The sequence below is a fragment of the Gymnoscopelus microlampas genome (genome assembly GCF_963454915.1).
Source record: "Gymnoscopelus microlampas genome assembly, chromosome: 11".
Classification (NCBI taxonomy): domain Eukaryota; kingdom Metazoa; phylum Chordata; class Actinopteri; order Myctophiformes; family Myctophidae; genus Gymnoscopelus; species Gymnoscopelus microlampas.
The window spans coordinates 31,271,174-31,343,262 of NC_139948.1; the positions used below are offsets into that span (position 1 = coordinate 31,271,174).

Below are 72,089 nucleotides of genomic sequence, written 5' to 3' on the forward strand. Positions count from 1 at the left end.
GTTGTAATTGATAATAAATATATTTCCTAAACTTCATGAACTTGACCCCTTCCAGTTTGAAGCCTTACTTCTAGTTTCTTATCCTGCCTTGAGTTATAAATAAAAACAAATATTATTTTCAACTGGAAACACATGTCTCTGCTCCTCCTTATTATAACAACCTGTGGTCTAGTATTCAAGGTGTATTGTGCATTATTATAATATAATCTCTGGGTGAAACTCCCAGGGTGGCGTAGTCTGGTATCCTGTTTCCGGGCCTAAGTGCCCTGGTCACATATACTTGTCTTATACTGAAAAGTGTAATGAAGTCTTATACCTTATACCTATACCTTATACCTATACTTCCTGAGACTAGTATACTTAAGTATAACTACAAGTAAACTAGTAGTTTACTGAGGATATACTTAAAAGTGTACTTCAATGAACTGAGTGATATAGATGAGTGTAATTACAAGTGTGACGGCCCTGCCTCCACTGTTGGCTAGCCGGCAGCCTGAGTGATTAGGGCAGAGTGGGGCAGGCCGTCAGTTGTGAAAATGTGGGCTGAGTTGATGGCTTATCATGTGTAGCTATTGTTCTTGGGGTGATAAGTAATGGCTGAGACGGAATTCACACATTAACAACGACGCGAATACTAATGAAGTACTCTAATCAGGCAGTGATTAGAGTACTTCATTAGTATTCGCGTATGTGCGTCATAGCACTGCATGAAAAGGCAATGAAATGTTGGGTTTAGTTAGTCTGCTCCTGACTCTTGGAAACGAAGATGGGACCACGTCCAAAGTCACTACAAAGTACTACCAATCAACTCTAAATTGCCTGAAACGTACTCCTAACAGGTTTTTGGGGGGACGATTTTGGCCTCCACACTTAGTGATTTTTTCGGATTTAACTTTCGTTTCGGTAGTGACAAACTTTCGTTTCGGTAGTGACACAATGGTGAAAAAATAAATTTACTAAGTCCAGAGCTCGATGAATGTTAGGGACCAAAAAAAGTCACTAAGTACTACCAATCAACTCTAAATTATCTGAAACGTACTCCTAACACCTGATTCGGATGCTATCAATGCATAGAATGGGAGATTATCACGTTCTATCAGACCATTGAATGGGCGAAGTAGGCGGCCTACCGTCTACCCCGCGATTTATCAGACCATTCAGTGGGCGTAATCAGGAGCTACTGACCTACCGACGGAGATGACTTAAATACTTTAGTTTCGGTTTTGGTTTTGGTTGTTTCGGTTTCGGACCATGACGGAGGCGCGCAGTCTCAGGCGAGGTGGAGCCCCGCGACGGGCCACCGAAGGAGCTAAGGCGACTGAGTTGCCGTCCGGAGCGGTGCGACCCTCGCCTGTGCCTACTCAGCGCCGTTCGAGTTATGTACCGATATGGACAGAATCGTAAATATTGTTGTGGGGACTGCTCCGCCTCCGTCGGTAGGTCAGTAGCTCCTGATTACGCCCAATGAATGGTCTGACAAATCGCGGGGTAGACGGTAGCTCGCCTACTTCGCCCATTCAATGGTCTGATAAAACGTGATAATCTCCCATTCAATGCATTGATAGCATTCGAAGCCGGTGCTCCTAACAGGTTTTTGGGGGGACGATTTTGGCCTCCACACTTATTGATTTTTTCGGATTTAACTTTCGTTTCGGTAGTGACAAACTTTCGTTTCGGTAGTGACACAATGGTGAAAAAATACATTTACTAAGTCCAGAGCTCGATGAATGTTAGGGACCAAAAAAAGTCACTACAAAGTACTACCAATCAACTCTAAATTGCCTGAAACGTACTCCTAACAGGTTTTTGGGGGGACGATTTTGGCCTCCACACTTAGTGATTTTTTCGGATTTAACTTTCGTTTCGGTAGTGACAAACTTTCGTTTCGGTAGTGACACAATGGTGAAAAAATAAATTTACTAAGTCCAGAGCTCGATGAATGTTAGGGACCAAAAAAAGTCACTACAAAGTAATACCAACCAACTCTAAATTGCATGAAACGTACTCCTAACAGGTTTTTGGGGGGACGATTTTGGCCTCCACACTTAGTGATTTTTTCGGATTTAACTTTCGTTTCGGTGGTGACCAACTTTCGTTTCGGTAGTTTGATTACAAAATATAAGTTGTGTAAAAAATAATCTGACTATACTAAGTTGTTATTTGTTTGTTTAAGTCAGGCTATACTCTACTCAGAGTCATAAGTTTACAAAATGTACTAAAGTACAGTGAACGTCTGTGCGGTTTGTCTTCATCACTGAAAATAACGTACATGTAAACTGATGTCATGTGCAGTTGGGGTGAAGAAACACAACCATTTCACTCCTAATAATACCTATAATACCTATAATATTTGATTTGACATCCTGACTTGCTGCTGTAGCTGAGGCTTGAACCTGTTACCTGCGGCTCACTAGTCAGTGGCTATCCATTCACCTACAGCTGTTTCCTTGGAACCTGTGGTTCTGAAACGTTTTGTTGTCAACCCCCCAAATTGACATGTATTTGGGCAGTGGACCCCAATGTGAAAAGATGTAGTGTCAGGGCCCCCCATGAAAAAGATTTATATTTATGCTGTAACACATTTTTTAAAAGTTATTTGTCTTGTTTGTTGTTCAAGTCAAAGCACCAGGAAGGCTGTACTTGTCAGCCGTCTGTTAGCTCAATGGGTTGAGACGCAGTATTCATGATCCAGAGGCCATGAGTTCAAATCCCATTGATGTCTTTCCTATGATTCTTTCCTTTGCAGACTGGCTTCCAGAAGATCAACTGAAAACTACCAGGAAGGCTATATTTGTCATCCAACTGTTAGCTCAATGGGTTGAGACGCAGTATACATGATCCCAGAGGCCATGAGTTCAAATCCCATTGATGTCTTTCCTATGATTCTTTCCTTTGCAGACTGGCTTCCAGAAGATCAACTGAAAACTACCAGGAAGGCTGTACTTGTCAGCCATCTGTTAGCTCAATGGGTTGAGACGCAGTATTCATGATCCAGAGGCCATGAGTTCAAATCCCATTGATGTCTTTCCTATGATTCTTTCCTTTGCAGACTGGCTTCCAGAAGATCAACTGAAAACTACCAGGAAGGCTGTACTTGTCAGCCATCTGTTAGCTCAATGGGTTGAGACGCAGTATTCATGATCCAGAGGCCATGAGTTCAAATCCCATTGATGTCTTCCTATGATTCTTTCCTTTGCAGACTGGCTTCCAGAAGATCAACTGAAAACTACCAGGAAGGCTGTACTTGTCAGCCATCTGTTAACTCAATGGGTTGAGACGCAGTATACATGATCCAGAGGCCATGAGTTCAAATCCCACTGGTGTCTTTACTGTGATGCTTCCCTTTGCAGACTAACTTCTAGAAAAACAAGTTAAAACCACCAGAAAACCTATAACTCTCAGCCAACAGCATAGCTCAACTGGTAGAGCGTCTGTCCAATAACATGACTTGACTTGACTTGAGTGGGTTCGATTCCCACTCGAGTCAAGTGTCCCCGGTAACTTGGGGCAACGGATAAATTGACTGATATCCTTAGTGATGCTTCCCTTTGCAGACTAACTTCTATAAAAACAAGTTAAAACCACCAGGAAACCTGTAACTCTCAGCCAACAGCATAGCTCAACTGGTAGAGCGTCTGTCCAATAACATGACTTGGCTTGACTTGAGTGGGTTCGATTCCCACTCGAGTCAAGTGTCCCCGGTAACTTGGGGCAACGGATAAATTGACTGATATCCTTAGTGATGCTTCCCTTTGCAGACTAACTTCTAGAAAAACAAGTTAAAACCACCAGGAAACCTGTAACTCTCAGCCAACAGCATAGCTCAACTGGTAGAGCGTCTGTCCAATAACATGACTTGACTTGACTTGACTTGAGTGGGTTCGATTCCCACTTTACCGGGGACTTGACGTTAGTGGGAATCGAAAAAATTAATTGACCCAGGACCGCTCGGGGCAACGGGTTATCCGTTGCCCCAAGTTACCGGGGACACTTGCCTCGAGTGGGAATCGAACCCACTCAAGTCAAGTCAATCAAGTCATGTTATTGGACAGACGCTCTACCAGTTGAGCTAAGCTGTTGGCTGAGAGTTACAGGTTTCCTGGTGGTTTTAACTTGTTTTTCTAGAAGTTATTCTGCAAAGGGAAGCATCACTAAGAATATCAGTCAATTTATCCGTTGCCCCAAGTCACCGGGGACACATGACTCAGAGTGGGAATCGAACCCACTCAAGTCAGGTCAAGTCATGTTATTGGACAGACGCTCTACCAGTTGAGCTAAGCTGTTGGCTGAGAGTTAAAGGTTTCCTGGTGGTTTTAACTTGTTTTTCTAGAAGTTAGTCTGCAAAGGGAAGCATCACTAAGGATATCAGTCAATTTATCCGTTGCCTCAAGTTACCGGGGACACTTGACTCGAGTGGGAATCGAACCCACTCAAGTCAAGTCAAGTCATGTTATTGGTCTGCAAAGGAAAGCATCACAGTAAAGACACCAGTGGGATTTGAACTCATGGCCTCTGGATCATGTATACTGCGTCTCAACCCATTGAGCTAACAGATGGCTGACAAGTACAGCCTTCCTGGTAGTTTTCAGTTGATCTTCTGGAAGCCAGTCTGCAAAGGAAAGACATCAATGGGATTTGAACTCATGGCCTCTGGATCATGAATACTGCGTCTCAACCCATTGAGCTAACAGATGGCTGACAAGTACAGCCTTCCTGGTAGTTTTCAGTTGATCTTCTGGAAGCCAGTCTGCAAAGGAAAATATCATAGGAAAGACATCAATGGGATTTGAACTCATGGCCTCTGGATCATGTATACTGCGTCTCAACCCATTGAGCTAACAGTTGGATGACAAATATAGCCTTCCTGGTAGTTTTCAGTTGATCTTCTGGAAGCCAGTCTGCAAAGGAAAGAATCAAAGGAAAGACATCAATGGGATTTGAACTCATGGCCTCTGGATCATGAATACTGCGTCTCAACCCATTGAGCTAACAGATGGCTGACAAGTACAGCCTTCCTGGTGCTTTGACTTGAACAACAAACAAGACAAATAACTTTTAAAAAATGTGTTACAACATAAATATAAATCTTTTTCATGGGGGGCCCTGACACTACATCTTTTCACATTGGGGTCCACTGCCCAAATACATGTCAATTTGGGGGGTTGACAACAAAACGTTTCAGAACCACAGATTCCAAGGAAACAGCTGTAGGTGAATGGATAGAGTCACTGACTAGTGAGCCGCAGGTAACAGGTTCAAGCCTCAGCTACAGCAGCAAGTCAGGATGTCAAATCAAATGGGTATTATTAGGAGTGAAATGGTTGTGTTTCTTCACCCCAACTGCACATGACATCAGTTTACAAGTACGTTATTTTCAGTGATGAAGACAAACCACACAGACGTTCACTGTACTTTAGTACATTTTGTAAACGTATGACTCTGAGTAGAGTATAGCCTGACTTAAACAAACAAATAACAACTTAGTATAGTCAGATTATTTTTTACACAACTTACATTTTGTAATCAAACTACCGAAACGAAAGTTAAATCCGAAAAAATCACTAAGTGTGGAGGCCAAAATCGTCCCCCCAAAAACCTGTTAGGAGTACGTTTCAGGCAATTTAGAGTTGATTGGTAGTACTTTGTAGTGACTTTTTTGGTCCCTAACACCACAAATGGTTTACATACTCTTTACGAATGTCTTACGCATCATTTGCTTAACATGAATGATAATTCTAGTAATTGTTTGGTGTCTGCATTCATGAAAGCCAGGTAGTTTGCAACAGGTAAGGAGAAAGTCCACATTAACAGACAGTCATAAATGATGAACTGTCTTCACTTTACTGTAGGGCACATAATAACATGTACAAAGGATTTATAGATATTTTAGGAATGTTTTACAAAGCATGTTAAACATGAACAAACACATTAACAGACAGTTGTAAATGATGAACTGTCTTCACTTTACTATAGGGCACATAATAACATGTACTAAGGATTTATAGATACTTTAGGAATGTTTAACAAAGCATATGTTAAACATGAACAAGCTACCAATAGCTTGTATATATTATGTAACATCAGTTACAAATGATTTAATAATCATTTACAGATGTATTATACATGGCTTATTCATGAATAGTTACTAATACCTTTATAGATGATTTGTAACCGTAGTTATAAAGGTTTTAGTAATCATTTACGAATGTCAATAAACAGGTTGTTAATGATTTGTTAATAGTCTACAAACTGCTTATAAACGTTTATAAATGCTTTAGAATGGGTCGTTACAAATGATTTAATAATCTTTTACAGATGTATATAAATGGCTTATTCATGAATAGTTCACTACTTACTAATACTTCACAAATGATTTGTAACTGTGGTTATAAAGGTTTTAGTAATCATTTACGAATGTCAACAAACAGGTTGTTAATGATTTGTTAATAGCCTACAAACTACTTATAAACGTTTATAAATGCTTTATAACGGGTCATTATTGTAAAGTGCTACCGGGTAAATACAACATTATGAACATAAAGACAAAATAAACCACATAAGGGGAAATACAACACTATGAACAAAGAATTAAACAAACCATGTAAGGGTAAATACAACACAATGAACATAAAGAATAAAACATAAAACCATAAAGGGTAAATACAACACTATGAACATAAATAAAACAGACCATATAAAATGGTAAATACAACACTATGAGTAGGGCACTGCAGGGAATTGAACCCCATCCCGGTAAACCAGGAGAACCACACCAGAGCCTTTGTTTTTATGTTGTTATTTACAAATCACATGGTAACATTCACTCATTTACATTTCAACAGTAAAGTCACTTCAAAATTTTCAATGTAGATATTCATCTATACTCTTTGTCCAGAGTTACTCACAATAAACAAGGTAAACACATACATAGAAAACAGAGACAGTGTAGTGTCTAAGTAAACTAGGATCACAGGTAAACAAAGAACCTAGCATCAGTCTAAACGGTATAATAAATTAATAATCTGTACATAGAAACTATAGGATGCCAGGTCAACAAATGAACCCAGCATCTGAGGTATTTTTTTACTTTACTGGAGCATTTCCAATGTTCAGTACTTTTACTTATACTCCACCACACCTCAGAGGCAAATATTGTACTTTTACTCCACTACAATTATTTGAAACCTTTAGTTACTTTGTAGATTTTGATTATTACTACAAAACATACAAACATTAACCCTATTTAAACTTTGGCCATTTGAAAATAGCAGATCTACAAGCTCAAAATGCATCTAAGTGCTACAGGATGAGGTGGAGTCTGAAGATGAGTCTCTTCAAATTACAACAATGATGAGCTACGCTGTTGGTCACAGAATTCCTGAAGCAGCACAGCTGTACAGTTACAGATAATGAGCCTATTGAGATCAGATACGGTAATGTTTAGTGATATAGCGCCTTTATAAAAAAATGAAGAAAGCAATAAATAAACAAATAAATACAATAAAAAAAACATCATATTCAAATACAGTAAATGGAAGTTAAAACAAAACATACATTACAACTGAAATAGTTTTTGTGCAAATATTACATAATTTCCAATGATATTATCCATGAAAGACTAATGCTATTATGTCATTTTGACAAGCCTATGAAGTCATGACGACCAAGAAGAACAGGAAAACAACCCAAAATACATGTCAATAATTAACATTACAACAATAAAAAAGGAGAAAAACTAAAAAATACAGATAAGATACAATAAACTAACAGATATTCAAATTAATATTTGCACAAAAAAAAAAACTCTTGCTGACCTCCCTCATCTATCCCGTCACAGTTCATCCATTTACCAATTTAGTTTATCCACTTAACAAGGCTGCCATGTTAAAGGACAAGTCCGGACTAGAATAACAGCCTTTTTTCCTACTTTTATTGATCCCAAATGACTGGCCATGGAAAATTCATGAACAGGCCATAAATAGGTAGCCATGTTTTCACTCCACACAAACTTTAAAGAAAACTCCTTAGACAGATACTAAGAAAATATATTTGCATTTTATTTGTTCATGCTCATAAAGTGCTCCAAGAGCTAAGTGAAAAGTGCAGCAGCAAACTTTTGGGTCAAAGGACCATCGTCAGTGCCTCGCCTACTGACCGCCGTGAATAATGAAGCTTTACCCGCAAATAACACATAAATCCACATCACATACAGGGCCTATGGTCATATGTGATGTGGACTGACGTGATGAAGACTTACCTGCACATGACTGAAGTGACGTGAAATGATAAGACGAGACGCAAATCAAATTACGCAAAATGAAACGAGACATAAATCCACATCACATACTACACTACACTACACCAGACATACACTATGGTCCTATGTGATGTGGACTGACGTAATGAAGCTTTAACCGCAAATGATTAGATCTGATGATATACTGTAGCACTGACGATGGTCCTAAATGTTTGCTGCTGCACTTTTCACTTCGATCCCTTGGAGCACTTTATGATCATGAAACGAATAAAATAAAAATAGCTTTTCTTTGTCTCCGTCTAAGGAGTTTGTGGAGGGAGTCTTTTTTTCTGCCAGTTTTGCTTTGTTTTTGAGACCAGCTACAGTCAGTAAATATTTCTCTTTTTCCTTTTAGTTTCCTTCAATAAAAAAAAAAGAAAGAAATGTACAGAAATAAAACGTTATTTTTCAAAGGAACCTCATATATTTAAGGAAACACATGGAACCAAATGGACCATTGTCCACTGTTTCCCAAGTTATGGGTCGGGACTCAATAATGGGTCGTGGACACATTTTCTTGGGTCATGAATAAATAACCCCCCCAACCTGTTAATTAAGTATTCAATCAAAGCTTCCAGCAGGTGATTGGCCTGTGGATTACGGTTCATTGAACATTGTAATGTATTAAATACATTTGAAAATGACATTGGTTTGTTCTGAAAGGAGCAGATATGACATATTGGAATATTGTTGATGTCCAAAAAACATTATAAAAAGTGAAAATAGCCGATCTACGAGATCAATGTCACAAAATAAAGAAAAACATTCAAAATAATGTAATTTAAGAAAATGCTAAATAAGAAATTCCATAAAGAAAAGAAAATAATGAAAATCTACAAGTTTTTTTAATTTACTTTATGAAATTAGTTTGAGCTTGTAAGATCTACAAGCTCAAACTAATTTCATAAAGTAAATCAAAAAAAGAAAAGCAATTCCATAAAGTAGGGGAATCATTTGTTTAACATACAACTTACATTAGTTGAAATTTAAACCAGTGGTTCTCCTCCTAAATATTTGGCAAAAACATTAAGATTTAATATAAAAAAAGTTATACTAAATAAATAATTTATACTAAGTTAGTACCAATGGATTGATTGGTCTTTAAAGCATGCTCTGAAAAGGCCCACCATCTGTCCAGTTAACACGGCTGCCATGTTAAGTGGTCAGATCCAGAATAAGGTTGAGAACCACTGATTTACACATTTCAAAGATCTACAACTACAGCAGATGAAAACCTAACCCTATGGATTAACACTCTGTAAATGAACATTTAATTAAAGATCTACAACTACGGCAGATGAAAACCTAACCCTATGGATTAAGTACATGAGCAACATGTAATTAAGTTTCACAATTAAGATTGACATTTTTAGAGAAACTTTATTTTATTTAACACTTTTTTAAAGCTCTGTGGACATTGTTTTAATAAAAACCTGATAATGCTTTTAATCGGGTAAACGACATATAGATCATATTTGTTATCAAAAAACAAAAATGTCCACAAAACTTACAAGTGTGAAATAAAATCTTGACTCCTCCAACCAATTTTATATTTTTGAAAATTGTAATAATGTAATCATTTACAGACCATAAATGGGTAGGCATGTTAACATCTTTATAAAAAATAAAAAACGGTTGAAGAAAAGACTCACTCCACAAAAACCTTATGGAAAACTCCTTAGACAAAGACTAAGTAAATATATTAGTGTTTTAATTTTTCATGCTCATAAAGAGCTCCAAGTGCTAAAAGTGAAAAGTGCAGCAGCAAACGTTTGGGTCAAAGGACCATCGTCAGTGCATCGCCAACTGACCGCTGTGAATAATGAAGTTTTACCCGCAAATGACAACACATAAATCCACATCACATACAGCGCCTATAGTCATATGTGATGTGGACTGACGTGATGAAGACTTACCTGCAAATGAATTATAAGTGACGTGAAATGATAAGACGAGACGCAAATCAAATTACGCAAAATTATACAAGACATAAATCCACATCACATACTACACTATACTACACTACACCAGACATACACTATGGTCATATGTGATGTGGACTGACGTAATTAAGCTTTAACCGCAAATGATTAGATCTGATGATATAGCACTGACGATGGTCCTATGACCTAAATGTGTGTTGCTGCACTTTTCACTTTGAGCACTTTATGAACATAGAAAAATAAAATAAAAATATATGTTCTTAGTCTCTGTCTAAGGAGTTTTCCTTAAGGTTTTTATGGAGTGAGTCTTTATTTCTGCCAGTTTTAATTTGATTTAAGGCAACAAATGGACCCTGGTCCGTTGTTTCCCAAGTTATGGGTCGGGACTCAATTGTGGACACATTTTCCTGGGTCATGAGTAAATAACCCCCCCCCCCCCCCCCCGGAACCTGTTAATAAAGTATTCAATCAAAGCTTCCATAAGGTAATTGGCCGTGGATTACAGTTCATTGAACATTGTCATTTATTAAATACATTTGAAAATGATATCCGTTGGTTCTGCACGGAGCAGATACGACATATTGGAATATTGTTGCTGTCCCAAAAATATGAAAAGTGAAAATAGCCGATCTACAAGATCAATGTCAAGAAAATAATCAAAAACATTCAAAAGAATGTATTTTAAGAAAATGCTAAATAAGAAATTCCATAAAGAAAAGAAAATAGAGTGAAAATCTCCAAGAGTGAAGATCTACAAGCTCACAAGCGCAAACAAATTTCATAAAGTAAATAATAAAAAAAAAGCAAAAAAAACTAAAACTTACATTTAGTTGAAATTTAAACCAGTGATTCTCCACCCAAGTCATTGTCAAAAACAAAGATTTAATATAAAAAAGTGATACCAATTAAATAAGTTGGTTCCAGTGGATTGATTGGTCATTAAAGCATGCTCTGAAAAGGCCCACCCATCTGTCCACTTCCAGAATAAGGTTGAGAAGCACTGATTTACACATTTCAAAGATCTACAACCCTATCGATTAACGCTCTGTACATGAGCAAAATGTAGTTAAGTTTAACAATTAAGATTGTTTTTAAAGGGTTTAAAGGGTTATTTTATTCAACACTTTTTAAAGCTCTTTGGATTTTTTGTTTAACTTTTTTAAATGACAACCTGATAATGCATTTAATCATCGGGTAAACAATACATCATATTTTTATCAAAAAAACAAAGCAAAAATATCCACAGAACTTACAAGTGTGAAATACAATCTTGACTATTCCAAACAAAAACATGTAGAAATTTGTAATAATTTAATCATTTACAGACCATAAATGTGAAGCCATGTTAACATCTTTATACAAAAGGAAAACCGGTTGAAGAAAAGACTCACTCCACAAAAACCTTAAGAAAAACACCTTAGACAGAGACTAAAAAAATATATTAAGTGTTTTATTTGTTCATGCTCATAAAGAGCTCCAAGTGCTAAAAGTGAAAAGTGCAGCAGCAAACGTTTGGGTCAAAGGACCATCGTCAGTGCCTCGCCTATTGACCGGCATGAATAATGAAGCTTTACCCACAAATGACAACACAGAAATCCATATCACATACTACACTACACTACACTACACTACGGTCATTATGTGATGTGGACTGACGTGATGAAGCTTTAATTGCAAATGATTACATCTGATGATATAGCACTGACTATGGTCCTACGACCTAAATGTGTGTTGCTGCACTTTTCACTTTGAGCACTTGGAGCACTTTATGAACATAGAAAAAATAAAATAAAAATATATGTTCTTAGTCTCTGTCTAAGGATTTTCCTTAAGGTTTTTATGGAGTGAGTCTTTATTTCTGCCAGTTTTAATTTGTTTTTGAGATCAGTCAGTAAATATTCCTCTTTCCTTTTAGTATCCTACATTTGTTTTACATGAATGAAATAAAATATTTAGAGTAGTAAAACGTTCTTATGTTTCAAAAGAAACCGATACATTTAAAAACAAAAATCAAAGAAATTCCATTTAAAATATTAAAATAAGAGTAATGAAAATAGCAGATCTACAAGCCAAGCTTGTAGATCTGCCATTCTCACTAGGTCCCAGGGAGACATCACATTTCTCTTTTGGGTCTCGAGCTAAAACGTTATGAAAATCTTTACACTGAAATGTTTACATTCCAGTGTGTTTTTGCCATTGCTTGTTTATTGATAATTTCAGATCCAGATTCAAACAGTGACTATTTTTCCTGGGGTCAAATAGTAAAATTTAAATGAATTAAAAGCACATATAAGAAGCAAGCAAAATAGAACATGTGCTATTTCGTGAAAACAACAAATCTAAGCAATAAATTAGAAACAAAAAAAAAAGAGGTTGTGAAAATAGATTTACATGCTTGTTGTGAGCTTGCAAATCTATTATCTTCACTAGTTTGGGTCCTGAGCTAAAAGGTGTGGGAACCTCTGCAGTGGCACAATGCCTGGTAGCTGTTAAATATAGAGCTTACACATTTTGAATGACAGTTATGAATCAGTTATGACTGTAATGTTTAGAATTCAATCACACAGTTATGACTAATGTTTATTTTATTTTCCAGAAGTAATACAGTCTACAGTGACTGAACTGCCTCTTACACAGTGTGTCACAGTGGCTGCTAGCTGATGCCTATGAGTTCAATTCAAAGTTTACAATTTAAATGGTGCATTTATCTATAGTACCTTTAACCAAAGCACTTTGTAATGTGCATTACATTCACCAACATACTTACCAGGGGGAGAGATAGAGAGATGAGGGATAGAGAGACAGAGAGAGAGACTCGTATAATTTACATCATTTGTGCACGATTGACATAAATTATACGAGGCGCATATGACGCAATGGCAGCAGCATTCTTTGCTTCATGTTCTCTGCATCAGTCTCAGTCCAGCATCAGTCCATTTTCTTCATTATTCTCCTGCCAAATGACGAGCATTGTACGCAAACAACGTGAAACGAAGTCCACATCACATACTGGTCATATGGTTGTATGTATCGTTTATATTATTATTATTATTATTATTATTATTATTATTATTATGTGATGTGGATTGACGTGATGAAGCTTTACTCGCAAATTACGGCACAAATAACGAGCAACTATACGTGATGCACATGCCGACATCCGTCACACACCTTCACATCACATACTGGTCATATGTGATGTGGATTGGCGTGATTAAGCTTTAACGCAAATGACGCAACGCAAAATCAATTGTGCCAATATTTGTCAGCAATACAGCAACAGCATGAATGACATTAGTACACAACATACAACACTATGAATGACATTAGTAAACAACATACAACACTATGAATAACGTTAATACACAACATACAACACAAGCAACAGGAATAACCAAAGTCATTAAATGCATATGATATGAATGATGGCCCTACATCTCTTCCTGTTCTGACCTACTGTAAACAACGGCGTGTACCTCGCCTAAAAGAAAAAATTGCCGACCGATGTGAATGACGAGCTATCCGCAAATGTCGTGAAATAATCACAAAATCACATAAATCCACATCACATACGACCAGTAATGTTATTGTTATTATTATTATTATTATTATTATTATTATGTGATGTGGATTGACGTGATGAAGCTTTACTCGCAAATAACCTGAAACGGTACAACGGCAATAAAATTACGCGAAACGACACACGACGTAAAGGACGACATGCATCACATACCTCCACATATGTTCATATGTGACGTGGACTAACGTGATGATGTTTTACCCGCATATGTTGTGAAATGACACAACACAACACATACATCACATCAATGCACATCACATACGGCCCCACTGTACGGTCATATGTGATGTGGGCTGACGTGATGAAGACTTACCTGCATATGACGGAAGCGACGTGAAATCAAATATAATTTTTACCCGCATGTGTTGTGAAATGACAACACATACATCACATCAATCCACATCACATACTACACTACACTACACTACGGACTTATGTGATGTGGGCTGACATAATGAAGACTTACCTGCACGGATGTGACGTGAAATCCTGAGACGCGACGCAAATCAAATTACTTAACGCAAATGACGCAAAATGCTACGAGACATAAATCACACAAACGCTGGCCGTGACCCAATAATAAAAAACACTGGTCCAGTCCCTTCTTACTTATTCTTCACGAATGACTGGCATTGAACGCAAACAACGCAAACCGCTGGCCCGCCACCCGTTAAATGACGCAACGCAAGCGGCGCTACGCGAACGACGCTGATAGTGCAAATTTTACGGTTAAAGCTAAAAAAAAAATGAGTTGATACTATGACAGGGCAAAAAAGCTATATTTTTAACTTTATAAAAAATAGATAAAGCACAAATAGGTTTAACTATGTGAGTTTGCTATGTGACCAAGAGCCACATATACTATACCCTGTCACTATATTATACAGCTTAGCGTAGGCCTACATATACTGTACCCTGTCATTACATAAACAGCCTGGATACGTATACTGTCAGTACTACAAATGGAACCAAATGGACCAGTGACGGGTCCATTTGGTTCCATTTGTACACACAAAAACCACTAGTGAAGAACTAGTGCAATAGACAGGCAAGAAGAAAGAAATAAAAAATAACAGACTTTATAAAGACTTTATTACTGTATTCAAGCAAATAATGAAGAGAAAAGAGGGGAAGTTAAAGTATGGAGGTCAGGCAGAAACCTTGTATGTCCAAAATTGTTACTTTTTAAAATGGACACAAAATAACCTGTGTTCCAATGGATCCAATGTAATTATCATGATCTTTGCGTTGTGAGCTTGAAGATCGGCTGTTTGTACAGTACTGCTTTAGTGTGTGACACTGTCACACGGTATGACCAAGTAAAGAAATGTATTTACGACATATACATACATATACATATACATATATATATATATGGAGATACAAGGTTTCTGCCCGACAACCAATGCTAGACCGTGTCACTACTATCACTTACCTTGAACAGCAGCCACGACTCAAACAGCAAATGAAATTAAAAAACACTAAGAAAGAAGCAAATGACACAACACATCATTTGCTTTCTCTTTTAGTTTGCACAGACCTACAGCATACTGTAGATGACTGTAAACACAGTGTTAATGGGGCTACATGCTACTATAATGATACCAGACATAAATCACATAGCTCCACATCACATACATTTGTACACACAAACCACTAGTGAAGAACTAGTGCAATAGACGGGCAAGAAGAAAGAAATGTGTTTGTGAAAAGAAAGAAAGTTTTTCTAAAATAAAAAATCGATCAAATAACTCAGACACAAAAGTAAATAAAAACAAACATTTTTGTTATTGCTTTATTAAAGCAAAGAATAGAGAAAAAGAGGAGAAGTTACGACCACATATGGTCGTATGTGATGTGGACCGATGTGATCAAAGCTTTGGGCGCAAATTACGTGAAACAATAAATAAAATCACATAAATCCACATCACAGAAAGGCACATGGTCCTATGTGATGTGGACCGACGTGATGAAGCTTTACCCACAAATGACGCGATGCAAATGGCGTGAAACGATAGACGACGCAAATGACCACATACATGGTATGGTAGCATGTAGCCCCCTTAACAAGCAGCAGCTGCAATCAAAAGGTTCCTACCTTCCTGCCATCTTCACTTACGGACATCTTCTTGTCATCTTCGTGTTCTGTAAAGACACAAAAAAGAAAACAAAAATGTTGAGTTGAGCAGGCCTTACAGGGTGACATTTTGGAAGCCAAGATGGTCTGTAGAGCCATAAGCTGGTCACTGACAAGGCTGTGCCACCATTATGGCATTTTACTTGAGTAATTGTCAGAAATAATTGCGATTAAGGACTTAATTGTATTGTACATGAACATTGAACATGTTTGAAAATAAATCAACATTTTTGTAACCAGAAGAGTGGGCACCCGGGAAAAGTGGGCACTTCAATGTGTAATTGGCCATTTCTATTCCTCAAAGTAAGTAATTAAGTAACTTAAAGGAGTAGTTCACCCACAAAATGACTTATTTTCTATCAATTGCACACGACATGAAGCCTTGAATTCATGGAGTTTTTGTCGCATTCCTATGCCAATAATTAGATTCCCGTCTCCTACCGGCTAATGTATCCGGTAGGAGACACAAAGTAAATTATTTGTGTCTCCTACCGGAAATACACCTGGTCATCAAATTATTGGCTTAGTAATGAGACAAACTAAAACAAAATCATGAATTCAAGGCTTCATGGGGTGTGCAATTTATAGAAAATAAGTAATTTTTTGGGTGAACTACTCCTTTAAGTACATGATTTGAAGATGCTTGACTGGCCTACAGCCACTGTGGGCATAAAACAATACGTTTTAGGTCTGATAATGATGTACCCACCCGTACATGTTCACATCATGTATACTTTACATTACTTAAAAAGGGATAGTTCACCCAAAAACGTACTTCTTTTCTATCGATTAGTCACCCCCTGGAGCCTTGAATTATGGACCGGTAGGCAGCGGTTCCGGTAGGAGAGACAAAGGAGACTCTTTGTGTCTCCTACCGGAACCGCTGCCGGTCATCAAATTATTGGTTTAGGAATCAGACAAAAACAAAAACATATCCATGAATTCAAGTCTCCATGGGGTGACTAATCCATAGGAAAAAGTGTTTAAACTATCCCTTTAAAACCCATTAACTGCCTGAGGTATTTCTGAATATTTCTAGCCAGTGCCAGAGATTTTTCATTGAAAAAAAAAAAGTACTCAGGAGCCAAGATAAATCATTTTTAAGTTTTAAGTTAACAAGGAAGTGGATAGGAGTCTATATCTTCGATAAATCATATCTCCTTGGTCTTTGGGTCAAATTGAAAAAAGAAAAAAAATTGTATTTTTTTTGTATTCATTTTTTTAGTTCACGTAGATCTACGCGATTGGCACGTGGCGGCTATAAATAGGTTCGCGTAGATCTACGGGACCCCCTAGCTGAGAGAGAGATGAAGCAGGGACCCCCTCTATATTGTATAAAATTGTGTTTGAGATAAACTTTTGCTGCTCTTTTTTCCCTCTACACCTATAACTCTTTGCTAAAAATAGCCGATCTACAAGCTCACTACGCCTTGCAGCGCGAGGCGTTGTGAGCTTGTAGATGTGCTATTTTTGGCTTAAGTTCTCCTCAGCAAAGGGATGCTAGGGTTCAAGTGGTTAATGTAAAAAAGATTTGGTGGACCCCCTGTAGTAACTCTAGGTCCCGGACCCCCTGTTGAAGGCCCCTGCTTTAAGAACATTTCGCAAATTCTTCATTTGTTTTACATTTTGGGAGAAACATTGCCAATTTAGCAAAGAGGTGCCGTCTATTCCTGTATCAAACACCATGTTCAAGTAAAGTCTACAATGCTTATCATTTCATCAAGTTCCAGAAACAACTAAAGACGGTGGCTCTCAAAAGTTTCATATCAAATTTTCATACCCCAAATAAATATGCATTTGGCCAAGGATTGGGCCTCTTCCTTACTTCCTTCACATGTGTTACCAATGATACTAATGAAGGCACTGTTCTATTTAGTGTAGCACAGTGGTTCTCAAAGGACACCCATAACTCTGAGTGTACAAATGGAACCAAATGGACCTGAGATTTGTTTCCATCTGTACACTCAAAGAGTTACACACCCGTAAGGGTCCGTTTGGAACAGAGCCTTCATTAGCATCATTGGTAACACCTGTGAAGGGAAGTGAGGAAGAGGCCCAACTTATTTCCAATATGGCCGCTGATTCCAAAACTCCAGTTTGCGCCTTCTACCTCCAGCAAGGTGTTGTGTTACGGTGAAATTGGTGACCTTCAGAAAACATGCGACCATCTCGTGGACTTCACAAAAACATCACCATGTCCAAATCTAAATAACAACCGTTTGTTTGTTTATGAACAGAGCAACTCCGTTCATAAACTAACAGCGATTGACTTTGGATGTTTGACATGTGAAGTCCACAAGATGGACACATCTTTTGTCAGGTCACCAATTTCTCCATAAGGGCGCGCTCCCACCGCACTTTTATTTTACCTCTGGGGCAGAATCTGCCAATGCTTTGTCAATGCAAATGCGTGGATTCCTGGTCTTGCGGATTTTTTCCAAGAATCCACGCATTTGCATTGACAAAGCATTGGCAGATTCTGCCCCAGAGGTAAAATAAAAGTGCGGTGGGAGCGCGCCCTATCACTGGTGGAGGCAGAATGTTGAGGGTTGGGATTCAGCTTGAAAATAAAACCACAGGCGTCTTGGTTCAGCTCTGAGCCGCTAGACCAGTGGCTCTCAAAGTGTGGTCTGATACCAGTCATCAGTTACCATGAGTATAAACCCTAGGGTTTATACTAGACCTGTCACAATTATTACATAATAGCCTAATTGCAATTATTTGAATTTGCAATTATGTTTTGCATAATCGTCATAGTCATTACCATGTTAAAAATGTTCAAATATTTTCAAACATTTTGTGGAAATAGCAGAACTACCAGCTGGAGCTTGTAGATTGGCTATTTCCACTCTGCTAATCCCACTATGAATGTATTTTTTTGTAATTAAATAATGTATATTATTTGTCATATCTGCCTTGTGCAACTTTTATTTACGAAGCCCTAAAAGCCAAAAATAAATTACATTTGTATTCATAATGTTCCAATGCTCAACGACTAACACAGTTAAATCTTTGATCGCAATCATTTATGTGACAATGAATCGTCAACTTCCATTTTGTAATGGTGACACAGCCCTGATTTATAATGGCCAGCAGTGGTGGAAAAAAATACTGATTTGTTTTTACTTAAGTAAAAGTATCACTACTGCCAAGTAAAAGTCCGGAATTCAAAATTCACTTGAGTAAAAGTACAAAGGTACTGGTATCAAAATGTACTTAAAGTACCAAAAATAAAAAAAGTACTCATTATGTAGAATATCCCCTTTCACAAGTTTTGAAAATATATTAAAATCTTTTGAAAATAGCAGATCTACAAGCTCACAATGCGTCGCATCGCAACGCATTGTGAGCTTGTAGATCGGCTATTTTCAAATTTTCAAATGGCCGAAATGCATTTTTTTGTAATTATAATCAAAATCTACAAAGTAACTAGTGACTAAAGTTTTCAAATAAATGTAGTGAAGTAAAAAGTACAATATTTGGATCCGAGATGTAGTGGAGTAAAAGTTAAAGTATTGAAATTTGGAAATACTCAAGTAAAGTAGGCTACAAATCCCTTGAAATTGTACTTTATACAGTACTCAAGTAAATGCACCTAGTTACTTTCCACCACTGCTGGCCAGGTGTGATCCAGGTACGTACCGTGTGGGGTCTCCCGCCGCTCGGTTGAAGATAGCTGGTATTAATAGAGCCGCGTAGGTTGTATGGCACCACGTCCCGAGCACCGTACGCCTTGTATCTCCAACGGAGAACGTTCGTTGGCACCGTTATACGTTTCAGCTCTCAGGGCTCGTTGCTGTGTCGAAGTTCCATCGTCCTGCCCCTTGTCGTGAGTTACAGACACTCTATTACCAGCTATCTCCTGATGACTCCATCCATCCAGGACCTTCACTGAAGAACTCATACAGCGAGTCAAACGCTGAGTCATAGCTAGAAGCCATGACTCAGCGTTTTTAACTCACTGTATGAAGTAGATTTAGTCCACTCTGCAGAAGGTCACCACATGATTAACCTGCAAGACACATATATACACCAACATTATATTTAAAATATTGCATAATAACAATAATAGAAAATCTATTTTTTAAGTAGGCTATAGTGCAGGGGTGATACAACTTTGATGATGTAGAGGGCCACTATATTTCCACACTCACTCCAGAAGGACACATTGCATATTGTTGCTGTCGGGTAGAAACCTCTTATCTCCTTATTTTTACTTTTTTCATAAATTAAATTCAATTCATTCTAATCTAGTATGTCACAATAGTAGCAAAAATAGCTGTATTTTTTTTTATTGGAATCCTGAAGTCATTGTTTAATTTAATTTCAAATGCATTTAGTTATACTTAAGTTAACTTTATGAACTTAAATACAAATACATTGGACATAGTCATTAAACTGATAATGTAGACTGAAGTAATTAAAGCGGGTCATGATTGCATGTGTGGAATTGTAAACAGCTGAAATCAATAATCTATCACTATTAACCTGCGGGCCGCATTAAGTGAAGGTGAGGGCCGCATGTGGCCCTCGGGCCGCCAGTTGCCCATGTATGCTATAGTGTTAAGTATACGTTTGTTGTTGTCGGGCAGAAACCTCTCGTCCTATTTGATCAAACTACAGCGTCACATAAAAGCATCAACAGTAGCAGATCTACAAGCTTGAAACGCACAAAGCAACACGTTTTGATATTGTAGATCTGATACTTTTGCCCTTTTTGAATCCTGAAAATTAACAGTTTTTGGACATTCTGAGGTTTCCTCCCGATAGAGACCATATTATAGTTTCATCTTAGCATTAGATCAAGACTCAGATTTCTTCTTATCGATATTGATATTTAGTTTAGATGACTTATTCTCCTGCCTGAGTGTTATTTTTCTTATGTTACAATTTAGCTCAGTTTAATCTCTATCCATAGGCTTTTACATTTGTTTTGTTCTAGAAATTTTATGAAAAGTATGAAATGTGCAAAGTGCTGTACAAATAAAGTTTCATTATTATGATCCTATCTACAGTGGTGGAAAAAAGTACTCGAATGTTTTACTTAAGTAAAAGTATCAATACTGCAATGTAGAAGTACCGTTACAAGTGAAAGTCCGGAATTCAAAATTTACTTGAGTAAAAGTAAAACATTATTGGCATCAAAATATACTTAAAGTACCAAAAGTAAAAGCACTAAAATGTTTGAAAATAGCAGATCTACAAGCTCGATGCGACGCGTTGCAGATCAGCTATTTGTAGACCGGATATTTTCAAAATAAATAGCCTAGGTATAAAATAGGGCTGAAGTGGTTAATGTATGTTTTATATTGTAGTAATGTATATCTGAAAAGTAGCTAGTAACTAAATTTTCAAATAATTGTAGTGGAGTAAAAGTGCAATATTTGCCTCTGAAATGTAGTGGAGTAGAAGTAAAAGTATTGGAATTTGGAAATACTCAATTAAAGTACAAATACCTCAAAATGTTACTTAAGTGAACTTACTTAGTTACTTTTCAGCACTGCCTATCTAATATGAAATTCTTGAACTCCAAAAATAGTGTTTGTAGTTCCGTGTTAAAGTCTCAAACATCTCCATAAATATATACATTCTAAATATAACTTGTTTATCCCAAAGCTACAGATGTTATCCCACCATACGGACCCTTTATGATCAGCAATATTCCGTATTATTCAATTAATAAATGTTTCAATCTGGTCTGTCTGAACATCACTGTATATATATATCATTCAATGGGTGTAAGTGGCGCTGTTGCAGTTGCAGCAGGTGAACGCCGGTATTACACCTCATGTAATCCAGGAAGTACAATGACGTTCATCCACAGGCGGGATTAAAACACTTCTTTATTAAACTATACTGAACATTACTCAACACTAACACCCCGTGTGTACGGATAACATCTGTAGCTTTAAGATAATCACTTTATATTTACAATGTATACATAAATATAGACGCACGAGCTTTAAACACAACTACAATCTATTTGGGAAAGTGGCGCTGTCAGCAGGTGAACGCAGATTACATCCCATGTAAATGTGGAAATAGAACGGTGTTCAGACACACACGGGATTAAAACGCGTCTTTATTCAACTTTACGTGATATTACGAAACACAACCGACCCGTATGGACTTGTTACATCCGTGTCTTTGGGTTGAAACGCTTTATGTGTTGGATTCGATTAATTTATGGGGATTTATGAGCCGTTTAAAACTACCAACAAACATCAGACTCGATCATAAATAAAACCCCTGACCGTCTTGATCCAAAGCTTAAATAGATTATAAACGGAACGCATATTAATGTATTTATGGCCGGGTTAGATCTACCAAACCCCCTCACGGTGAGTGTGGTTTAAGGTTTAAACTTTAGGTGACAATTTAGTTTAGTGATCATTTGGAACGAATTTTGTTTGATGATAGCCTTGGATCAAGACTATAATAGATGCATTTAATCGATTTAGACATTTGCATATTATATCTATGAAGTAAAAGTCAAGACTCGATAAAAATGACTAGTTTGATGCATTTTCTCCCTCGGTTATAAAACACAATATTTCACATATTTGTCCATGTTTGGTGTCATACTAATTCACAGTCCTACAACACCTCGAATGCTTAAATAATAATGGTGTTAAATATTGGTGAATAAAAACGTGTCATGTTGATATAAATCAAACATCAGTATACCTTTTACAGAGCAGCGTGACGCCTCGCACCCCAAACTTTTCAAATCAAGCAGGCGTGTTTTTTTTTTTTTAACCCGTATTCACATCCGGTCCAAAGCCCCGCCTACTGAATCCGGTATGTTGAACACGTTCGCACCATTTCCGTTTCCGTTTTTGTGACCGGATATTCAACCTGCAGAGTGAATTGATCCCCAGACTGCTTTCTTGTCATCAACGCTAAACCATCTTGTGAGTCAATAAGCCACAAAAGCCACATTTTATACTTTGGCTATCCAAACATATCAGATATATCTACTATTTTTAAAATGTTTTGAAAAATCTCGAAAATGTTTGGAAAAGTTTGAATAAAGTTGAATTTCTTAACATAAATCTTCTCTTCTGGGGGTCCCTGGCACAAAATATTTTTCAGATGGGGTCCGTGGCCAAATGCATACATTAATTTGGGGGTCCTTGACATGAAAACGTTTGAGAACAACTGATTTACAGCATCCATAATAATCTCCAGACACTTGTCTGCTGATCCAAACAGCAGTTTTCCAGTCTTGGAAGTCATGGACAGACTGTTACTGGAGTATTTACAATGTTCAGTACTTTTACTTCTACTCCACTACAGAGGCAAATATTGTACGTTTACTCCACTACAATTATTTAACAACTTTAGTTAGTTACTTTGCAGATATACATTATTATATTTTAAAACACTATTTTATACATAGGCTATTTGAAAATAGCCTATCTACAAGTTCACAATAGCAGATCTACAAGCTCACAACGTGTAGCGAACTTGTAGATCTGCTATTACATGCAGAAGGTCCTGAGTTCCAATCCCGCAGGGACATCTTAAAGTTTAAAGTTTGCGTTTTCAAAGTTTGCATTTTCAAACTATTGCTATAGTGCCCCACTGCCCCCCTTTGGCCAATTGGAGTAAGATTGATTTCAGTGATATTTGGAATGAGCCTCTACCATACCGCAAAGTTTCATAAAAATATGACTCATTTATGTGTTAGGGGCAGATGAATAATTTTCATAAACTGCAATTTTCATTGGCTCATAAAATCTAAATTTTTTTACACTTAAAAACAAAAACCCAACACGTTCTTTAGATATTGGTCCAAAGTTTGTGTGTATAAAGTTTCGTGCACATTGATCAAACCCCCCAAGACAAGTTTGAATTTAAAGGACAACTTTGGTTTTTCACAACCAAGGTTTATATTTTAGCTTGTAATTAAAGTAAATAAAAGATGAGTGTTATTTTTTGTTTATTTACTGCTTTCTATAATTTTAGCAATTTTAGCGATATTTTTTAGTCCGGTGCCTAAATATGTCTTTTACACAATCCCATGTGTCCCATGGTCTTTGATGGCCAGATGTGAGTTATTGGGGGCTAGAAGAGCTACTGTAATTAATAATAAAGAAAACGCAGAGTTATTGTGTAAAAAAAAGACATATTTAGCCAACGGACAGAATGCCCCCGCCCACAGTAAAAAAAGATCGCGAAAATTGCTAAAACTATAGAAAGCAGTAAATGAAAAAAAAAATACACTCATCTTTTATTTACTTTAATTACAAGCTAAAATATAAACCATGGTTGTGAAAAACCAAAGTTGTCCTTTAACTGTTTTTCATATAATTCAAAATGGTGGGAGATCTAAAGGTCAGAGGTCAAAGGTCATAGTGACACATTTGTTCCTCATGAGGAGACGCTGGAGAGATGGAGAGATGTGTATTGACGTTTTATTGCTGTCGGTCAAATGGTTCATGAGCTATGCCTGTTCAAAGTTGCATTTTTCAATTGATTGCTATAGCGCCACCCTATGGCCAATAGTTGTGAGTTTGGCATGGCCTTCTACCCTATTGCAGAGCTTCGTAAAAACCGACTGCACGGTTAAGCCATAACTGAAAAAAAGAAACGCACAAAAACAAAAGGGGACCACGGCACTACGTGCTTGGTCCCCTAAAAACATGCAAAACATCTTGATCATCTAGATTTATTATGGCACTTTTTACATGTCACGTTAGAAACATTCTGGGTTTCTTGGTTCATACAGCACACACACAAAGATCAAGAAAACATTGCATTTTTAAAAAGAAAAGGAGAACCCCTCAACTCGACACACAAGCAAACACAGACACACACGCACACAAACATGCTGCACAGACATCAACCATTCACATATAGGTTTCCGCAAGTCGTAAACAGTTTTGTCAGATGTTTGTGATTGTTTTTGTCAAGCTGTGTTGATGTTTTTTAATACAGTTTCCTATGAGATGTGAGCATGTGTTTTTCCATTGTATTTCAGTCACATTGTGTGTGCATGCATGCGTGCTTAAAGGTCTGTAACTCAGAGAGTGTACAAATGTAAACAAATGGACCATTATGGGTCGATATTGTTACATTTGAACACTTTCAGAGTATGTCTCTCAACTCTGACAGAGACAAAGCAAGACCCTGATGATCAAAGCAACAGACTCATTGTACCCACACACTTCTTCTCCAGCAGTCTAAAATGTACTGTAGGTACAGTATTTGCAAGGTAGTTGTACAAAACCCATTCCTATGTACAAAAAGTGACATCACATATTGGTGTGCATGTACATACACTATGACACCGGTCCACACATACCGTACATACAGTGTGGTTGTGTGTGGAATTATTATACACACAAACAGATGTGGATTCCGAGGAGTTCAAAGGTAAACAGGTGGCATTGAAGTGCTCATTCGTTGGCACACAAAGATTAACATTTACAATATTTACAATCTGAGATTAAATAATCAACCGGCGTGCATTAAAATCAAACCCAGAGTCTGGGTCACTGAACAAAAAAAGCTTTTTAGAAAATACATCACATTCCATTTTTGTATCATATTTAACAGAAGGTGTGTTGTTGATACCCATGTTTGTGGTCATATGTGCGTTAGATGAGAGAGAACACACATTCATTCTGAATGCTGTACAGTCAGACAAATGTTTTCTCTCTGTCCTATTGCGCAGAATGTGTCATTGTTTTGTGTACTGTACAGTATGTACAGTACAAGTAATAGGAATGAACAAATGACTTGCACTGTATTGGACTTCCAGTGGAACATCATTCTAAACCCAAAACCAAGCTAGTAATCTTGATCGTGATCGTGATCGAGACACAATACAATACCTCATCGTGGAGAACTATCAGAGCCCTGACAGTGACAGTAAATGAATGCCCTACTTCATCACTAAAGTAGTGAAAATATAAGATCAACACGCTCACAACCTGTCGTGTTGTGAGCTTGTAGATCGGCTATTTTCACTGTTTAATTTATTTTTTTAAATAATATAAAAAAGGAACGGTGTTGGACATGCAAGGTTTCCGCCCGACAGCAACAATATGCAACATTTGACCTTGTCCCCATCTGAGAAGTCAATAAATTCATTATTGTAAGCAAAACTGAATAAATAGGACATGAAAAAGCAAGTATTGTTCAAGAAAATGACAGGAAGACAATCATCTTCGGGCAATCAACTGGCCATTGTACAAGGGCCTGTGATTGTCCTTCCCTCTGAACACCCCAGATGCAGAGACATTGCTTATGGCTTTGCTTCGATCACTCTCTCCCCTTCATGCCTTAGTTTATATGGCTGACTATGTCGGGTCCTACGTCACTCCACAGAGGGTTAGTGCTGGGATTTACTCGCCCAGGCCTTCCAACAGGTCCTGGTGTGGGGGGTGAAGAGCAGCGTCTCTGATCAGCTGATCAGCTTCAAGAGAGGATTGGGAGGGAGCAAATACAGTTGGGCGGGCTGTGAGGTTCATTTGGAAGACGCAGGGGGGGGGTTTGGGGGGCTGGTTTAGGACCGCACCCAGCTAACAGGCACCCAGAAGGTCTCTCGCTCCAGTCGTTCCAGTATGCTTCGTAGCTCTGTACAGGCACTGGCTGAGTCCTCCTTAATCAAGATCCGGTCCACCAGGTGTCCATACTGATGATCAATCTGAATGGCTGACTGACGCATTTCCTGGAGGTCCTCATCCTGTTACAGCAAGACAAATAAATAGTTTATTCAGACACAGTCTCTCACACACACACACACACACACACACACACACACACACACACACACACACGCCATAGATGAGCACATGTTGGTGTGCAGGTGTTTCCAAAAAACATGCACAAAGTAGATGACAGAAAAAACTCACTGTGATGCGTCCATGCTGCTCGCCCCCTCCTGGGGAGGTGGCAGCACTGCGACGACGTCTGCTCTCAGGGATACGTGGTTTGACGAATATTACATAGGGTTTGAACTCCGCTGTCCGCAATCTCTTGAGAGCCTGAGTAAAGATTGGTTTGATTGGAAAACAGGCCAACGCACAAGCAAGGGTTAACAGAATCATTTGTATTGCTATAATACCAATATATTGAATGTGTAATCATTGGCTGCATGTCCTCCCAGGCACTGTCAGCAAAGTGCTACTGCCTGCAGGGACTGTAAAATGTCACAATAGCTTGTGATGATACCCAGGGCTTTACATTAAAAACAATGGGCTTATTGGCAGTACATAGGACATGGTACGCAGAACATGAACCCTACCTCAGGCTGAACATCCACAAGGCATGTCTTATTCTTTGCTTGTACAGAGCGGATCGCCTCTATGCTGGTTCCATATTGGTTGTCCTTGTACTCCCCATGCTCAATGAACCTGAACAAATAGACCAGATCCATGAATACAAACGGTTCAGGTTCACATAACAGCAACACTGGTATCTATAGAAACCCACTTGTTGTTCAGAGCGTCTGCGTCAAACGCCTGTTTGGTGACAAAGTGGTACTCCACTCCCTCTTTCTCATGGGGTTTCTTGGGCCTGGTGGTGTCTGGGGACACACAATAGGAAAGTGTGAAGACACGATGCACTGTGTGACGTAGCTCTATTAGTAGTTGTGGTCTGTGTCCATATTGACTCACGTGGTACAGCCACGGCATAGCGGTGTGGGTTCTCAGCTATCACCTTCTGCTTCAGTTCATTGATGCGTGCTCCGAGGCAACCTTTGGAATGTGAATGTTGTGTGTGGGTATAGTTAAAGAGGTATGGACAGTGTTAACAAGAGAATGGTAAGAAATAATAGTAACTGTAAAGAGTAACTCTAATTGTAAACAGTCTCCAACATTCACATTCAATATCCCACTAGACTGTTGCAACACAGCCTATGTTCCACTAGGGGTCAGTATCATAACATGAGAAAAAGTCTGTCTTACCAATCAGAACCACCAGACGAGGCCTCTCATTGGATCGCTGCTGGTAGCGGGCCACCTCTTCATAGGTCAGAAAGCCGGGCTCACCGGGATCCAAGCCCTCGCCAGAAGACCCCTGGCGGTCCTTACGACTCAACCGGAAACTCCTTCTCAGACCAGCTACAGCACAGCCAAGGAAAGGAGGGAGGGGCCATAGAACTATAGTGTCAAAGGTCAAACGCTATCTTCCATAAAATGGCTCAAATAACATTGCATAACATACAGTAAGTGCTCTCTTCTAATCATGCTGTAAAGTACAGTAGATTATCATTTCTGTTTGCAGACAAAAGTAAATGCTATTAGAGTGCAGCTGACATTTTAGTTTCAAATAATCATGCAATTGTTATTAATTGTTATGTCAATACAGATAATTGTGTAATCTTTCTTTTCACAGGTAATTTTTCATGATAATCATGCATTAACCGTCAGTGACTAACGTGACCCTTGCTTGTTTGAGAACTGACTTATCTCCAGTTTAATCGGACTGCCGGGTATTGTAAGATATCGGCTGAATTTAAGCCAACTTAATGTTATGTGTAAAACAATGCTTGATCAAATGCATCTGATATCCAACAAGGCTTTGGCAGCACTGATCGGTAACCAGAAGTGATCTGACTCCGTAGCTGGGATTAGGAATGCTTTAAAACAAAATCATATTTTGGAAATGTGCCTTCATCCTTAATATACTCATCAAAACAGTTATTGTCCAGGATGTGGTGCAAACAATGCATGCTGCTTTGGGGCTACGGGCCTGAGGACAGGGCAGACAGGACAGCCTATGGCGTTTGGGAATTGTCAGTGTAATAGAATGACTGCAAATCTGGGCTTTCCCATGACCAGGGCTGTCCGTCCACCTCCCTCTGTCAGTGGTGTTATACCCTGAGGGGATAAGCCGGGACACTGTACCTGAATAAAATTCCCAGGAAAACACCTGGCCACAGGAGGGCGCCACTGCTTTACACTTAGGAGAGACTATTAAGGGGTGTTAGAGCATCACACAACCCAGCCTCACCAGTCTCCACACAGGGTGAATGAGCAGCAAAACGTGCCTGGTTGAGTGTGCAATACATCCAACGGAGCAGGGCCCTCATGGGGTGGAGTGGAGGGGGGAGAGGGGTGCACCAGCCACAGCAGCAGGGGCAGTCAGATGCAGGGGTCGGGGTGGGGGGGGGGGCTTAGGAGGATCCAAACACTGCTCAGTGGGCAGGGTGCATGGAGGGCAGGGTGACTGGTGAGTGCTGTACAGTTCTAGGAAGTTCTAGGAGGCTCTAGAGAGCGTAACATAAAAACGGCTGGTGGATTGGTGTGTTAATATGAGGAAACACTTGTTCCCAATTACAACCACATACAGGTTACAGGATACATGTTATATGCCAGGTTCTTCTTTTCTTGTTTTTGTTGTTTTAACCTTCTTCTTTTTATGTTTAGCCCAGCTGTGTTTAGATCTCTCCTTGTGCTAAGCATCATTCAGCGGGTTCTGCGGATGTGGGGAGGGTGGGGGGACGGGGACGGGGACAGGGGTTGGGTTGGGGGGGGGCGTATCAGCGTCAATATTAGGGTGATGGAGGCCGAGGGAAGGGATGTCAGTGGAAGGTTAGAATGGAGTTGAGGATAAAAGGTGACTGTAGCATGTACCATCCATAGTGATTTGGATGCGGTACCAATCAACCACTCCCATAGTAGCAAAGTCTCTGATGAGGCAGTTGTTATTGGCACCTGCAGAAGTGAGAGGCCGCACTCCCTAGTTGCTACACATCTTGCCCCATTACTCGCTCCATTTTTGTGTGATATGAACAGCGCTGTGGACAATGTGCAATCATAGTCTTCTCTCTATCAATAATAATAATAATATAAATTATTTAAAAACAAATGTGTCTGTTCTAATTACCTTTCTAATTACCTTTGTGATATAAATGTTATGGACACCAGCCCAATCCCTCTACATCTCAAGCCTTTCTCAAACCTTTCTGGGTCTTCTTCATGTTAAAAAAGTTCAAAGGTTGTTTTAAAACCAAAGCGATTACCTGCCTTTAATCTGGCACTAATTGTGACCTCATCACTTGATCCCTAGGTACCATCCCCCCCCCCCCCCCCCCCCCAAGAGCTGGCCCATCAAGAAGGCAGACATTTTTACCCCCAACCCCCTGGAGTGACCCGTGAACCAGTGCACAGCCAGACTGCAGCGGACAAAGAGCAAGAAAGAGACAGGAAGCATAGAAGGAGGCGCATGCTCTCACCTATGTACTGTCCATTGAAATAGCCCTCACAGTCACAGTCCTCTGTAGGGAGGCAAGCAGGGAAAATAGAGGTTAAGAACCAGGAGCAGTTAAGGTACAGAGGACTGGGGGGGGGGGGGGGGCTCGAGCAGGGCAGGCAGAGAGTGAGCAGGTAGATGGGTGAGCAGGGCAGGGCTGGCAGGAGTTAACCCATCATTTTAGATTTGAACTATAAGCATTATTTTATACTTTGACTATTCAAAAATAGCCGATCTACAAGCTACGAGCTTGTAGTTCTGCTATTTTCTTAAAATCTTGAACATTTGTGCAAATCTTTGAATACATATATTTGTTGAAACAACATTTTTAACTAAAATCTTTGCTTCTGGAACAACATATTTTGATGGGGATCGGCGGCCAAAAACATAATTTTGGGGGTCCTGAGATGAAAAAGTTTGGGAACCACTCATATAACAACATACGTTTTTTCAAAAAACTGTTAAGCTTTAGAAGACATTTGTAAAGATTTGCACTATTTTCATGGTTTTTCAAAAATAGCAGATCTACAAGCTCATAGCGCAGCACTCTGTGTCGCGCTATGAGCTTGTAGATCTGCTATTTTTGAATAGCCAAAGAAATCTAAAATGACAGATGCGTTCCTGGATTGAATGGGTTAATAGAGGCCCACAGCTGGACGCCACAGCCACTGAAGAAGAGGAGAGGAGAGGAGAGGAGAGGAGAGGAGAGGAACCTCTCTGGAGGTTCATCTGTGAACTGTGACTCTGGCAAACACACACACACACACACATTTGTACGGCAGCCTGGCCTCTGCCCAGCTCTGTGGGAGCTTGGCAGCCTGCAGGTCCTCACCTAGAGAAAGCTATACTGTAAATATTTGTGCTTGTTATCTTGTGTGTGTGGGTGTGGGTGTGGGTGTGGGTGTGTGTGTGTGTGTGTGTGTGTGTGTGTGTGTGTGTGTGTGTGTGTGTGTGTGTGTGTGTGTGTGTGTGTGTGTGTGTGTGTGTGTGTGTGTGTGTGTGTGTGTTTCTATCCTGCCTTCATACAGCATTGACCCACCTTTGTCACATCCTTGGTCATCTGAACAGTATGCAGTCAGGAGACAGAGAAAAGAGGAGAGTGCTTAAGGTAAACAACAAAACAAACCACCGTTCTATCATTTGGTAATGAGGTTGGCCATGAAGGACATGGATTGATGTCTCTCTCATTCTGCAAAAATAGGACATAACATCCTGTTAAAATACCCGATAAAGCTCACAATGCGTCGCAAGCTTGTAGATTTTCTATTGTCACAATTTGACGTACAATGATATATATATAGGAATATAATTAATAATAATAATAATAATAATAATAATAATAATAACAACAACAACATGGATGTATTGGCTGCCCCTTCCAAATGTTTCTTTTTTAATCCATCACCACCACCACTAAGATTAGGGGAATTGATCAAAGACGCAGAAGAGGAATGGAGAGAGAGAGGCAGGGAATGGAGTGCCCTCAGGGCGCTGTAGGGTATTGCAGGGCAAGCTGACATATCACTAAGCCCATGTTGTCTACCCCTGTGGCTCAGGACTAATCGGATCGGCTGCAGATTACGCACCGCAAAGAGACACCATCGCTCACCATTACCCACTCACCTGGCTACTTCCACTCGCACAGCCTCCGTGTTTGCTGCCGTGCGCGCTGAGTAAAGTGAGCGAGCTCAATGCATTGTTAAGCCATTGTTCCCTTTAGTGGGCTGGTGGATGAGTGTGTGGCGTCTGGCTGCGCTGCATTCACAGTGCGTTTCACTGGCCAGATGGATATGAAAGAGATTAATTCATTTCTGTGATCCCACCCTCCCTTGAATTTCTCTTTCTCTCTATGATCTATCTTCCTTTCTTTCCCTTTCTCTCACTCATTGTTTTTTTTTAAACATGACTGCATGGCAGCTTGTGTAGAATGGACAATGAATTCCTCTGAGAAAGCCAATTACCAGGAAACAAGGTCACAAAAGTCAATGAAAACAACAACAATCATCTAGCTTAGATATTGTTATGCAATGATGGTGACAGACCCACGTTTTTAACCATAAGTGAAAAGAGAGCCATTCATCACAGGTGACAGGGAATATTGCGGTTAGAATGCAGCTATAGAGAGAGAATGAGCCTTTACTGGATAATGTAGTGGAATGAAAGAGGAGCTGTGGAAATCAGCATGGAGAGAGGGGGAGAGGGAGGGGGAGCTAGAGAGAGAGAGAGAGAGAGCGAAGAACTTACAGACAGTCTTTTTAGGGGATTTGGGGTTTGGGAGTGTGCCCATTTTTATCCTGTAGGCCAGTCGTCTGGGCAAATTAACAGCGGAAGAAGAAAGGTCCCAGAAACGACAGCAGCAGAAGAAAAAGAGAGGATCATGAGAGAGATGTACAGTGGAGAGAGGAGGAACAAAGGAATGTCTTAAACAGTCTTATCTGTTGAGCAAGATTTTTAGTTATTTTTAATGTTATTTGTATCCAACACTGCTATTTATACCTACAAAGACAGTTTTCAGTATTTCAAATATACACTATTCCTGGGACTTGTCTTCCTCTGTTATTAATTCAACAGAGATTCAAGGCTGTTTAGATTTACATTTCCAGCCTACTGTAATACTTAATCTAATCATAGTTGACCTCAGAAAGTGAAGCACATGAATATGGATTAACAGATTACAGCTCTGCAAATCTCAGATAAAATTATTATTAGAAATGTTTGACTGAACCTTTCAATCCGCATGCAGATGTGTTTATACATTTCATTTTACTGCATGTGTCATATTGGCACTGTACAACAATCACATGACCAATCCTCCTCCTCTAGTGATGGCCCCCGGCCAGCCTCACCTCTCCTGGAAGTGTTTTGAGGGGATGAGTCCAGCCCGGAGGTTGCTGTCTCCCACGCGCTTGGCCTGCCACCAGGTGGGGTCATCTTGGGTCACAACCTGCAGCAGGGATGGACAGGGGTGGAAGTAAAGTACTCAAGTATTCAAAAGTACAAATTGCGAAGAATCAAAAGCACACCTTTATATTGTGAAATGTAGCCAGGAGTCATGAGCTTGCAAAAAAAATACTCTTACTGTACTTAAGTACAGTACTCCATTAAATGTAGTTAGTTGCAAGGAGGGTTTAAAAATCCATCAAGGCAGAATGAGATGTTCTTTCCCAGCAGCAATGATGACGACGCAACGCACAGAAGAATGCCCACTTCTGGTCTGACGAAGGAGGAGCCAGGCCCGGAGGCAACCCACAGTGCCTAGAGCCTCCTAGTGTCACCAACACCTGCTGCTAACATTTCACCAGCCACCCTAAGCCCCCAAGAGACAGTGGGGGCAATAGCATGCCACTTGGACACAGGCCGGGGTCTGATCAGCCTCGGTCGGGTCGCCTGGAGGAGGGTGTCTGTTGCAAGACCCGAATCGCCCAGTGACTCCAGGAAACAACACTGATGATGTGTCCAAGTGTGTGCATCAGTATATGTTTTTGTTTACTGTCCACCACACTGACCTGCAGGATGTCTCCTCGTTTGAAGGGAAGACCCGCCTCCTGACAGGGTGTGGCCTTGTCCTCTGCTGGGGTGTAATCAAACAAGGCCCTCATGTGCACCTGTGGTCACATACCAAATAGACACAGGCTGTAGAATAAAACTGTCACCAGGAGGGATGGAGGATTTCACTAGGCCTGTCACAAGTATCACATAATCGCCTAATCACAATTATTTGAGATAATCGCATCAATTATTTGGCATAATTGTCATAATCGTCAAAATTGTTTCCTTGTTAAAATATGTTCATACATTTTCCAAAAACAGCAGATATAGCTATGCTATGTTTTTTGAAATATTTAGAAAGTATAAAATTATTAAATATGTCAGTCATTGTGTTATATATGAAAGTTATTTATCATATCTGGTCTGAGCAGTTTTTGTTTACAAAGCACATTTTTATTCATATTCAAATGTTCAATGCCAAAAACCCAATTAAGTCGATTATCGCAAGTAAAATGTCATGATCGTGACAGTGACAGCCCTAGATCTCACATCTCAAAGTAGAAAATTATATTGATTTTTTTTATGGTAAATGGACCCCACTGGCATGGCAACCTAAGGTGAGTGAGCTGGGTAGGGTACGGTCATTTTCCCAATATGGGTTGGAGGGATGCTGGGATTGTGCAACTATTTATTTAAATTTCAAATGAGACTTGTACTGTGTGCAGAGTGTATCCAGAACCCGATCCTCCCTCCCATCTCACCTTGCTCTCCTTAAGTCGGTCCTCCTCTTTAATTGCAGGGATTATCTTGAGTGTGATGGAACCCTGAGACTGGGACTAGATCACAGGCAGGGAAGAGGAAGTACACACGGTTGAGAGGAGATTTGAACTGGATAGAGTATAAAACATGCTGAGTTTAATGATATGCTAAAATGGGATTTAAATGTAATTTCAGCCCATGCTAATTCAATATTAAATCAGTTGAATATCTTGAGTGTTCATTACCCTCTATCATGATCCTAAAGAAAAACACTTGACTAATTAATGCTTTTAGTAATCCTGTTTTTGATTTTATTATGATATTAACCAAATGAACCTTAGCATCTCTATTCTGGGTATGTTATAATAGGTGACAATTCAGCAAAAATAGCAGATCTAAAAGCTCACAGCGCTTTGCAATGCGACATGCGAGCTTGTACATCTGCTATTTTAGATATTGACGTACAACACACGTCATATATTAGTGAATATTGTTAAAGGAGGTTTGTCTACACTCTATCACACAAAACTGTTGTCTGTGATGTTGAGGCAGGTATTCAAATCCTGAAGATGGTTGCACAGCAGGCAAGTATCCTTAACCATAGAACTTCAGCACATCCTTTACTATTGCAGTTGTATAAATTAAATATGTATGTCTAATCAGTAATCAGTCCCTTAACCACCTCAGTATGCCTTAATGGTTCAACACCAGCAGTTTCTCTCACCAGGAGCTGACTGATCTCATCAGGTCTCTTGTGGATTATGGAGATGCCATTGACCTCCCTTAGTTCATCTCCAACATGGACCAAACCTGGAGACGAGGAAAAGATGAGACAGAAGAAAGGAGCTGAAGCCAAATGTGTGTTACTCACTGAAAGTTGCATTTTTAATAAGGTATCTTCGGTCATATGACTATTATAAATTAGGCTTGAGACACTCTGGAGCTGTAGTAGTACATTCTCACGCAGTGTGGTGAAAACATCACTGACAGAGGTCACATGGTGCTGTGTCAGTCATGTTAGAACATCAATGCTGTTGTTGAGGAATGACAGGGGCTGCTATTCACTATCAGCTGTGATCTACTCGACAGCAGTCATAACAACAAAAGACCAGCGGGACGAGAAATCAATACTGTAGCTTTTCCCTTAGCAGGGGGCTTTAAGACAAAGACACATGCATTGTGCAGACACAGCTATACATTCACACTCACACTAGCACACACGCATACATACACACAAGATGTACGTAGATAATTGTATGTATTCGCAGGCGGTCTTTTTCTGTACACAAACATCACAACCTGATTTTGTACAGCAACAAATCAGGCTTATGTCATAAATGATTAATGAATGGGGCCACCGATTGGTTTACATTCCTAGCATGCGTGCTTGTAACCTGCAATAACACATGCGTGCGCGCGCGCGCGCACACACACACACACACACACACACACACACACACACACACACACACACACACACACACACACACACACACACACACACACACACACACACACACACACACACACACACACACACACACACACACACACACACACACACACACAGTTGTTATGTGTGGTTGCTATTTCCATGGTAACATGCATGGACAGCTCTTTGCTGAGTGTGTGATGTGTGATTGGCTCTCTGGGGGCTGAGCCCAGCTTGCAGAAGGCTTTGGGTTTCATGAGCCATTCAACACAACCATCCTCGTTTTTTTCTTCATTAGCTGCTGTAACTGCTACAGCGGGGAAAAAACTGGTCTATAGACTAGCGCTTTAATCAGGTCTAAAAAATTGAGCCCGACGATGCCCAAGCCCGACAATATTCTGAACCTGACCCAAGACCGCACCTCAATACCTTTTTTTTTAGCCCGAACCGATTACAGACTGGCGTTTTTCTAAACAAGTTTCCCTAATTGACAGCAGCCTTTTTTCTCTTCACTATATCTTGTTTGTATTGTATGTATGTAAGATTGGTTATTCATCAAGAGGTCTTTATACCCTTTTCCAACAGTCTTTCTTTATGAAAACGTCTTGGAACAAAATACATAAATGTAAAGCCCTGCGTTTACTGCGTTACTGCATTTATGTTGTTTGAACTAATATGTGCATCAGTAGTCCTAATAAATCAGATAGTAAGAATGCACCGTTTTTAGAAGTCTGCATCTGCACTCAGAATCACAGTTACTGTATAACAGGTATAAATAAGGTAAACCCTACCGGAAACGTGCATTACAATATCGGTATTGTTAATGACAGTGCAATTAATTGATTATCGGATATCGACCAAAAATGTAAATATTGTGCATCCCTAGTCGTGTTTGTCGGCTATTGTCGAATAGGGCTTATAAAATGTGATTAAATAAATTACTTTTTATAAAATAAATGTATCAAAAACCTGCCATCGTCGACACGAAATACACATGCTGCTGTTAAAAGTATTCAGAGGGTTGAGGGAAATGGACAAAAACATGTATTGGAACAGACAGAGGGTATACAGTGTGATTTACCACTTCGGTCTGCAGCACCACCCCTCATGATGCGGGCCACAATCACTGACCCGGTGGCATCATCCCTTCTAATGGTGGCTCCCTGGATCACAGAGAAAGATTAGAAGAAAGATCAAATGAGAAAAGTGGGCCTAATCCCTTAGGTCTATATCCCTCCTCCATCTCTAACCCATTCACCTTTCCTTTGGACTTTGATGAGACAAGGAAAAAGTCTTTATCCTTCATCTTTTGAATAGAAGACACCTTTAATGCATGACCATGACCCGGAAATTATCTTTGGTCAACAACACACACAATATGCGTACCACAACCTACAATTACATATTGTGTACATACGATTAGCGGTGCAAACCCTGCCTGCACCCCATTTCTTGTTCTACATCTCTCACTTCCTGTGATATAATGATTGATTATGTAGGCTAAATGAAAACGTCACCCCCAAAAAATAATAATAATGAAAATCTATAATTTACTCGTCCCGTGGTGGCTTGAATACAAGGAGACTTTTCAGTGTAGTCCCTAGTGTCTTGGATCCAATCTATATCCTAATTATTTACAAAACATGTATGTTTCGCTAAAACATTGTTCCAGGCGTAATCATTTCATGCACAACCGACGCAAACTCCTGGGTGTATGGGTGTAGATCTTATAATATGCCTATTATGACATGCCCAGAATAGGGACAGTGGTGGAAAAAGTACTACATTTTTTTACTTACTAAGTAAAAGTATCAATACCACAATGTAGAAACACTGTTACAAGTAAAAGTCCGGAATTCTAAATTTACTTGAGTAAAAGTACAAAAGTATTGGTACCAAAATGTATTTTTTTGTAATTTTTGCGTCTATCCTGCTGGCTGCCAGTAGGTCTGTCACAATTATTACATAATCGTCTAATCGCAAATTATTTTTACATAATCGTTTCCATAATAGTTTTCATGTTTCATACAGTTTCAAATTTGAAAAATAGCGGAAAATAGCTGATCTATAGGCTTATAAGCTTGTAGATCAGCTATTTCCGCTATGTTTACATTCCGTACACATACATCGTACAAAAGTATTAAATATCAGTAATTTCTTTAAGTTCTTTAACTTCTATTTAAGTCATTTGTCATATCTGCCCTGTGCAATCTTTGAATACGAATCCTAAAAGGCAAACAGAAATGTAATTTGTATTCATACGTTCCAATTTTCAATGCCAAAAACACAATTAAATCATTAATCGCAATTATTTGTGTGACAATTAGTCATCACCTTAAATGTGTAATAGTGAGTGACAGCCCTATCTGTCAGCACTCACCAGAGGCTCCTTGTTTTTCACAAGCCTGACAATCTTCACAGACTCTTCCTCCAGCTCATCCTCAAAGTCCTCTGGCATTGGGGGGAGCACAGGGTCAAAGTTCTTCTGGGCGACTGTGTCGTGCACCGAGAGAACAGCCTGGTCAGACGAAAAACACATACAGCAAACTGAGATTACAACGGTGACGTTCATTTATGTCATTGTAACCCAAATAAGAATCACCTAATCATTGGCAGTCAGTGATGGTTAACCACTTAAGCCTGATTTATACTTTGGTCGTTGAGTGTTGCATCAATGTGATATTTTAGACAGAAATTCTGAATTTTGTGCTTATAACGCATGCCCAAAATAAAGACACCATGTTGAAAGTGGTTAATAACATAATGAATATTGATTTAATATTTGAATTTAATAAAAAATTATGACTAAAGTTTACCTTGAGATGTGGCGATGTCAGCAGATGCAGGAGTTCCTTCTCCTCTGTGCTCATTGGTCCACTCTGTAGTTCTTCTGCAACCTGCCAATAGCAACACAGAAGTGAATCACACCCTGTCCTGGTGTGAACCTGCGTGTGTGTGACGAACCGTCCCGTACACTGCAGGCTATCGTACATAACATTGTATATAACACACACATACACACACACACACACACACACACACACACACACACACACAAACATATACAAACAGAGAGTAGCTAGAAGCTAAGGTCAGCATTTTTCCCGCTGCTAACTGGTGTGAGTGAGAGAGGGTGAGGCAGGATGTGGAGTCTCATTAGATGAGCATCGGGATGATTCAGCACATTTATAACATAAAAATTGATACCGGCATTGCTTCCCTGTCAAGATAACTCACTGTGATACACTGAGACAGGGATTTAGGATTAGTGCATACGCATGTGTGTGTGTGTGTGTGTGTGTGTGTGTGTGTGTGTGTGTGTGTGTGTGTGTGTGTGTGTGTGTGTGTGTGTGTGTGTGTGTGTGTGTGTGCGTGCGTTGTGCATTGAACTTACATCTTCAGCCAGAGAAGAGGCACTGTGGAGGACAGGCGTTGGGCTCTGTCTCTCATACTGTCTCAGTTTCTCATGGATCTACAAAGCACAGTTAGTTTACTAGAGGAGAGGACAGCATAAGTCACAGTCAGGCCTGTCAAATCCAATGTACTGACCCCCAAATCTACTCATACAATAACATGTAAAGTAACATGAAAATAAAAAGTCAGTCTACAACGTGCCACAATGTGATTCTGGATGATTTTTGAAAGTTAAAGCCAATGTTGTTAAGTGTATATGTGGGTTTTATATATATATTGTAGGCTATTGAAAGAAGGAACAGTATTAACAAGATCTTATGACAAATAATAACTTTGTAATAATGTATTATTCAACATTTATGGTAGTCCGCGTCAAGTGACTTAACGGAATGCAGACTTGAAAGAGAACAAGGTGATGTTGCCGCTATGACGAGTTGGGAGTGAGAATCCATTGGTTCTTTTTGATGAGGAATGTGTAAATGTGACGCATTGGTTCACCTTCATTAGGTAGCCCAGGCTCCTCTCACTGAAGACATCCTTGAGGAACACCATGTCCTCCTTGTGATTAGCATCAGGACGCAGCTGGGAGGTCAGCAGGGCCAACGTCTCATGCAGCCCTGGAGAGGAGAGGAGAGGAGAGGAGAGGAGAGACCAGAACAACAGAGAACATTGACAGATGGTACACAGTGGGCCTGAAGGTGTATGAACGTCTACACTGTACATCATGTGTGTGTGTGTGCCCTGCAGTAGCATCTGTGTGCTAATTCATCTCACCCGCGCCTGCTGTGAGGACCGGCATGGCTTCTTTCATGGGTCAGTGAGGCGGGGAAGCCTGCTGGAGAAAGAGGGAGACACAATGTCCTCAGAATGTGACATGGACAGCAACCTGCTCAGAGTCTCCAGACAGACTCTAATGACGTTCCAGTCTTTGGGCATGAAATAGGAATGTAATATTGAAGGTGCGGTGCGGTGCTGTGCTGTGCTGTGCTGTGCTGTGCTGTGCTGTGCTGTGCTGTGCTGTGCTGTGCTGTGCTGTGCTGTGCTGTGCTGTGCTGTGCTGTGTTGTGTTGTTAGTATGTGTATGTGCGTGTGTGGAATATAATATTTAAGGTGTGGTGGTTGTGTGCGTGTGTGTGCGTGCGTGCGTGGGAAAACACTCTGGTACTGGTGCTATTTATCACATTGACTTGTGCCCTGCCCATGCCATGCTGTGGGCTCCCGGGCATGGCAATGCTTTGGTGGGGGGGGTGGGGGGGGGCGGGGGTCAGCACATACGTGTTGTCAGGAAACAAGAGAGAATTTTCCTCTTTCTGCAAATAGATGGAAATAAGTCTCACTTTATTGTGTTTCTATCCTTTGTTTTAAGAAGCATGTCAATGGGGGGGGGGGGGGGGGGGGGGCAAATATACAAAACACTGAGAGATCATAACTGCAGATACTGATGAGACAACTGAGCACTTTCTCCATTCAGAATATGTTAACATGACATATTACACATTACACTTCCTGGGCCAAACTAATTGACAAGGCTACACTCAAGCAAGGAATGGACAGCATCAATATCTGACAATACACACAGTCTGATTCCCATCAATACATCACCATAAACCCCCATCCTCCCCCCAGTCTACTCCTCCTGAGGTAGCCCAGGGAACCATGGAGACAGACTGCAACATTAGCCCAGCCATACCGATCAATACCGCAGTCATTTCTCTTTATACCTCCCATCCTTCCTCCCATTGAGGAAATACCTGTGGCATTCCCACTAGAATCATTGTCGTGGCAGTGTAAAGCCTACTACAATGACAAACAGCAGTACAGTAAGTTAAGCGTTAATGTTAATCTAATACACCAGAGCTGGTAATAATCATCATGCCATATTAAGACAGTCATTAAGTCAGAGGCACATGCACACATTCACACACATCCACTGTAATCCTGAGGTGGCTATGTAGCTGTCATGGAGCTCTGGTTCGGGGGTTATGCATTTATTATAGCCCCGTTTATTTCATGTTAACTATACAGTATGCGGCACTTTGCATACTGTACCAGTGGAATGAGGACAGAGTGAAGACTGAATACTCAACTCAACCTCAATCTGTCTAGACATAACTAGCTATTGTTGTTTCTGCCAGCTTACTGTGAAACAAAGCTGACCTTGCTGGATCTCAGGTGAAAGATGGTAATCAAGATCCTACGTCACCATCAGTGGACGTGACCTACTGTTCTCAAGATCTCTGTCACCATCAGTTACAACACTCTGATCTCGCCACGATGGGTTCATGTATCACGTCTGCTTCAACAACACCTATATTATGAGGATTCAATGTTTGCAACTATACAGTAGTGTGAACTATTGGTTGCCCGATGTCAAGCGTTACTTTACTTCTGCATTCTTCTTATTAAATCTCTGAACACACTGAATTTTAAATCAACTATCGGTGTGACCTACTGTACACAAGATCATCATATGTGATGTATTTAGATCCATTTGAGTTTGCTGGACAATTTTAAAGACATGGGGCGGCACGGCAGTGGCTCAGGAGGTAGAGTGACCAACTTGGAATCGGAAGGTCCTCGACCACTCCTGGCTGCGCGTTAAGTGACCTTGAGCAAGACACTTCCCTAACTACTCCAAATCAGTATGTTGGTGCCTTGCATGGTTTCCGCTGTCTCTGAGTGAATGTGTGAGTGAATATATGAATGTAATGCACATTGTAAAGTGCTTTGGGGAAAGACATTATATAAATACACCATTTACTATTTAATTTGGTCCAGATAACAGTGAAACTCAAAATAGCAATGCTTGTATATTCTGTAGTTGTATTTACATGTGATAATGGAACCCCCTGGAAGCGTCAATAAAAGTACTACTATACTATATGCCATGAAGAAACATCATACTTTACTATGCCATGGATGGCATAATTATACTCTGTGTGTTTTCTTACATAGGATTGCTGCTTGCATCCAGTATAAAACACTTGTGATGACCTACGTACAATGCAGTCAAGGGCATGCTACCCTACTGCCTTCAGGATATGATCCAACCCTACACCCCTTCCAGTATACTACAATCAGCAAACACATACATCCCTCCCTTCCCTACAACAACTGGCCAACACTCCAGGTGTCCTAGACTCTTCTACCTCATGGCTCCCAAGCTGTGGAATATTCTGCCGCAGTCTGAAACCTCACCTCATTCCCTTGCTGCCTTATGTTTGTGTCTGCACTTTGTTAGGTATTTGTTACTTTTTCACAGACGCTAAGAAGCCTGTGTTATTTAGATAGTCTGCTATATAAATTAGATAGATGCTAGGTTTGATCAGTTCCTGCTGTCCTACTTTGTAGCACTTATTTTCTTGTACTCTTATCTTATTACTTGACCACTTACCCTGTTGTTGGTTGACTAGTGTTGAATAGCACTTAATCCATCCTTGCACTTTCTAAGACGCTCTGGAGAGCATCAACTGAATTGTATTCCAGTAGTACCCTGAACAGATAGATACAAATGTATGTTTAATGTGCTATACTACATACTATTTGCACTTCATATGGTAGATTCCATGATGGTGACCCCAGAGCACCACAATGAAAATACGTATTTTGGCTTGTCTTGTGCTTTTATCCTCAAGTCTTTAAAGTCTTTTAAGTGTTTTATACAATGTCACAGTATGTACCAATGCCTGTTCGTTTTCTGTTTTGTTTGTACGAGACCAAAGACCACAATGGAAATAAGTCTCACTTTATTGTGTTTCTATCCTTTGTTTTAAGAAGCATGTCAATGACACATGTTTTCTTTTAAACCTACTGTCAAATAAAACAAACCAGATAAAATGCATATATGTATTTTATTATATTTTATAATATTATAATGTGAAATAAAGTCACTTAACTCTGTAGGGAACTCCTAGCATTGTTCTGATGCACTCCTCTCATAAGACAGAGGCTCTTTTTTTTTCTTTGCTTGTCTTCTGCTGTGAAATGTAAAATAGGAATTATGTAATGCTAACAGTCAAAAGGCTGGAGGAAGCACGTAGGCCTAAGTCAGTTGGCTGTAACCAAAAAGATTCCATTTTTCGTTTCAGCCAGAGCTGTAGGGCCATAAACACGAAATGTCAGAATATGCCGCTAGGAGCCAAAGTAGGCCAACTGTAGCACTATTCAGTCAGTTATGACCCAAGAGTATGTATGCTACGTGGCCTCTAGCACATGGGATGGTTGGGGTAGTCTAGCTAGCTAAACAATTTCACTGGAGCTATTATTGCTTCTGCACACGGACCCGTCTGGTGGGCAGAGCTGTTTTTGTCTCTTTCTAAAGCCTGATTTTCTAACATATCTACAATGTGCTTTGAGGTATATAACTAGAATAGGATGAACACAGACAGCAAGACTCATGAATAATGAACAGAGAGAATATGACAGCGAAAGGAGGTGGAGGGGGGGGGAGGAATGACAGGAATATGTAGGGAGGGGTGGCGGTAAGAAGCATCTCTTTTGTGTTTGTTGAGGGCACAGAACACCGGAGGCAGTGTCTTTATTCTCAAGGGTAATCAGCACAATGGCAGGGATTTTGTGCCATCCACATATAACTTAAAAAAAGATTACGCTATTACAACGCATTGTTGAAAATGAGGAATCAACAATCTCGCATTCATCTGAAAGACCATATTATCTACAATATATAATTAAAAGGCAATTATATAACAAGCCATCTACCCAATAAAGTGTAGATGGGTAGAAAACGTAGAGTTAACTTTTTTTAAAGGGTCCCTTCCAGAGTGTAACAAATTACCCAAAGGGTTCCATTTTTAATATACTCCACACTTGGAGAATAAGTGGATGGATAAAAGTTTAATGTCTCCCTCTGTAATAATGTGCATAGAACAGAGTGACATTAATGACATGATGTGAAGGGCCGGGTTTTACCAAGATGACATCCAGGGGTGCAGAACTGCAGCAAGGAGAGATGGTGGAGCTCATTGTGCAGACTGTACCTTAAAACTGTCATCACCAATGCATAAACACTGCAGATATCTAATCTGTGAAGTATATCTGCAGACAATATTCCAAGCTTGAACACATATTCTTTCACTTTGCAAGTTTTTATTTTGGTCATCAGTTCACTATGCAAACAATATGCTCCATTCGCATAAAACAACAATAATAAATATGGCATAGTTGTGACCAAAAAAGGTATAGGCTGAAGCTTATTCTGCCTACCCTTTCACTATTCCTATTCACGCACACACGCACACGCACACACACACACACACACACACACACACACACACACACACACACACACACACACACACACACACACACACACACACACACACACACGCTTGTAGATCAGCTATTTTTATAGTCAACAACGAAATATATAGGGCGGATAATGCAGTATCAGAGGAAAAGGTGATCATTATATGGTCAGTATAGACCTGATACATTTGAAGGTCTGTGTGTATATTTTATGTGTACTGTTATGAACTTGCATGCATGCATGTAGGCTATGCTTACACATACAGGCAGATATATGGAGTCTCACTGGGATGAGTGGTGAGACACCACCAACTCATTGCTTTGTCATTAGCAGTTTATTAGCATTGACGCTAACAAATGAGATGAGTAGGTCAGTGTATTTAGTCAGTGGTTAGGTCTTAAGGATGCACTGGAACCAGACTGTATGTGGCCCTCATGCCTACAGAGACCTCCTCCTGTGTCTCATCCTACATTTCCCCCCTCTCAACTTTGATAATAATTACATTTAAATAAACATTTCAAAATGATGTGGCCTTCTCCGTTACAGTATATTTACAGAAAAATAAATAAGTATGTAGATCTTGGGATCGACATGGATCCGAATGAAATTGCATGGTTCCTGGGGAGCCGATGGTCAAGTGGTTAACCCATTTAGACCTGAGGCCGATTCTAAAAACGTCTTCTAAATCCTGACCTAAGTTTTCTGAAAAACTTCAAATATTTATTCAAAAATTACAACAAATGTATGTTGCTATATAGTATACTGTTAATAGCAACAGGAACCCCAAAAGGGGTTACCGTCATGAAAGGTATACTGTAGTTACAAATTGGGGTTCCCGCCCAAAATGGGTTAAGGTGCATTCAAAATATGGGCTCTAATGCAGCCTGACAGCGAGTCACAGGTTCAATTCCTGAGCCTGACGACCTTTGCTGTGTGTCATTCCCCGTCTCTCTCCCTGTTTCAGTCACTCTCCACTGTACTATCCAAATAAAGGCATAAAAGTGGATTTCAGGCTTAATGTGGCCAGTCTGTGACATCAGTCAACAACTGTATGACGTATGACTCCAAATTTGGGAAAGGTTTCAGCGTGAAAGTTAAATATTTACTTTCAAAAAGTAAAACATCCAGTAGGTGAAAAAACTGTACTTCTGTGGTCTACTGCCAGCGCGCACACGCACACACGCACACACACACACACACACACACACACACACACACACACACACACACATACACGTGGATAGAATCTTGCAGAGTCACGCCTTAAAAAAACGAAGAAAAGAAATGAAAAGTCTAGAAAACAGGACAAGGTTTAGGCCTATCAGGAAAATTAAGTTGTGCTATTTTAAAATAAACTGGCACACAGCTAATTTAGCTGAATAATTAATCCGGCGCAGAATGTGCTGAAGTGCTTTTAAAGAGGTGCAGTGCTCCACCTGTGTTATCATGTCCCCCTCTGTTACAGAGAGGAAGTTCAGGAAGGATGACATCATTCATAGGGCTGCTCTCAGAGCCATGTGGTGAGATCATCAGAGAGGGAGGGAGAACATGACAGACAATCATTCTTTCTGTGTACACCTCAGCTCCCATGGGGGGTTACATGGGGAGAGGGAAGGACTGGCAATAAGGCAATTGTCGTTGAGGGTATAACGCTTTAAAATGGTCTTACCCCTGTACTTTGATCTGGGGGAAAGTCTAATCGATAGAATACTGTGTTGGTGCTTAATGACAATTGTACTCACATTGCGTTGGTTACACACTTGTAACCAAATTGTTTGAGAGGAGTTTTTTTTATTAGGTTCTTACAGGTTAGTATATTTAAAGTGTCACATTGGTGTTAACCAAAAATGTACACAGTACACAGTGTACAGGTACACAGTACTGTATTTTACGCCATGTTTATAATATGATAACAAAGGCCAGGTACACAGTACTGTATTTTACGCCATGTTTATAATATGATAACAAAGGCCGTTAATACTGTAGCTCTTACGGTAATTAATTTGACCACTCTATATGGCAGGGGTCGGCAAGATTTATTTCCAGAGGGCCATACTGACTTTGATAAAGTGAGTGAAGGGCCACACACATTGTACAATTGAATTGAAACTTGAAACACATTGCTGAATTATGTTAAAACTGCATGAATTTGGTAGACATGCCAGACCACTTTACAATAAGGTACTTATTTTCTCAACAAGAATTTTCAGTTACAAAATGTTTTAACAGCTTTACAGCTTTATACAGCTCTACTGTACTGTATCACTCTGGTTGATTGATTGATTGATGTACTTTATTTAGTAAGACATGAGAACAACAGTACATGGAAGTACAAATTCACAATACAAGGTCTACTAAACTGGAAGACTCATTAAGCACTGAGCTTGTTTAATACTGTCTATATGTACTCTGGCGTTACAATAAAAAGATTACTTGCATAAAACAATCCACGTCAATGCCGTATCAACTTTTAAATGAGCCTATAATTGTATACAGTATCTTATCTGATATGCACCACTCCATAAGTCACCGATACATTGCATTATGTTATAAATATGGACTCAAGGTTGACTGTTTCACTGTTACATATAAACATAAAACATTTGGGTACATACGGATGGAGGAATGCAGGTATAGTACTCGAATGGTAAATATTAATTACTATTATTCGAGTTAAATAAACTTTTCTCAAAACATTAACATACGGCAGCTTTTTAGAATGTAGATTTTTCTTTGAAGAGTGCGGGGCCCGGGCCCGGCCCCTAGGCCGTATGTTGCTCATGTGTGCTATATGGCATAGTAGTATGTTAATATAATATAACTAGCACATCTAAAGTGGTTGGAGGTGGTCTCCCTGTTCTTCCCTGTGTTCCACACACCACTGATTGAGAAGTGGTACTGACTGAAGATCAAAGTGCAATTTTGCCGCTGGATAAGTGGCCATTCCATGTTAGCTCAGTGGTAGAAGATTGTCTCCTGCGTGGGAGACCTGCGTTTGAATCCCAGGAAGGACATAAATCTTATGGATTTCAGCTTTTAATGCACTGAGCAACTGGTGAGAAGATGGCATCATAGTGTCCAATAACACTTCTGATGTACCTTTGAGCAAGGTGAACCCAAACTTACTGCAAGGGTACTAAACTTTAGATGTCTCTGCACTCTGACCTACATACAGTATCTGATGTGAATGTGCATGTCTATAGAGAGCTATAGGTCGGCCTCCACATCCTAAAATGCTTCAAAACAAAGTAACGCAAATCTGCACCCATCCAGACATAATTCATTCATTCAAGTACAGCTCGCTGTCAGTGCGCCACTAGTTCTTACTATGTGACCCTTTGTTCTAAAGAAGTCGGTCTAAGTTCAAGTTAGTTCATTCTTAATTGTACATATATATATATACACATACACACACAGTCTCACACATACTGGCTCTACACCTCTCAACTACACGTACTGTACCTCCTCCTCGTTTTACTCTAATGCTTTCTTTCCCTTTTCAGCCCACTTTATTTCTACCAATTCTTCTCTCCATCCATCCACACACACACACACGCACACGCACACGCACACGCACACACACACACACACACAGATATCGACAGGCCCATTATTCCTCTCTCCCATTATGTCCTGGAGGTTCTCTGATGTCTATCAGTACACTGCCAAGAGTTTCATAATACCACCCAGACTCTGTTCTTGATACGTTCCCACATAGAAGAACCCCGGAGGCAGAGACAGAGCAGAGCTCTGCCACTTAACAGTGCTAGAGCTGGGCCGATCCTTCCTCTCTCTTCTGTTGTTGTTGTTGTTGTTGTTATTGCTGTCACTTTGGATTTTATCCCCTGAATCTGGTAGCATGAAGGCTAGTGATGTAGTAGCCACAGACAGTAGATACAGATGCTGATACAGACCCTCACACACACACACACACACACACACACACACACACACACACACACACACACACACACACATACTCATGTATACAGTATACATTACTATACATTCAGACATGGGGTGGCTCAGTCAAAATGGGTTGTCAGTCATTGGAAGTCACAACAGAGGAATCCAAGGTCATTTCATAAGAATACAAATAAAAACTTCCTCTGTCTTCCAATAGTTACAAACGATGCCTATACAAGACTGCATGCTGCAGTATCGTATTCAGTACAGAGTACACCATCATTGAATGCATTATCTCTGCACTTGCGTATGAAGATGTTACATAACAGAATGGTCTACGTGATGTTACAGCAGAAAGTTATTTAGTATGACTATAATATTTAGTATGTGTGTGAATATAGAGTTTAATGAAGACACTGGCCCTAATATAACAACAGTGAATGAAAACAGTCCAGTATTGAACAAACAAATGGCTGGATCACAGTGTTGGGGTCAACCCTGTTGCTGACATATATTTATTCTGAGCCCATCCGGGAACCCATTCGGTAAAAAGGGGGGGGGGGGGGGGGGGGGGCGTCCTTTTGTTTTTGCCTCTGTGGGCACCACCTCCTTTTTTGTGTAGAAACAGGCACTCGGTTTGGCTCCTCCCCTTTCTTATTCCACTTCCTCCCGGGTGCTGTTTATTTGTAACTACATGTTTAAGGCCTGTGTGTGTCTGTGTGCATGTGTGAGACCATGTTGTAGGCCTGCATGTACGTTTGTATATGTGTGTTTCAATATGCAATAAAGACATGGCGAATATAAATATACGCCTAGACACACAGAGACACACACGGAATGAATATATCATAGCAGATGGTCTCAGTTATATTTACCGGCAGTCAAGTATATGTTGACATCCAACATTGGCGTGAACACTGCACACATACTAATCCACTGATGTTTTACTGGCCTGACAGTAATGGGAAGCAACTCTAAGCATGTTTGGCCAACATCCAGCATGGCTCTCTCACACGCTACACACACAGTGAAAGAATGAATGCGTTTATCCAAACCTTCCCGCTTGCTCTATAACTTACCTCGCTTTTACATCAGCCCAGACAGCCAACATCCTGGCAAAATACCAAAATCTATACCCAGTCAGTTATAGTGGACTGTAATGTCTGACACTCTCTCACACACACACAAAACATGCGCGCCAATTCTTCTCAAAAGGGGGATCATATAAGTTGAGGGTGTGGTCTGATGAACACATTATTTATCATTCCAAACATGGTGTTGAGATAAATGATACTCAGTGTTGACACCTGCCCCGCTACACTCCCCTCCCCTCCCCTCCACACACCAAAGCACCAGCCAATTTTGATGTGCAGGCCATGAGCTATCCTTAGGGAAACAGAAATAGAGAGACTATTTCTGTTCCTTGCTATCCCTGCATCTATTCTTACTTCCTCTCTCTTGTCGAGAGCATCACGTTCTTTCTTTCTCTCTCTCTCCCTCCCTCCTTTCTCCATGTCTGCATTATTACTCTGCAGTGCTACAGCACTGTGCGATCTCGCCACACATGTCATCAGCTGGCAGGAAAGAGGCAAAAACAAACCGTAAAGCAATTAAGCAAGCATCTTCCTCCAGCTGAAGCCTTTGCGACCACGCTGGCAATAGAAAGCCATTTGGCAGACAGACAAACATAGCAGAGTAACGTTATCCCGCTTACCGTCTCTCACTGTCTTTTCTTTTCTCCCTCTCTCTGTCTCTCCTTCTGCTGGTATACTGTACGTGAGTCTCTCTCCTGACTGCTGCAGCCACTGTCTTGTTTCTTTCGCTCCGATTCCCTCTACTCCGGCTGCTGCACGCTCACAGACCTGCTGCTACATTGATGCGAGAGAGCATCCGCCTCTGTCGCTCTCCTCCCCTCTCTTAGCCCCTCCCCTTACCCTCCACCCCACCCTTCTCAACATCCCTCTCTCTCTCTCTCTCTCTCTCTCTCTCGTCACTCTCTCTCTCAGTGGAGGAAGAGACTGCAACTGAGCTTGTATTTCTCACTGTTTTGGAACACATACTGTTGTAGATACAGTCATTACTCTTTAAATCACAACAGCAGCTTTCCTTTTCCATTAATCTTCCTGTGTTGGTTTGGCTCCCTGGCCTGTTGGCTATTTGCCCCCCACTCAGCTGTCTGACACTCTGATTTCGAGTTACTGGTACTGTACAAGACGAATACAAGGAAACAGAAGAATATTACGGAGGGAACATGACTCAGAGAGGGAGAAAGAGAGATCCCCTCCCCCCTTCCCCTGAATCTGGTAGCATGAAGGCTAGTGATGTAGTAGCCTTTAGCCAGTGGCTGCTCTTTCTTTGTCTGCCTGCATGTAGCTCACACAGAAGACACAGCATCTGAATGAAGGGCTCCCCCTTTATTCACATGGTAATTGAGGTGGTTGCCAGTCTGCCATGTGTGGATTTTCCCCTGGGTCCTCGGGGTAACGAGTAAAGAGCCCCACACGCACACGCACACACGCACACACACGCACACGCACACGCGCACACACGCACACACGCACACACGCACACACGCACACACACACACACACACACACACACACACACACACAAACACACACACACACACTTCAATTAGTGTGAACAATCCACTCGTTTCTGGAACAGGTGGATTGATGATGAGGCTGACTCATTTTGTGGATACTGTGAGTAAGGTTGCAGATTTATATAGCAGGGAAAGACTTCAACCCTGGTGTTAGCTAGCACTGATATTAAATAAACATTATTTTAATTAAATGGTCTGAAAGGTAAAAAAAAAATGAAGACAATAAAATGTATCTAGTGGATCTGCTCAAGAGACTCAGCTAAATCTCTTCATCTTCACCTCAAGCTCTGCAACCTGTTCGTTCAAGAAAGTTAATTTAAATTCCAGGAATGCCAAGTTCTTTTTCCATTTGAAAGTGGTTTGTAAACAGAAGTTAAGTAACTGCATGACCTGATATGTCTGTCAATTGGTGTTTTGTGTTTCTATGGAATGAGAGATAGCGATCATTGCAAGGCAGCAAGCTTTTAAATATCTTCAGAAGTAGTGACGGTTCGGAGAATATACACACACACACACACACACACACACACACACACACACACACACACACACACACACACACACACACACACACACACACACACACACACACACACACACACACACACACACACACACACACACACACACACACACACACACACACACAATTGTGACCTGTCACAAGTGTGTGTTAAGGGCGCAGTGACAGCAGTGGTCTTTGTCAGGTCAGCTGGGCAGAGGCGTTGTGCTCCACACTAAACTCTCCCATTAATTATAGCTGAGGTCGTTACGGGTCTTTGGTCTAATTGATTCAGAGGCATCTGCTAACCGCCTCCTCTGGGGAAGAGAAATGGATGGCCTGGATGTACGTATTTTGGGATAGGGGCGGGGCATGGGGTCCAGGCTGTGTTTTTTGACCTCACGAATAGGTCACAACCAAAATAGATCAGCATACATTCTGATAGCTTCAGAGAGACAGCATTAACTCTGATGTCAGTTTTCTACAAATTCTGCATAGGTTAACTGCAGGTGTCACAGAGTAGCCCTGCCTGTAGCCCAAAGCCTAAAATCTCCCTTGACCAGGGGGGATACCCCCTTGTACAAGCGGCAGATGTTTGGTTTCCCATGCAGGAGACCCTGGTTGAAATCTAGGTAGTTAGATTTCTGCCATGACCAGATTGGGTTGCCCGATGAGTGAAGGTCAAACGTGAGGGTTGAATGTAGCAGATTATCCCTGCCTAATAGCCAAAAGCATAACCTCTACTGTACATTGGCCAGAGGGGATTCCCCTTCTGAATGAGAGGTAGATTTTTGGTTTCCCTTGAAGGGAACCAGGGTTTGAATCCAGGTGGATACACTGAGATTGAATGTTTGTTTTTTCGCACCCACCTTATGCGATAACAGCCCCTGATGTTATAGCCAATGTCACTTTACTCCACAAAATGAGTAAACTGGGTAGTCTCAATATAGTCTAAAAAAAAAGGATACTAAAGTGGTCATGCCTCACAGTCCTTTATGTACCCCTCCCCTGCCACCAAAAATGTGACGAATTACTGGCTCAGATCGAAAAAAGAAAAAGAAAAAAAGAAAGAAATAGCAGCCGCTAAATAGATGAATGAGAGCAGGCAAGACAGACAGTAGACCGAGTGTGCCACTGGTCAGCTACTTTTAAATGGTATACGCATTCTAAATGTACTGTACACTCGAAAGAGAACAAAAGCTCCCATTCACCTCTGGAATCCAGGAATAATGTCCTTTGCAATTATTATTTTCTAATGCAGACAAAAATACTATAATTACACTTACTTACTCGTGCATTTACTAACTTAATATCAGTCATTGTCACCTGACGTGGCTCAAATCATAGGATGGACTATGTGGCCATATTTGGTATTGAAGAGGATGAATGAAGATAACTCAATATGTTATCATCTGACATTGGTTGAAACACTTTATATTAACAAGGGCTGCAACTACTGATTAATTTCTTAGCTATTATTATATTCATTACTTTTCCGTTTAATGTAATACTATAATATAATTATAACTGACTAAATTGATTAGTCTGATTAACCACTTAAGCCCTGTTTTATACTTTGTCATGCAATGGTGTTGTACAAAATACAGAAACATTTTGAAAATATTGTGCCCCCAAAATTATAATATTAACATAGATTATATTTTTAAATAATCGATTACATCAATTACATTATGATTAATCAATTAGTTTGATTAACAGTTTCACCACTAATATTAACTACAATAGTATTTACTGTTCTCCCGTTTCTCAGGCTGCTGGTAAGACCGGAAGGCTTAATGTCCTTTCAGGATAATGCCAGCTCGGCGCCAGGTCTTTCTCACCGTTCTCTCAGCCGTAAAGATTCATCAATATGATCTGTCTGTCTGGCTCTCCTCTGTACCCTGCATTATCTCCTGGCAGGCAGCCTCCTCCTCTTCCTCTTCACCACCGGTGGAGATAACAACAGAGACATGGAGGATAATGGGTTAGGCTGTAGCCAATCAGATTAATGGTTTACTTTTACAGAGAGGCTGTGGACAGGAAAACAACATACTCACATATGATCCCTTTTTTTGTCCATCTGTTTTTCAAAGTAAAAGTATCATATTCACACACGATTTACTTCTCTTGGATTATTATATTAATTCATTTGAAAAGTAATTAAAATGAAAGTCATTGTTGCATATATAATATAGTGGTACTCAAAGTGGGGTCAGGGGATCTCCATTGGTCATGCAACATGTTGTGAGCTTGCAGATCTGCTTTCTTACACATTTTGAAAAAACACAAATCTTTATGGGAGTCCCTGGCACAACATATTTTCAGATGGGGGTCTACAGGTCTTTGGGGGTACATCCTTGACATGAAAATGTTTGAGAACCACTGGCATAACATACATAAATGGCAACAGCTACTATAGCTAGGGACCTTAGGGGTATGGGAAATAAGCGATAAGCTCAATGGATGGTAAACAGCTGGTCAGTGGGATGGAGGGGTTTAATTCTATCATGAAGGTGAAAGGCTGTAGAGGATCATGGGAGTTTTGGGCAGATGGGAGCTGGGGGATCCAAAGTGCCCGGGAAGTATTTCATAATTTTATGTGCCTCAATGGATTCTGCAGAGCCACATTAGCAAAAGTGAATTACAGCCTTCTGTGCATCTAAGCAGAGATGGAGGAAAGCATTGCGGGGAAGCAAAAGGCATGGAGGGAGGGGGAGGGGGAGAGGAAAAGGGGAATGAATTACAGGACCAGAACAACAGAGGAGGATTCAAATAGCAGAGGTTGAGCTTTCTTTGTAAAGTTTGGACTTTGGCTTATTTTGTATTATTTATTTTTCATTGTATCACATTAGTCGATTGTGGTTTCCTAGACGTTTCCACGATATCTAAAGCTCCAATAATTTGTTTTTGTTATCCTTTTTTTTATGGCCAAAAGTTTGCCTGTAATATACTAGGCTATTACTAGTTAGATCAATTTAATGAGAAGTTACAAAGTTACTTTTAGTATCATAACACACTGCCTACTGACGAGAGACACACACACACACACACACACACACACACACACACACACACACACACACACACACACACACACACACACACACACACACACACACACACACACACACACACACACACACACACACACACACACACACACACACACACACACACACATATATATCTTGCACTGAACTGTCACCATTCGAATTTGCTACAGAAGGAAATCACCATGTCAAATATGGAAAAACTCGGTCGCCACACACAGTTTCATGGCAGACCCCTGAACAGTGTTTGTGGCCAGTTTGGTGTGGATTGGAGCAATGGGGTACCGGTCACCCCCAACGTGGCTATTTTGATGGCAGGCCCCTGAACAGTGTTTGTGCCAAGCTTGGTGCAGATCGGAGCCTGTGGCCCCTGGAGGTCCCCAACTGGCAGGGCTCCTGTTGGCCACGTGTGGCCCCTTGTGTGACTATTGTGATGGCAGACCCCTGAACAGTGTTTGTGCCAAGTTAGGTTGTATCATGAATTTATCAAATATCATGAATTTATCAAATAAATCTAATCAAAGTTCCACCGTAGCTTAGTACCTTTTTTTAATGAGAGCCATCAGGGGTAGAATTCTCACAGAACTAGGCTATGTGAGTGTACAGAATTTTAACCCAATATACTATAAACAGCTATCCCTTACCACTTGTTTCACAGTGCATGGTAGATACTGAGCCATACCATTATCTCACCATAATGTCATAATGACTAAATGAGACGGCCGTTATCTCTCTGACCCTGAGAAAAACATTCAGGGATGAGGAAGTTCCTCAAGACGATGAGCTCGCCTTGGCTGCTCAGCGGCTCAATACTTATTGGATTGTGTACCCATTCCTACAGCTCGGGCAGGTCAAATAACCGGGATGTGTAGCTCACGGACGCTAAGTGGTCTATCGATCAGTCAGCCGACACTGTGAGCCTAGATGTGATGGGCGAAACCAGATGGGGCTGGACTTGGCAGGGCTGGAATAGATAGAAGATAGAATGCATTCCATCACATACGGCGAAACACAGCCTTGGCTGTGGCGTGTCATAAAACAGTCAAATTGTTCATTATTAATTCCTCTTGTGAAAATTGTTAAAGTGGGTTGCCGTTCAGTGTTTGAACGAGTGTTGCTGAATGTGGAGTTTATTCTCAAACAGATGCATTTAAATGTAACCCTGCCACAGGCGACATTTATCTAAAGAGGACAGTAAATACAGGCACACACAGATTTATACAAGCAAACATAAATGACACTGGCACCATATGTACATTTAAGCACCCTGTATGCCAGCCAGAGTATGTGCCAGCGACCCAGTGCCGAAGATTAAGAGCCTGGCAAAGCCAGCTTTAGCCTCCCAACAAAACCAATCCCTGCTTTTAAGAGACTTCCAGTAGCAGAGATCTAAGCCTTAATGCCATAGCATTACTCTGCCAGCCAAGTTTTACATAAGCACCAAAAGAAAGCCATCTCTGGAGGCAGAGGCCACACTGTAGACTGGCCTGGTGCTACAGCAGCTTGAGGAGCCACTGTTGACTGTATTGTGCACATCAGGACATAATGTAAAATGGCTACATTTATGATTCTTCATAAATACTTGTTCTCTTGCTCACCTAAAATAACTGATTTTCAAAGGACATTTGCAGTTGAAAAATCTAAGAATGGGTGTGATATTACAGTATACATTGTTTGTATTCAAGATACCAGTAACACACACAGCCCGCCTTGATTCAAGACCATTTAATCTTTCTCATATCGATGTGCCAGACTGCCAGTACAATCTTTCGTGGGTTTGGTTTAAAACAGCACAACTGTACCTTTCAGCCACATAACTGGTTTCCAAACTCTGCAGTTACTGTAGGTTGTAGCCGGGAACGAAGAACGACACTCAGCTGCTGACTTGTCTAATTATTAACTGGTGCCAGGTGGCGAAAACAAGGCTCTGGGTAGACAGAATAGCGATGATATTCATCGACTTGTGAATAATTCAACGGTCATAATAATTCACGTCATGTTCTGGGCGTAGGGGGCGTGGATTGTACCTTTCAGCCAAGGGTATGTAAAAGAAGGAAGAGCCAGATGTTACAAACGAGAGCTGGAATTATATTGAAGACGGTAAACAGGCTTATGAATAAACAACGTTTTCAATCATTGCAACCTTTGTTAAATAATGTTTTCAGGAACATAAAAGTTTAGTTGACACAATCAGATTAATCTTTTCTGATCTCGTGTTTTGATGTGCACAAATAGCATGCCACAGAATATGTTTCCGACTGGCAGGCTGTCTTGCTTGGAAGACTGACTCTTTTGTTTCCCTGAACCGATTATTTAACAAGGTCAGTGATACAAGACACATGTTTATTCATACGCTGTTAGCTTGTTCCAGCTACCAGTCGCCCGACTAAGAAAGTGACATGTTCTTCCAACCTGTGGGCCGGGGACCACTGGTGGGCCGTGGCGTGAGGATATTGCAAGTGGCCCCTTAACAGACGACGTCACACTGATAAGAACCAGTATGCGTGCAATGAAACCCATTCTATCAGGTCTCGCTAGGACGCGCCTCACTAGCCAACACACAAGAGGGGGTTGGGGTGTGCTGAAACCAGCGCGAAACAGAAACAAGTAAACAACAGGTTGGGAATTGATTGCGTGAAACAATCACCTGTGGGTCCAGTCTCAATGTTAGTAAACAAATAATTGGTCAGCAAAACACTAAAGATAATGATATAACACATTATCAAACAGAAACGTCATGGTATTGTTTTCTTTAAAACTTTGATACAAAAAATAGTTTTCATTGTGATACTGATCAACAGGAACTTAAAGTATACTTTCATTGATCCAAGCCAAGATTTTCAAGTGGGCCCTGCTCATGCAGAAAAGGTTGGAAACCACAGGTCTAGTTGACGATAGAGATAATTTACCTATTGCATTCATATTCAACTAGCAATAACCAATCACAACTGTAGTGTTTAAATTAAAATGTATTTCAATTGCATTGCACACAAACAAATTCTCTGGCGAAATACTTTTATTTACAAAAGTTTATACAATTTTATAAAATAGTGCACTGTCTATTGGCACATCCATGAGACAGGCTTTTTCAAGAGTTTCACATAATGTTCCCTACTCCATCAAAACAGGCACATTTTGCAAGTGTAGCACCTTCAACAGGGAAGGTTAAGCACATGGTAGAAACTGTAATGGACACTAAATCTTTAGAAAAAAAGAAAATACCCTTAACCAGGGAGCCAGCCCCTTTATTCAAAATGTATTTAAATAGAAAAATAATCAATAGGCCTAAGCAAAGTATCTCATAGCCCAAAACAGCCCATAATATTCCCCCTCTCAATTTGCCTTTGATTTCATTACAAAACATGTAGTAAACGTTTCACACAATTTAGTGCAATTAGCAATCTGAATCACACAGCCATATTATGTCCATTGTGAAATTCTACAGAATGATTCCTTCATCATCATAATATAATATAAAATCCTACTCTTCCATTTAGGAATAATTATGCTGTGCAATAGGGACATCTAGTGGTAATGATCGGTCATATCAGTAAAAAAATAAAAATAAAGAAACCATAAAATTAAATTAAATAACAATCTCTTTATTCTTGACATGAGTGGTGGGGGAGTCTCTTTGGTGGCTGTTAGGAATGCTTCAGCTCTCGACCAAAAATTATAATAAAAATCCCTGCCATTACTGAGATCAGATTTTGTATTTCTCCTTTAGAAAGCACCCGATCTACAATGGAAAGACAGTTTCAAGTGACCGTCATATTCAGCTTTTCTGCAATCCTCCCCTTTCCAGGTCGCTGGATGTTCAGTTTTTCTTGTCTTCTCCTTGTATGAAGTAGGGGTTCTCATGGCCTTGGACCAAATAGGAGTAACGAGAGGGATTTTTGCCTTTGAAGGTCCTCATTCCCTCTGGATTCAGATCATATGACCCTGACTGAAATTTCACAGGAGGCATTGAAAATATTAGTGTCTTTGAGAAATAAAAGACTTCAGACACACACACACACACACACACACACACACACACACACACACACACACACACACACACACACACACACACACACACACACACACACACACACACACCCACACACACACACACACACACAAATGTTTCAAATGTATAAAAATCCTTTGAAAATAGCAGATCTACAAGCTCACAACGCGTCGCTTTGGAACTCGTTGTGAGCTTGTAGATCGGCTATTTTCAAATTGCCAAAAAGTATATAATAGGTCTGAAGTGGCTTTGTGATAATAATCAAACTCTACAAAGTAACTAGTAAACTGAAGTTCTCAAATAATTGTAGTGGAGAGAAAAGTACAATATTTGCCTCTGAGATGTAGTGGAGTAGAAGTAAAAGTATTGCAAATTGGAAATACTCTTAAGTACAGTACTTTGAGTAAATGTAATTAGTTACTTTCCACCACTGACACACACGCACGCGCACATACAAAAATACACACACGCAAGCGTGCACACACCCACAAACAGTCAAGCCCTCACAGAAGCAACACAGACACAACCATGGCCACACATACACACAAGTAATGCAAGAGTCACATATCAGTCACAAATGTGCAGTGATCAAGGTACAACTATTCTTCAACTTTAGCGACAGCTAGAGTTGCTAGATTTTTCATTATGAGGAAAGCACACTGCTTTCCACACCCATCAGAAACTCCCATCACAGTATCCACAAAGTCCCAGAGGCTACCACTAGCCCATAGACATACACCACCATTATTCTCAGCATGGCCTCTATGAATTATTAGCACGGGGAACAGTGTGCCGCAATCAGAATCTAAAAGCAAAGCAGTGCCTTACCTTGCTCCATCCTTGTGGTGCGTGAAACCCCTAAAGCAACACATGGGGAGTCAGGCAAAGCAGGGAGCATTATGGGGTGAGCTACATTTTACCCAACAAACACTGTGGGTAATCTGGAGTCGCATGCATGTGAGTGATGATTTAATATCAAAGCATTTATTGCCTGTGTCCGACAGAATAACAGTTAGGATGATATTGCAGTTATGGGTTAGAAAGCAGAAGCAATCTGTGTGCAGTTGGTGGGGGTGACAATGCACAGGCTAAAGGCCTTGTACAGTGTTGTTAGTGGATAAACAACACTGTACAAAGCTATGATTCCATCAGAGATTGTGGTGGTGTATTCAATAGCAAACAGAGAAACATGTAAGGCACTGGTTCTCCCCCTTTTAATTTCAAGGACCCCGTGTTTGATATGCATTATAAGGCCACGGAACCCCTTTTGAAACAATATTTTTTTAAATATCCCATCTTTGGCGAAAATGTCACTGTTATTTAACTCAGAGAGTGTATAAATGAAACCAAATGCATCCTCACTGGTCCATTCGGTTCCATTTGTACACTGTCAGAGGTATAGGCCCATAAGGGTCCATTTGTTTCATGGGAACCCCCTGGAATCTCCTCAAGGACCGTGGGGAGTCCCCAGACCCCACGTTGAAAACCAGTGATGCAAGGTAACTCACCAGTCCATTGGAATTGTTCTTTTTGTCCACCAGGGCATGTGTGCTACCTCCTTCCCTCATCTCAATAGAGGGAGACGGGTCCCAGTTAGGGTTAGTGGTAGCCCGTGGGATGGGGGTGATGCCTTGGACCGGCCAGGGGCGATTGAACTCATCCACTGAGTATGGGCTGTTGTCAATTGTTTTTTCATCATCCGTGCACCTCCGGCTAAAATGCACACAGCAGAGGTTGTGAAATATTACCTCACACTCAAGTCGAGTCGATTTATAAAGGCACTTTGTTATTTCACTTCACTTTTATACGCTATAAAATAATACAGACAGTGAACATTTGAATAATTAAACTGTATTTACGGGTTAAAGGTTTTATACAGCAATAGGAGCAGAGTAATTTAACAAATGTGATAACAAAGGGGTTTTGAAGTGGTTTCTCTTACATGCAGCAGTACAGGAGCATGGCCAAGAACAGGAGAAGCATAATTCCACCCAAGGTACAGGAAATGACCACCACTGCCAGCAGAGCCGCTATAGAAATACAGACACAGGATCAGTCTTTTGATCAAAAAAGTATTACTACTACTACTACAATGTCCCTTAAGCAGTGGTTCTCAAACCTTTTGATTTCAATAACCCCCATAACTCAGTGTACAAATGGAACCGAATGGACCTGTGAGGGTCCATTTGGTTTCATTTTACAGACCTGTATTGTCCATTTAGATCCCCCTCAAGGAACCCTGAGGGTCCCTGGACCCCTCTTTGAGAACCACTATTCTAAAGGCTTGACAACAAACCACTGAACAGTTTGAACAGTTTGAACCTGTGAAGAAACTTACAGTCATTGCAGTTGAGCCCAGCATAGCCGAATGAGCATCTGAAACAGGGAAAAGGCAATTCAAGTGATACAATCACTGATATAAACTTAAACATAATAGGTAACCCCACCACTAACTAAACAACAATAGCAGAAGAGACATGTTTTTATTCTCTAGTATGGAGGTCATTGACCCAGACTCAGGATGAACACTAGACACCACATACATAATAATTGTATGTATTTGATGTATTGTTCTTTAATGAGGTAAGACATTTTTAAAAATCCATATTTTCCATCGACAAATCAAACTCTTTAGAATGTACATCAATATAACCTCATTTATATATTTACAACAATCCCAGATAGGACATTTTGAACACAAAGACATTCATGTTTAGGACCTAATATAATGTTTTTTTCTTCTTTTTTGTAGGACCTAATATAAATGTACATCAGCTAATAGATCCTGGTGATGTGTAACGCAGTTCAACCTGCAGTACACATGGGGGAGACATTTACACAGTAAAATCATCAGTATTCATTTATCCAATTGTAACTTTTGAGTGTACAAACCAAATGGACCCATAAGGGTCTCATTGCGTTCATTTAACACCAAGGATTTTGCTGTGTATTTCTAAGTGCCCCAAGAATCAGATCGACATGAAAAGTCTCCAGAATGTGTGGTGTACTCACGGTTGGCACGTGCCTCCCACTGCCTGCTGACCGCTTGGACAAGCTACAAAAACAGATGGGGAAGTATCATGACTTACTGAAACAAAACAATCTGTGCAAATAGACTGGGTTGAGGATGTTGATTCCAACTATTGTACAGCTAGAGGCAATAGATGGAGAAGTATGCCTGGCTACACACAACAGGAACAGAAGAATAATGAGAACTTATTATTGTGTGATGTAAGAGTAACCATGACTGTAACTAAATAGTGCATAGAAATACTTTCTGTTGTCTTGAAAAACAACAGTATTCCCTGCATGTGTGTGTGTGTGTGTGTGTGTGTGTGTGTGTGTGTGTGTGTGTGTGTGTGTGTGTGTGTGTGTGTGTGTGTGTGTGTGTGTGTGTGTGTGTGTGTGTGTGTGTGTGTGTGTGTGTGTGTGTGTGTGTGTGTGTGTGTGTGCAGCTACTGTAAAAGACTTCTTCTTTAGAAGCTCCCTATAACCGCTCTTCTAGGTCAGAGCCAATCCAGCCCACTAATGATCGGGACTGCAATTCTTCCACTTGTTTCCAGGGAAACAACCCCTTTGCAAAGGAATACATTAAAGAGATATATGAACCAAGGGTCAAAGGTCAGCATGGAGAAATGTCTGGAGCACTTGACCTTGTCTGAGTCTCTCTACCCCTCTCTCTCTCTCTCTCTCTCTCTCTCTCTCTCTCTCTCTCTCTCTCTCTCTCTCTCTCTCTCTCTCTCTCTCTCTCTCTCTCTCTCTCTCTCTCTCTCTGTATCTCTGCCTCTCTCAGTTGTTTCATTTCATTGTTTCAGTGACAATGAAAATATTCCCTGAGTGATACTGTACTTTTGCTAGTGTGTTCTCTAAATGGGGTCCAGGTACCCTCCGGATTATTTTGGGGGGTTTCAAATGGACCCTTACAGTTCTGTAAGGGTCCATTTCTGAGAGTGTGCAATGGAAACAAATGGACCCAGAGTTGTGAGGGTCCTTGAAATAAAAAAAAGTTTGAGCACTACAGCTATTATCACACTGAAGTTCTCACCTCGGCAGCTCCTGTTTGAGTAGAGTCCGTTTGAGATGTAGCCTTGTTTACAGGAACAGATGACCAGGCCATCCTTCACAGAACAAGTTGTAGTGCTGAGCTCACAGGGTTCTGGATTCTGATTACACAAGTCAGTCCCTGAGAGTAAACATAGGGAACAGAGATAGAATGAAATACACTGCTTCAAATCAAGTATTTAAATGTATTAAGTTCATCATTAAATATCTTTAAAAATAAGAATCCTGTACGTGACGGTTTTATAATCTTTTTCATGTAAGAATAAAAGAAGTCCGCACAACAGCTGCTGCTGCGAAGTTTAAAGTGCAAACTCACAACGTTTCGACTATCAAGTGTTCTTCCTGGACAATTAGCTATGAACGTTGGTGGAAACGTTGTGAGTTTGCAAAAATGCACATTCAACTTATTCGGAGCAGCAGCTGTTGTGTGGACTTCTTTTATTCTTACATGTTTTACATGTCTTAATTTTTTTTGTCCTTGTTACATATTTGTGTTCATATGTAAGGTCTATTTATTTTATTATTCAATTTTGCCTTGCTATGCACTGACATGCATTCATCCAGTTCAGATCCTGCTTTGGAGGAGACCTGTCTGCCATCAATTGGTTAGGCACATTCAGACCTGCAGGACATGCTTGCGACTGATTGGTTAGGCACCTTCAGATCTGCTGGACCTATCGCAGAAGAAGGCCTCCTATTTAAGAATTGTCTGCAGCTATGTACATTGGAGGTGTGTTAGACGCTGTCCGCGGAGATAGTGCTCAGGGGGTGTTTGGTCTGAACGTTGGTTGAGACTGCTAGTAATGAAGTTAAAATGAGGAGTTTCAGGGCAGCCTTTGGTTGACTGATTGGCTACTGCCTAGCAGGTTTGACTCAGGTTGACTCACCCACCACACCCTGTTGTGGTTTTTGTTTGGAGCCACCGGTGCCAGCTTCTTGTAACGGCAACTTTTGATGTAGATTAGAGTAGTCAGATTAGATCTATTGTACTTTTCATTTGGTGTTGGTTAGGTTAGGTAGAGGTTAGAATAGGTTCAGTTTGGTTTGATGGTTCATTGCTTTGCGCCGGGGCTTATTGCCTGTTAAGTTCTTAAAATTCCTGTATTCAATTCATAGAATGTAAAATAATCGAAAACTAACAAGAAAACAAAAAAGGAACGATCAATAAAAACAAAACTCCCCTTTCCAACCCGTATGTGACAAACCTTTATTCCCTAGATAGACCACAGGATTGTAACAGTCCTGCACCAGCAACTATATGGATTTGCATAACAATGCCTTTTGAAATACTTCATCATTTTGTCACCCAAGGACTTAAATAACTTAGGACGGCTACATACCTTAACACTTCAATAGTTGAATTATTCAAATGTTCACTGTCAGTTGTACATGCATCATGTGGCCCACACGGTAGTACACATTCTTTTTTACCACTTATTCGGCTGCCATGTTAAATGGTCAGATGTGTGGGCCGCAAGCATTTTTAGAGCTATACTTTGAAGTTCCTATTTATCACAATGATTTTCTTGTTCTTGTTTTTAAAGAAAACATAACATGTTTTTTTGTTTTGTGTTTTGCTAATTATTTGGGGGGCAGCTATTAATATCTCACAGCCCACTAATATTACAAGTGGGCCTCTGCGGTAGCACATGCACGCACAATAGTGTTTAATTCATACGCACCATCAAACGTTGCACCAGTCAACAAATCTTCTTCGCCAGTTGCGCTTCCTATGGCATTTTTAATGGCCTGATCAACCAATGTTTCATTGGTGCTGGACACTTCAAACACATTATTCACTGTTGCTAGTACACTGCCTTGTCTGAAAGATAAAGAACCACGCACAAAGTCACAAACTGAAATTATAATTATAATAATGATAATGATTGCAGAAGAAAGGGAAGATGCTTACAGCAGCTGTAAAACGTCAGTCCTGACATATCCCGGTTGCTTTTGAAAGACAGCTCTGAGCTATAAAATGAAGTACATTTTAAGTTTTCAGAGAGAGAGAGAGAGAGAGAGAGAGAGAGAGAGAGAGAGAGAGAGAGAGAGAGAGAGAGAGAGAGAGAGAGAGAGAGAGAGAGAGAGAGAGAGAGAGAGAGAGAGAGAGAGAGAGAGAGAGAGAGAGAGAGAGAGAGAGAGAGAGAGAGAGAGAGAGAGAGTGTGTACTATACTATATTCTGTATGTATGTATATGTACTGTATATATGTGAGTGCACAGTATCTATACTGTATAGGTGTACATGTATATTATGTGCTGTACAAATGGTATGTTTTGTGAGTGTACAGTACGACGTACCGTTTCTGAGATCCGAGCCGCAGTGCTCCGAAATATCGCTGAAGACCTGTTTCTCATTCCATCGGTAAAGTTCAATTTCTCAATATGTAGCTGGCCCGGGAACACTTGACCTGAGAAGAAAAAGAGGAATAACATCTGCATCATTCAGATCATCAACATGATCATTATCATCACTATAGCGCATGACATCTTGCATCACATGCTTAAACATGGAAAACCCCTTACCTTGTGTGCAGCGGCCATTTAACAGGTAGCTACCAGCCAGACACTGACAAGTGTTATTAAGACAGATACTTTCAGCAGGACATAAGTTGGAGGATGAACACACTGGTGAGAGAAAAACAACACATCATACATCCGCTCACTCGACGCAGATCTTTCGTCGTCCTTTTCCCGTTATTCTTACAGTATGTGGGACCCATGTATACCTATGATTGATGGGGGTGCTGTGGTGGAGACTGTCGGCTGAATGGTCGGGGTTGAATGTGTTGGAATGATGTTGGTAGAGGTAGCAGCAGTGTGATCAGTCACTATAGTAGGAAAGAAAATAGATCAAAATCAGTCTAGGTAATAAACACAAAACACAATCAACAATGATACCCCCAGTATGGCTACTGTACTATATATATATATATATATATATATATATATATATATTTATATATACATATATATTCTTTCTTTTTTTTTCTTTTTTTTTATCCCTCGATTTTGTAACCCTTTTTTTCACCCGGTGCCAATTTGCTAAGTGATCCTGGGCACTACACTCCCCCCACCAGCCTAAGGAGGCCAGGGCCGAGCTCATGCCTCCTTCAATGCATGAGAGCCAACTGACCTTCTTGTCACCTGACAGGGGGGATTTTCCCTGGTTGGACGTAGCGCGTGGAAGGAACACGTTATTCCAACCAGTTCCCTTCCCCTCCATCAGGCGCCCCGGCTGACCAGGGGGAGGCAGTATAGTGACCAGGATTACTACATGTTTTTGTGAGGGTATTAACTACCCTAGGAGACACGGGGAGAACATGCAAAATCCACACAGAGTAGGCCCTTTCGCCAACCCCACCTAGGGTATGGGCGCTGATGACGCGGAGGAGAAGACACGCCACTCTGTACTATATATTACAAGATCTTCTACGCATTTCCCCCATGTTTAATAGTGTTCCTCTCTCTGTCAGTGACAGTAACTTGTTCAGAAGCCTACCTCTGGTGGTTGCTGGCAAGGGACTAAGGGTGGTGGTATTTCCAGGGGGAACTACGGTGCTAATGACTGAGGAGGTGTTAGTAGGAACCGAGTTGGAGGTGGAGGTACGTGGAGAGGATGTGGATCCGGCTATGGGTGCAGTCGTCTCTGTTCTATTAGCTGTGGTGGCGGAGGCAGTGGGAAAAGTATTGGAGGTGGTGGAGGCGCTAGTGGTAGCATTGGTATGTTCTGGGGTTATTGTTGTCATTACTGTCGCAAAGGTTGTGCGTGTGGCATTCCCTTGGGTCACTGTATTTGTGGTTGCTGCATCAGAAGTAACATTATTTAGAGTCGATGTATGTGGCTCCATTGTGCTTCTCTGTGGGTTAGTTGTGTTAGTTGGGTTTGTTTCTATACTGTGTGTGGGTGTGGTATTATTAGCTGTGCTGGTCTCACTCGTTGTGGATGTTGAGTTTGACTCTGGGTTTTCAGTGGTGGTGTGGTTACTCTCCACAGGACTGGTCGACATTTCAGGTCCACTGGTGGTGAAGTTACTTTCCACAGTGGACATTTCAGGTCCACTGGTGGTCGAGTTACTTTCCACAGTGGACATTTCAGGTCCACTGGTGGTAAAGTTACTTTCCACAGTGGACATTTCAGGTCCACTGGTGGTGAAATTACTCTCCACAGACCTGGTCGACATTTCAGGTCCACTGGTGGTGTAGTTACTCTCCACAGTGGACATTTCAGGTCCACTGGTGGTGAAATTACTCTCCACAGACCTGGTCGACATTTCAGGTCCACTGGTGGTGGAGTTACTCTCCACAGTGGACATTTCAGGTCCACTGGTGGTGGAGTTACTCTCCACAGTGGACATTTCAGGTCCACTGGTGGTGGAGTTACTTTCCACAGTGGACATTTCAGGTCCACTGGTGGTGGAGTTACTTTCCACAGTGGGCATTTCAGGTCCACTGGTGGTGGAGTTACTTTCCACAGTGGGCATTTCAGGTCCACTGGTGGTGGAGTTACTTTCCACAGTGGACATTTCAGGTCCACTGGTGGTGGAGTTACTTTCCACAGAATGTCCACTGGTGGTGGAGTTACTTTCCACAGAACTGGTCGACATTTCAGGTCCACTGGTGGTGGAGTTACTTTCCACAGAATGTCCACTGGTGGTGGAGTTAATCTCCACAGAATGTCCACTGGTGGTGGAGTTACTCTCCACAGAATGTCCACTGGTGGTGGAGTTACTTTCCACAGACCTAGTAGAACTTTCAGATCCACTGGTGGTGTAGTTACTCTTTCTAGATGGGCTGGTGGTAGACTTCTCAGATCCAGTGGTGGTGGAGTTACTATCCACAGGCATTGTACTGCTAGGCTTGTCAGGTCCACTGGTAGTAGAGTTACTATCCACAGACATTGTGCTGCTAGGCTTGTCAGGTCCACTGGTAGTAGAGTTACTATCCACAGGCATTGTACTGCTAGGCTTGTCAGGTCCACTGGTAGTAGAGTTACTATCCACAGGCATTGTACTGCTAGGCTTGTCAGGTCCACTGGTAGTAGAGTTACTATCCACAGACATTGTACTGCTAGGCTTGTCAGTTCCACTGGTAGTAGAGTTACTATCCACAGGCATTGTACTGCTAGGCTTGTCAGGTCCACTGGTAGTAGAGTTACTATCCACAGACATTGTACTGCTAGGCTTGTCAGGTCCACTGGTAGTAGAGATACTATCCACAGGCATTGTACTGCTAGACCTGTCAGGTCCACTGGTAGTAGAGTTGCTATCCACAGGTGTCATAGTTGTGGCCATTCCTGCAAAAATAAAGAAATACATATGAAAGCGACCAAAGCGATTGTCCTTTTCGCCAAGCAGTGTCTGCCAGTGGTTATAATACATTGAATGCATGTAGGCCTATACATGTTTTAGTTTTTCATATTAAGTGTAAATGATGGGCCTTTAACCACTTAAACCCTCACTTCTTAGTAAAACCCTGAGTTATCATCGAGGTGTTCATGTTATCATTGAGGTGTTAATCATTGAGGAGACTGACTTCTTTCCATGACTTTGACTTTGTTCATGCCTTTTTTCCCGTCTACACCAAATCGCTTCGACAGAAATAGCCGATCTACAAGCTCACCAAATGTTCCACCCAGCATATGCTTAGGTTCTAGTGGTTAAGGCAGGAGATTACATTGTATCAATGTCTTGAGACATTGATACATAAAATAACTTTCTACCACAGTCATGTAAAACAATACCCTTGGGGAAGTTCACTCAAAATACAAAAGTAAACATATTCTTCCTTTTACACAGAATGCTATCAATCCATTGATAATGACTTTGCATGTTTACCTCAAAAGTATAAGGAAGTCATGAGAAAACAAAGACTAATATCATATTATGCAAAATATTCAGGCAATATCCAAGCAACCAGCCTGACAGAGTGTATGCCTTCTGTGAATAATTGGCCATATCGCTTGGCAACCAAAACATATTTACAAATGAAAATCCACAAGCGTAACACACCTGGCATTGGATATTGTCCTTCTGTGTGTAAATTTAAACACATATTTTACTCTCTCAAGAGTTAAATTAACACTCTTTGCTGTGTACATGCACTCTTGTTTGAGGACTTGCGTACACGCACACACGCACACATGCACAAACGCACACGCACACACACACACACTCTCTCTCTCTCACACACACACACACACACACACACACACACACACACACACACACACACACACACACACACACACACACACACACACACACACACACACACACACACACACACACACACACACACACACACACACACACACACATGTGTTGGGGAAGCAATCAAAACAGGAAGTGGTGAAAAATTCCAGGTGATATGTGTATTGGTTAGAATAAATAGTTGTGCTCACATCATACTGTTTAAACTCACCATTATTAGTGGTGGGAGAGTTTGTTTTAAAATGGATATAAAGGCAATAGATAATAGACAATATTAGTTAATTAATAGAGACCCCTAAAATGAACAAAAACTAAACAAAACACAGAGATCTGGCTGATCTCGCTGCTGACAATACAATACTGTAAACTCAGTTTGGAAGATCACATCTCTATCATTCACACTTTCCAATGTACAAAACGGGCTGAATGTTAGAAAAAACGTCATGCAGGGGGCCTAGGCCTGTACATACTGTACATTCTGTTAGTACATTCTGAAAGCACAATTAACCTGCTTGTACAAGAAATGCAACATACTGGACATTGGTAAGAATCCTGGTCCTTAAGACAGTGTTAATAGCTATATGAAAATGCCCGTCCGGGAAATCTGATAACAAATGTAATGAATAACAGAGAGGACTTATTTGCTTCAGTGAAACTGGGCAGCCAGTCATGGTTCCCATATTGTAGATTGTACAGTGCGTGTTCAATTGGATCTATAATAAAGCTCGGACTGCTATGCCAAACCAGTGTCAACTGTCAACACTAGGAGAGAGCTGAATGCCGAGGGAGAAGGCAGTGATAGCAGCATGCAGTTTTCTGAAAAAAGTGTATTACTATATCAGTGATGCTCAAATCTTTTCATGTCAAGGACCCCCAAAATGATATGTATTTAGCCGCCGACCCACCATTTCGAAATATTTTGTTCCAGGGACCCCCAGAAGCAAAGATTTGAGTTAAAAATGTTCGCTTTAAAAGAATATATATATTCAAAGATTTGCACAAATTGTCACGACAAAAATAACAGATAGCAGATCTACAAGCTTGTAGATGAACTTGTATATCTGCTCTTTTTGAATATCCAAAGTATAAAATAATGTTTTTTAGCTCAAATCTAAAATGACTTAATCCTATGACATAAAATGAATCCTAAGACTTTACACAAATAGTCATTCCTGTTATTCGTAGTCTAACTGTGAAATATTGTTCAACTGCTATGTTGATTAATGACATAGACAACACAATATATTATAACTCTATGAGACAGCACCACAAAAGAAAACTTGGGAATGCTGACATAAAAGATAGCAGCAATACATTCAAAATATTACCAACTAATCAAAAAAAAAGCCCTATAAATGAACTATTACAATCCTCTGCACAAACAGTCAATTTCTCCACTCGCCTGGAAAGGTTACAGGAGGCAAGGGAGAGCCTATCAGTTGGGGGAGTTATAGTACACAAACTTAATATATCGCAACTGTCAGCACTACCACAATGATGGAAAACTAATCTGAAAGTAGTCTGTGCATGAGCGTGCGTGCATGAGTGTGTGTGTGCGTGCGCGCAGGTGAGTTCATGCATATCATATATGTGTGCTGACATTTTACAGGTTCCCTAAATTCTGTGCGTAATGGGGGTTTTGACAAACAATTGATGTTCCTTTTAGAGGAGCACTAGTGATTTTCCCTGAAAGTTCTTCCTTGCATTCAAAAACAGACATGTGTGCGTGCGTGCGTGCGTGCGTGCGTGCGTGCGTGCGTGCGTGCGTGCGTGCTCAATTGCGTGTATAACACAGTGGTTCTCCGTACTCTGCCATTTTCATAATCATGTTTACTTCCCACCATAAACAGAAACAAAGTTTCCATGCAACTGTAATCAAAAGGTCAGCTCAGAATACAGAACTTAGGCAGTTTCTACAGTATATGAATTTACAATGTAGATATTTTCATAGCATACTGTAGCTAGTTTTATGTCCACCTTTATGAGTCAACAACAGCCAACACAATGGTTTTATTTACATGAACGCAGCATGCGATTGCCGGGACATTTTGCACACACATTCCCACTAGGCCGAGGAAGATGGTCCTACCAGCAGGCTGATTTTTGCTAAACACATCTTTTTAACAAATTGCCTCAAATCATGAACGCAGCGTCCAATTACTGTGAAAGGCAGAGGAAGAAATGGCATACTTTTCACATTGGCCTATTATAGCGCCACCAGGAGGCCACAATAACCTACCTGACCTGGCGGAGACCTGTGCTCCGAGAAGTACTTTTTCTAGTATTATATTATATTTAGGGCTGGGACTTTAACTGATTAACTTAGATTAATTAATTACAGAAAATTAACGCGATTAAAAAAAATTATCGCATTTTAATCGCGCTTAGTTTATGCACCACAGAACCTCTCACTGGACGAGTTTCAGGTGTACCGAACATACCAGTGCACCAACCAACAGCCAACACACCCCAGTGCACGCAATGGGACAAGAAGCCGATGAGACTGCTTTGCTTGGCCCAGTGGATGGGAAATTTAGATAAAAAAAACTCTCTGATGGAAGCGTGGATAAAAACACGGTTGTGTGCAGAACTATTTTTTGTTGCTTAAACTTATGAAATTCACTCATTGATTCACTCATATACCAAAATCTGTTTTAACTGAAAAGAAATTGCTTCTCAGGTCAAATATTGATATGCGATTAAACATGCGATTAATTTAGATGAATTAATTACAAAGCCTCTAATTAATTAGATTAATTTTTTGAATCGAGTCCCAGCCCTAATTATATATTACATTACAGAATGGCTGTTTTTGAATGCAAGGAAGAACTTCCAGGGAAAATCACTAGTGCTCCTCTAAAAGGGTCAAAACCAACATTACGCACATCACAAAGAATTTAGGGAACCTGTATAATGTCAGCACACACATACAGTATGATGAATGCATGAACTCAGTATGATGAATGATGAGTGCATGAACTCACCTGCACACACACACATGCACACACATACACGCCTGCACGCACGCTCATGCACAGACTACTTTCAGATAGGTTTTCCATCATTGTGTGTATGACACACGAAGCAATAAGCCTTGACGATCATATATGAATAGATTGGGAGCGTGGTAGTAATTAAGCGCACGCCCAGTGTGTTGCAGGCCTAACAGGGAGCTCTCTCTGAGGATTTAGCCCCTCAGCCGGATAATCCCCAGC

At 40.5% G+C, this 72,089-nt stretch overlaps 2 protein-coding genes across 3 annotated transcripts in view; both read right to left on the bottom strand.

The window, feature by feature from the left end:
• Nucleotides 1–25,885: 25,885 nt before the first annotated feature.
• On the bottom strand, nt 25,886–50,267 carry mpp3a (MAGUK p55 scaffold protein 3a). Its single transcript, XM_084071385.1, has 21 exons — nt 50,148–50,267; nt 40,036–40,096; nt 39,760–39,878; nt 39,242–39,319; nt 38,664–38,744; nt 38,228–38,365; nt 36,929–37,010; nt 35,140–35,225; nt 34,418–34,492; nt 33,674–33,772; nt 33,014–33,111; nt 32,412–32,476; nt 31,207–31,227; nt 30,151–30,192; nt 28,820–28,885; nt 27,878–28,033; nt 27,587–27,667; nt 27,402–27,495; nt 27,214–27,322; nt 26,822–26,953; nt 25,886–26,652 (listed from the first exon to the last, which is right to left on the bottom strand). Exons 2-21 carry the CDS (start codon nt 40,070–40,072, stop codon nt 26,473–26,475), a joined length of 1,839 nt encoding a protein of 612 aa, XP_083927511.1. The 5' UTR covers nt 40,073–40,096; nt 50,148–50,267; the 3' UTR covers nt 25,886–26,472.
• A 7,274-nt stretch (nt 50,268–57,541) lies between these two features.
• The window catches only part of LOC311055205 (uncharacterized protein), a 25,781-nt gene continuing 11,233 nt past the window's right edge, over nt 57,542–72,089 (bottom strand). The window contains exons 2-14 of one of the 2 annotated variants that reach the window (XM_084071321.1): nt 66,165–67,958; nt 65,392–65,493; nt 65,189–65,290; nt 64,964–65,073; nt 64,577–64,635; nt 64,347–64,486; nt 62,648–62,785; nt 61,615–61,657; nt 60,941–60,978; nt 60,545–60,632; nt 60,111–60,315; nt 59,431–59,460; nt 57,542–58,536 (exon numbers count right to left, since the gene is read on the bottom strand). In XM_084071321.1, the coding sequence (XP_083927447.1) occupies nt 58,408–58,536; nt 59,431–59,460; nt 60,111–60,315; nt 60,545–60,632; nt 60,941–60,978; nt 61,615–61,657; nt 62,648–62,785; nt 64,347–64,486; nt 64,577–64,635; nt 64,964–65,073; nt 65,189–65,290; nt 65,392–65,493; nt 66,165–67,958 (2,978 nt within the window). In that variant the 3' untranslated portion in view covers nt 57,542–58,407. The remainder of the gene's footprint in view (nt 58,537–59,430; nt 59,461–60,110; nt 60,316–60,544; nt 60,633–60,940; nt 60,979–61,614; nt 61,658–62,647; nt 62,786–64,346; nt 64,487–64,576; nt 64,636–64,963; nt 65,074–65,188; nt 65,291–65,391; nt 65,494–66,164; nt 67,959–72,089) is intronic. The other variant, XM_084071322.1, reaches the window with a different exon arrangement.

What these genes read in the sequence shown, in the direction of transcription:
- mpp3a (XM_084071385.1), bottom strand. Translation starts at nt 40,072, where the DNA reads ATGAAAGAAGCCATGCCGGTCCTCACAGCAGGCGCGG. An exon ending in TTCCTGGGAATTTTATTCAG is followed by an intron (nt 28,034 to 28,819) that starts GTACAGTGTCCC and finishes GCTGTGCTGTAG; the next exon opens with CTGGTCTGAGAAGGAGTTTC. An exon ending in AGCAGCATGGACGCATCACA is followed by an intron (nt 26,653 to 26,821) that starts GTGAGTTTTTTC and finishes TTGCTGTAACAG; the next exon opens with GATGAGGACCTCCAGGAAAT.